Below are 72,089 nucleotides of genomic sequence, written 5' to 3'. Positions count from 1 at the left end.
AAAGTGTGCAGTTCGCCTGAGGTTCATCATGAGTTACTGGACAGACCCATTGATACCTTTTTGATATTCAGTTCTATATCTGGAGATCCTCTTGCGTTTAACCGGTGGACGCACGCGACGCGAGCTCGACATGTTTTTTAAAAAACGCGCAAGTTTACAGGCACACGGCACAGCGCATGTTCTCGAGACTCCGCCGCTATGACAACAAAGCCGCTAAAACGCAATCACGCACAAATGAGCTCCTGTAGGCCTACTACTTGTGAAATTGATTTGTTTATATTTGCTATCAGTATTCTCCACACTGCAAAATCCTTGTGTGTTTATTGAACTATGTGTGGACCTATGAAAAATACGGAACAAATCGCGTCCCGTATTGGTTTGATACGGAACGCGTCATTTTGCTTGTAAATACGGGACGATTCCGTATTTTACGGGACGGGTGGCAACCCTAATCAGAACAGAACAGGGTCTCCAAACCTCCTGACCAGCCGTCTGAGAGAAAGTGGCTCTCCTGGATTTGGAGCGGCCTGAGGCTGGAATATTTCAGTAACATAACATCCCATAAACAAATGAAACACCTAAAGCACTCACCTCCTGTTTCACCCATCATATTCGCCATCGACATCCTCCTCCAATCTGGAATAAAAACAATACAAAACACAAAACACAACACAACACAATAGTACAATACAATAAACTCTCCTCAAAAATACTCCTCCCAGAAAAATAAAAAATAAAAATAAATAAAATTTGAAACTCCTAAAATAAGAAAAGAACAATAAGATAGCACAATAGAAATAATAAGAACTAAAACTCAAAAATATAACTCTGTGTAAAGGATATCTCCTGCGTTGTTCTTCCAGAATAAAACTCTTGCCTCAGGAATCGTCCGAACAGCTTCAAAATCTCAGTCAGCACAGAAAATATTCTGCAAATGTTTTTGAATTCGCCTCGTCTCTCTCAACAACAGATCGCGATCAGTGCGCCTGCATATGAGTCAGAATCAATTCATAACAATGTTCATAACATGCGTCGCCATAGCAACTCAAATTCAAATCATTCATATGAGCAGAGCACGTGACCGCGCATCGATCTGAACACATTTATTGAATAGTTATGAACTTAATTTGGACGTTTTCTAATTCTTGAATGAATCAGCCGGTTCACTGAATCGACTCAATGACTCACTCATTAAGACGGTCACCTGCTGCCACCTACTGGTGGTTTAGTCTCATCTTTCCAACATTTCTTATTTGTATATTAAAAAATATTTAAAATAATCTAATAACATTATTTAATGCAGTTGTAATTTTTCAGTGTAAATTGTTTAATTTGATTGGTAACAGCCTATAGTGTATTATTCTAATTTAATTTATAGATTAAATTTAAGAATATAAAAGGAAAACTGAAGCATAGCCTATATTTAATAAGATTATCGAAAAATTATAAAAAGGTAAACATATCACAAATATACATATTTAAATATGTCAAAGCTGATTGAACACTGGTGAGAATATTGCTTCAGAGGTCCCCGTTTTACAGCTCGTTCAAAACAACATATACATAACAACAACGCATTTACATTGCAAAAAAGTGTTGTGATTCTTTCACCAGCAGATGGCGCTGTGAGCTGCGCTGACTCTACTTGGTCGCGCGCACGCAGCTTCATGATGAACGTCACCGAGAGCAGAGCGCCATTATCGTCAAATATCAAAAGAAACATCGTTATCACTTTCAAGGTAGTAACATACTAACTATTCATGTTAAATTAAAGTAATACTGTTTGCATGTGCTCTATAACAGATCCTCAACGGGGTGCGGGATTGTTTTGTCCCCAAAAGTTCCAGTCACAAAGCAGTGATTACCACACATCTTAACTAGCCTATATATATATGTGTGTGTGTGTGTGTGTGTGCGTGTGTGTGTGTGTGTGTGTGTATATTTATATATAAACTAAACAATTACACCTTACCCTAGCTCACAACAAATACATGTGCAGAATACACACATACTTAAATACATGCTTAAAATGAGCCTAAAATGCAAAATAACAAGACCAATTAAAGTTAGTAACAGTTATTTCAAGCACAAACGTAACAAAACATTTGAAGTAAAAGAAAAAAAGTAATTTATACAGTATAAACTCGTGAAAATGAAGGTATTAAATACAATTATATTTGTTAAATAGTTTTTTTTTCCATATTTATGTTGTTTTATTTGTGTAATGTGTTTTTGTTAAATCATGTTCTAATATTGTTTTGAACGGCTTGTGATTTACAGTGGTGGTTTTTACTATGAACTGTTTTCATTGTTTGATTGTTTTTTTGTTTTGTTTTTGCGGGTGCAGTGAATTGTATTAAAACCAGACCAAAAATCGTAATAATAATAAAACTAAATCATAATAATTATTAATGTTAATAATAATATAGGGAGCCCAGCCCACAACGACAACAAAAAACATTCAAAAATATATTGTCCCTGTTTTTAATTAATAGACAGGCCTAATAACAAATGAGATTTCTGAAATGAGAATGTCCAAGTTTCCATTTCAGAAATCTGGTCACCTTACTCTGCATGCATCAAAATGTGTTGCTAAATACTTTTATTTATTTATTTATTTTTTTACTATATTTTTCTATATTATTGCATATGAATAAAAAAAAAATTTAAATAATGTTTCTTTGTATTAGTTTAATGGTGATTTTTTTTTAGTTCTTATTATTTAAACTTTTTTTATGGTATTAAAATGTATTATGAAGCCCATAATACATAATTTTATATTTTATAATACTTAATACTTAATTTTATTCAGAAGCCCAAACTGGGCAAAAATGTGTAATTTTTTGCACCTGCTGATATTTATATTGTCAAAACATTAGATGAAATTCTGATAGCTTGTAATGTCAGTCAGTGAGATCTTTATAATAGTCTTAAAATGCATATACATATCTGTTGTCACTCTATATTCCCCAATAATGTCTTAGTAAGATTATATTGAAATGCTTTCACAATCTATGCTCTTTAGTTTTTGATGACTGAGAGATGAACAAATAAACTCAAAAGCCTGATGGATCATATTTGATACTCACATTTTAACATGGGTTTCCTAAAACATTATGTATGGATAATCAAACTATTAATCAGACAACAGTAGATTGTGTGCAGATGTTTTTTCAGCAAAGTTTTAATTATGTTTATCATGATCAAAGAGGCCTTAGAAATGTACATATCAAATATTATACAATAGGCTTTATAGGGTTAATAATATTAATATATCTCACTCAGGGCTGCCAAACCCCTGCTCTTATCGATACAATTAAACTCGCTTTCTGTCGTTTATCAGTTGATGCTCAAGGTCTGGGGGAGTAAGGAGGAAGCATCCCAACTGGAGAAGTGCGAGGCGGCTGCTCTCATTGTGGAGGGAACAGCTCATCAGCTAATGTCGTCGGATGGAGAAGTTGATTGATCCATACCTAGGAAACTTCAGTGAGGTCTTGTGTTAGCAGATTGTTTGCCAAGAATATAAGCTACCGTGCATTGGGGTGTTTTCTGCCATTTCAGGTTGAGTTTATTGAGATCCATGCCCTCCAGTCAGACCAGGAGGAGATAGACAGCCGGTTGTGCTCCGCCTGCATCATGCCGTCAAGCTGGGATTCAAGTCGGCAGTAGTGAGGACCCTGGACACCGACATCTTCTTCATCCTTCATCCTGCATCACGCTGACACCATCAACCTCGTCATCTACCTCGACACTGGCATGGGCCGCCACCGTCAGCTGGTCAATGTCCCAGAGCTGGCCACTCCTCTTGGGCAGCCGTACTGCAGCAGCTGCTCGGCTACTGTGTGTTTAGTGGTGAGGACTGTACCAGCACCTTCAAAGGCAAGGGCAAGGTGACACCGCTCAAAAAGCTCCAGAAGAACCCCAAATTTCAAAAGGGTTTCAGGTTGGTGGATGAATTTTAGACAATTGAATTTAAATGTATTGAATATAATATTTGGAGAGAGCAAACTTAGCAATTATCCCAACAATCTTCCTCCAGTCAGCTGTGCGATGAGTGGAAGGTGAAGTTGGAAGTGCAGGAGCAGCTGGAGGTTTTCACGTGTGTGATGTACAGTCAAGCATGTGAGACATCAGTCAAGCCGGTCAGGAGCAAGATGCTCAAGAAGATTGTGGGAGAAGACGAGACCCTCAGCATTAAGTCAAGAGTCGATTTTGCTCGCCTGCCCCACTGCCAAGACTCACTCATCCCTCACATCCAGCGGGCAAGCGGGCAGCTGAGCCGATCTTCCGGAGGCCTAAACCCTATGACGAGGGTCAGGGGTGGGAGAAGACGGACGGAGGGATTTTGGAGCCTGTCTGGTCTTGTTTTGAGTAGCAATTGTGCGCGACATTGCAAAAACACTTGGAAACCCTGTCTGCACGCACGCTGGATTAAGTAACGTTACAAGACAAATATGAGTGTAAACGATCTTTGCCAGTAATAAAATAATTTAAGGATACACAGAGTACTTACCAACACGATCATCGTTTCTGAGAGAAATAGTGAAGGTGAATGCATATACGAACAAGTTCTCCGTTTAGGATAAGAGCAAATTCAACCCAAGAGCCTTCGATGATGTGGATGATTACGTTAATGTTGATCATCTGTCCATCATCGTCTCAAGCCCGCCCTGACAATTTCATTGGTCCAAACAGTTTCTGTTCGGGCATAATTACTCCTCTATGGAGCGAGTCCAGACCGAATTGCCCGAGCAAAAAAAATCGTGGGCGGGGCTAAATTCGGCTGGCATCCAGGCTATAAAATCATACCTATCCAGTAGAAAGCAACGTGTTTGTTAATGATTCAAAGTCCCCATTCTGTGAATGTCCAGTAGGGGTCCCCCAAGGCTCCACACTTGGTCCAATCGTGTTTACACTGTATATAAATGATCTGCCAGAGGCATGTCAAAATGTTGATGTTCAGATGTATGCAGATATGCTGTAATCTTTACACATGCTAAGAACTACCAAGAGATAGCATCCACACTTACATCTGCAATGGCTCACTAAGTCATGTCTCTAGTACCTAAACATAAACAAATGTTCTGTATGGCGTTTACTAAACAAAATATGAAGGTGTCACATTCTAATGCCCCTCCGCTTCATGGCTTCTTCCAAAGCGGTGGTAGTACACGCAGGGGTGGAAAAGGGGTTTCGAGGGAGGACGGAGTTCCAGCTAAAAAAAAAAAAAAAAAAGGTTCAATTTTATTTTATTTTTAATTAAAAGGATTTGTATATTTTAGCAACTCAATATTCTACAATATAATAGCCACATATACACGTAATGTAATGAATAATAATAAAGAAGTAGCAGAATATTTTGTGATAAAGGCTGCACAATGTCAACTTTTCTGATTGGCCAATACCGGCAGACTGCAGCCAATGGAAATGCTTCTCCATTGTTACGTGCTTGAGGTAAATTATCTGGAATGATGAACTGTGATTTTTTACCCAAAACCCGTTACTTTAACTGTTCTAAATTAGGATATATCTGGATCAATGTGCACTGACCGCCACAGTGTTCTTGTCAGAGAACTCAGAGTCATGGATAGATGATAGCCTTTTAATGATTGCTTTGTATCAACACAGATGGACATGTGCAAGGTTGATCTAGAACAGTTAAAGAGAAATAATAATTAACATATAAATCACTTAAGTGATATAAATAAACTCAACATAAAGTGTCTTCATCCTCATTCAAGTGATAGCGATCGCTATATTAAACTTCAAAGGATTGACAATTGAATTTAAATGTATTGAATATAATATTTGGAGAGAGCAAACTTAGCAATTATCCCAACAATCTTCCTCCAGTCAGCTGTGCGATGAGTGGAAGGTGAAGTTGGAAGTGCAGGAGCAGCTGGAGGTTTTCACGTGTGTGATGTACAGTCAAGCATGTGAGACATCAGTCAAGCCGGTCAGGAGCAAGATGCTCAAGAAGATTGTGGGAGAAGACGAGACCCTCAGCATTAAGTCAAGAGTCGATTTTGCTCGCCTGCCCCACTGCCAAGACTCACTCATCCCTCACATCCAGCGGGCAAGCGGGCAGCTGAGCCGATCTTCCGGAGGCCTAAACCCTATGACGAGGGTCAGGGGTGGGAGAAGACGGACGGAGGGATTTTGGAGCCTGTCTGGTCTTGTGGACCAATTCTGGCCCCATCTCTCATCGACCTGTTTGCTGATGATGATGGAGAGGGGGAAGAGGATGAGGTGGAGATTGATGATAAACAACCATGATGATCATTGATCCATTTAATAGTGATCAATTTAATAACCTTGCAATTGTTATAACAGAATAAATTAGATTTATACGGCTAAATTTTCAACACAAATAGCAAAAGTTACATCATAATGAGCCTAAATGTGTTATTTGCCTGTTTTTCACCAATAGAGTGGTTGTACCATGTCAATGACCTTTCCATTTGATTCCTGGTGTCCGAATTATATTAGCAAGTGGGTTCATTTGTCTCTGTATGTTGTGTGGTTTAGGAGTTAAGATGGCCGCCAAACGAACCCCATGGGACATTAGTTGACCTCGGCAACGGCAAAAATTCTTAACAAGAAACCATTAGGGTCTCAAAAAAACAGGTTACAAAAAACTGCCTAGCGGATACACGGGAACCCATTTCTCCTGCTAGACTACTTGATTATCAAAGTTTAACAAAGTGAAACATTTTACTCGAAATCACACGTTTTATGTGTAATTTGACATGTAACGTTACCAAAAATGTCAGATTTAATCTAATTCTTTATGATTTCAGTTAATACAGGTGGAGCTGGCAAAGGTGGAGGGTTTCTAAAATCGCGCTGCAACTACAGCAAATGCTAACAAAGCATTTGAAGGTTGAGCATGACAGCTCATTGGCTACTGATACAGCAGGAACCAATCAGATGTGCTCTAAAGAGAATGATGTGATTGCAAGCAGATTGAGTTAAAGGTGCAGTAAGCGATTTTTGAGAAACACTGTTGATATTTGAAATCACCAAAACAAACACGCCCCTACCCAAAAGGATCACACCCCAATCTTGATAGCGCCACCCCCAACTTCACAAACACGCTATGGCGCACAAGCACCTCCCCCCTCATGAGTGGACACGCCGATTGGCTACACGTGTGATTTAGTGCTCGGTCCGATCCACTTTCAACAGCGTTTCTCAGAAAATACGCTTACTACACCTTTAAGGAGCTATCAGCCTGCGCCATCTAGAGTTTCAGGACAGAACTTTTTATTCGTTTTTGGGAAACTATTCCTATGAGCTTCAAGATTGACCTAAATCATTCTCAAGGCCAAAGTATGCAGGATTTACATGTTTACAGTCTGGTACAAATTGTGGTTTTGGTCTATACGGCTAATTTTGCCCTTCATGACAACTGTGAGGGGGGTGAATTTTTTTATAACTCATTCGTTTACATTATATAAAGCATTAAAGTTCTGCATAATTAAGGGCGTGGCCACTTCGAGTGACAGGTGGATTGCCCCTGCTGTTTGTCTGCTGTCCGTTAGCTCCACCCACTCCACCTGTTAGCTCATCTTTAGCCCCTTTTCAGTTATCCGGGAGTGACATGCTGTCAAGATGGCAACGGCCGCACTTTAGGCTTCAGAAACCTATGGGTGATGTCACGGACACTACGTTCATATTTATTTACAGTCTATGTGTGGCAACCGTGCCCTGGGTGCGTCGATTCACTAGGCAGTCGAAGAAAAACACATTGCCCTGGCTAAATGAAGAGTGTAGGATACTTATGAAGGAAAGAGATCAATTATTGAAACAATCTTTAAAATCAGGTCTTTCAACAGACCGACAAAAATGTACCTCATTAAGTAATAAAGTAAAAAAAGATAAACTAAAGCCAACTTCTTCATCAATACTATTGAAGAGGCAAGAGGAAATGGGAGGAAGATATGGCAAACCATCAACAAGCTGATTGGCAGAAAAAGTTGAAAATTAACACTGAATTAGTTACAGATCCAACCATCATATCTACAGAACTCTTTCTTTCTAGACTCTGTTTATGAAACAACTCAACTTTTTAATTCACCTAGCTATTCTATTTGCTCCATTAATTATGCACAGCCGATTTCTATTTACAACAAATAACTGAAACAGAAGTAGCATCAGTGGCTTAAAAAATTCTAAGGCCATGGATATCTATGGCCTTGATACTAATTTTCTAAAAAGGCACAAAGAGACCCATTCATACAGCCCATGACATATTTCATTAATCAGTCCTTAAAGGGGTGTTGAACTGAGAAATCAACTTTCCCTTGAGCTTTTGATATATAAAAGGTCATGGTAATATAAGAATAACCTGTAAGTTTCAGAGCTGAAAACTTCCAGTGTGTGTGTGTGTCCGTGTCCGCGAGAGTGTGTGTGATTTAATCATTGTGTTTGTTTGATATTTTGCGAGTCCTCTGAGCATTTCCCCAGAAGATACCCATATGGACTGACTGAAGCTCATTAAATATGCAAATCTTATCCAATCCTAGCCGTGGGCGTTTACTTCCAAGTGTTCAGTGCGGCACGCCCATCAAATCCGAGTGTTTTTCAGAGAGCCTCAAAACCAAGGCAGAAAATAGCCTATTACTTATTCATTATGATGTTTTTTAATGTAAAAACCACCCAAACGTCATAAGTTGACCTCAGATAACAGTATAAAAAAAATAAAAAAGCCAGTTCATGACCCCTTTAAGACAATCCATTGTGCCATCAGCTTGAAAGATGGCCCTGGTATAGTCGAAAAATGGGTGGCTAAACTGATTCAACATCTCAATACAAGCAATAATTTATTCCACCCTATGGGATTTGGGTTCAGGGTTCAACTGTGTGTTTCTGGGAAAGGTTAAAGGCTATCTAGATAAGAGTTCTTATGTTGGTGCTGTCTTTATAGATCTAAATCGAGCTTTCGATACTGTTAATTACAAAGTTCTTTTATCTAAATTAACATATTTCAATTTCTCTGAACAAGCTCTTAACTGGATAAAATCATTAGCCTGGCGTGGTAGTCTGGTACCGCTCCATTGAGCTTTGATTATGGGGCGTGTTTCAACCGAGCCAGGAAAAACCTCAATTGGATAGACCCACAACCAATCAGAGCAACGGAGCGACTCGTAACGTTAGTTGTCAAATGTCAACAGAACTCAACTGCACTGTGTTGCCAAGTCCGTGTTTTTCTCCATGTCCGCGGGTTGAAGCGACCCCAATTATGTGATTATATAAACCCAGGAATGCGAAATTTAGCAGGCAACCTTGCCAAAATAACATATTTTGCCAACCAAACGCCATTTTTTTCCGGAGAACACCCCGGAAAGTTATTGTTTTGGGCTATAGTTTTGAGTAGCAATTGTGCGCGACATTGCAAAAACACTTGGAAACCCTGTCTGCACGCACGCTGGATTAAGTAACGTTACAAGACAAATATGAGTGTAAACGATCTTTGCCAGTAATAAAATAATTTAAGGATACACAGAGTACTTACCAACACGATCATCGTTTCTGAGAGAAATAGTGAAGGTGAATGCATATACGAACAAGTTCTCCGTTTAGGATAAGAGCAAATTCAACCCAAGAGCCTTCGATGATGTGGATGATTACGTTAATGTTGATCATCTGTCCATCATCGTCTCAAGCCCGCCCTGACAATTTCATTGGTCCAAACAGTTTCTGTTCGGGCATAATTACTCCTCTATGGAGCGAGTCCAGACCGAATTGCCCGAGCAAAAAAAATTGTGGGCGGGGCTAAATTCGGCTGGCATCCAGGCTATAAAATCATACCTATCCAGTAGAAAGCAACGTGTTTGTGTTAATGATTCAAAGTCCCCATTCTGTGAATGTCCAGTAGGGGTCCCCCAAGGCTCCACACTTGGTCCAATCGTGTTTACACTGTATATAAATGATCTGCCAGAGGCATGTCAAAATGTTGATGTTCAGATGTATGCAGATATGCTGTAATCTTTACACATGCTAAGAACTACCAAGAGATAGCATCCACACTTACATCTGCAATGGCTCACTAAGTCATGTCTCTAGTACCTAAACATAAACAAATGTTCTGTATGGCGTTTACTAAACAAAATATGAAGGTGTCACATTCTAATGCCCCTCCGCTTCATGGCTTCTTCCAAAGCGGTGGTAGTACACGCAGGGGTGGAAAAGGGGTTTCGAGGGAGGACGGAGTTCCAGCTAAAAAAAAAAAAAAAAAAGGTTCAATTTTATTTTATTTTTAATTAAAAGGATTTGTATATTTTAGCAACTCAATATTCTACAATATAATAGCCACATATACACGTAATGTAATGAATAATAATAAAGAAGTAGCAGAATATTTTGTGATAAAGGCTGCACAATGTCAACTTTTCTGATTGGCCAATACCGGCAGACTGCAGCCAATGGAAATGCTTCTCCATTGTTACGTGCTTGAGGTAAATTATCTGGAATGATGAACTGTGATTTTTTACCCAAAACCCGTTACTTTAACTGTTCTAAATTAGGATATATCTGGATCAATGTGCACTGACCGCCACAGTGTTCTTGTCAGAGAACTCAGAGTCATGGATAGATGATAGCCGTGCAATACTGTTGTTGGTCGACCACGCAACCCGTAGTGAACAAGTCTTCCCATGATGCAATGTAAATAACAGCAACTTGCTGTTATTACTTGAAAACATCATTTTACTGTTAAATTTCCATGTAAATTTACAGGAATTTTTTACAGTGTAGATGAAACACTTATTTGGGGTAGTGAAAATGATACTTTGTGATTTTGTGTATTACTACACAATATGCTGAAATGTTTGAAAAGGGTGCACTTTTCTGATCTGTTGTGATATTAGTCCTAAGAGTTTTGAAAATGTACACCTTACTTGTGAAAATAGTACCAAAGTGATGAAAAATGTAATTAAGCAACATGGGTGATATGAAACATATATTTTGTATTGTTTGCTGTTGGATGAACTGATTGTTAAAAGTACTAAACTGAAAGATGTTGTGTATTGGTGATTAAACCAAATGTTCTCATTACATATTACAATAATCTTGTGTTTGAAACACTGATTATGTGGACTGAAAATGTACACCTTACTTGAAAATAGTGAAAATACCAAAGCAAATAATAACTGTAACGTTATTATATATAATATATATATAATAATGCCTATAATGATACAAACATGTTTAGGGAGATCTATATTTTTAATTGTTCAGGGCCAAAAAGAAAGCAGGTGTGTGTATGAATCAGCAGAGCTGAATGAGTGTGTTCAGACGGCCTACTTTCATGACCAGCCTGCTGGTGTCTCTGTCCCTTTGCGAGTTATCATAAATATTTGTTTTATTCAGCTCCAAGCCTCCAACATACCTCTTTGCCAGATCAAACACACAAACACACACCACTTAAGACAAGCGTCAGCAGTAATTTCAATTCACATTTTTCAGTCTTAGCACATCACCTGTCACCTCTTTGCCTAATGTTCAAATTACATGCACAGATACAGAATATATAGCAGGTAGGCCTATATCTTCCTAGCAACACACCTGTTGTCTTTGGATTTGGTGAATTGTAAACATGAGGAGATCATAGTGCATTCACTGTCTTTTCGCTGCAAATGAGAACACTGAGCCAGAATGGTGATAGTTATGTTTAAATAGGCTATGGGAGCGTGTTTGTTCTGAACATTAGAGCACACTGAAATTAGAGGATCTCACCACCCTCTCTCTTTCTCAGTGCCGAAACAGTGTTACGCTCAGAGTCACCCTGCAGCAACCCACAAGTCACAGCTGTGAAAAATCAGGATAGGGCAAAAAGCCTTGTCTACAAGCCTTGGAGTCGCTGATCACGACAAGCTCTGAACGGCATCGGTTATGATTACAACACCACGCATAGACCTATAAGTGGAAAGTGTCCCATAGATCATCTTCCCCTTTGTTATTGATAGATAGATAGATAGATAGATAGATAGATAGATAGATAGATAGATAGATAGATAGATAGATAGATAGATAGATAGATAGATAGATAGATAGATAGATAGATAGATAGATAGATAGATAGATAGATAGATAGATAGATGGATGGATGGATGGATGGATGGATGGATGGATGGATGGATGGATGGATGGATGGATGGATGGATGGATGGATGGATGGATGGATGGATGAGGAAGGAAGGGATGGATGGACAGACAGACAGCAGACAAATAGAAGACAGACCGATAGATGGATGACAGACAGATAGATAGACAGACAGACCAATAGATGACAACAGACCGACAGATAGATGACAGACAGATAGATCGACAGACAGACAGACATATAGATAGACAGACAGACAGATAGATCGACAGACAGACCAATAGATGACAACAGACCGACAGATAGATGACAGACAGATAGATCGACAGACAGACAGACAGACAGACATATAGATAGACAGACAGACAGACAGACCGATATATATAGATGACAGACAGACAGACATATAGATAGACAGACAGACAGACCGATAAATGGATGACAGACAGACAGACAGATAGATAGACAGATAGATCGTCAGACAGACCGATAGATAGATAGATAGATAGATAGATAGATAGATAGATAGATAGATAGATAGATAGATAGATAGATAGATAGATAGATAGATAGATAGATAGATAGATAGATAGATAGATAGATAGATAGATAGATAGATAGATAGATAGATAGATAGATAGATAGATAGATAGATAGATATATAGATAGATAGATAGATAGATAGATAGATAGATAGATAGATAGATAGATAGATAGATAGATAGATGGGTAGGTGGGTGGGTGTTCTAGGGACGGATGGACAGACAGACAGACAGACAGACCGATATATATAGATGACAGACAGACAGACATATAGATAGACAGACAGACAGACAGACAGACAGACATATAGATAGACAGACAGACAGACAGACCGATATATATAGATGACAGACAGACAGACATATAGATAGACAGACAGACAGACCGATAAATGGATGACAGACAGACAGACAGACAGATAGATAGACAGATAGATCGTCAGACAGACCGATAGATGGATGATAGATAGATAGATAGATAGATAGATAGATAGATAGATAGATAGATAGATAGATAGATAGATAGATAGATAGATAGATAGATAGATAGATAGATAGATAGATAGATAGATAGATAGATAGATAGATAGATAGATAGATAGATAGATAGATAGATGGGTAGGTGGGTAGGTGGGTGGGTGTTCTAGGGACGGATGGACAGACAGACAACAGACAAATAGATAGAAGACAGATAGACAGACAGAGACAGACAGATGGATACACAGATAGATAGATAGATAGATAGATAGATAGATAGATAGATAGATAGATAGATAGATAGATAGATAGATAGATAGATAGATAGATAGATAGATAGATAGATAGATAGATAGATAGATAGATAGATAGATAGATAGATAGTGAATTAACTTAGTGAATGAACAAAAACATTTACTTTAAAACTTAACGTTCTTTCAAAAATACCATCAGCACAAATGCACAATGCACCGATGAAGACAAATGCGCAATCGCATGCTATTAATGACGGGCAATAGGAACAGAAGTGGAGTCAAACCGCTATAACTAAACCAGGGACGGAACCCGCATTGCATCACAGAATCAATTCCTGGCCAGTGCACGCGCCCCAGGCTCTGCCGGCTTAATTACTCCTTTACCTTTCAGCGCGTGCAGTGCACACTAATCCGAACCGTTTAGGTGATGCATAACACCGTCAAGTAGGTGTTAAGGGAAGCGCTCGGCTTTTTTTTGAAGTTTAGCTTCCAGTCTGAGGCGAATTCAAAGACGAGCGAGAGGCATCAGCAACAGGGCACTGCCAATTCACCCGCGTGGACAATTATACAGAAAGTATCTCCATCGGCAATCGAGCAATTTGGACCAAACAGCACTGACGTCATTGCTGGATTTTTATTGCGTTGCTCTAATTGTGTGGGGATTTCTTAACATTTTTGCGTCATTAAATGGAGCGGCGTAGGTGACGTTTGGACTATTGCGTTCAAGAGGAGCTTTTACCAAGACTAAAAGCCGGCGCGGAAAAATGTAAGTAGCCGCCAAAGACGAAATAGCAACCTGTTAAGGTGTCCAATATTGCTGCCGATAAACTGCGCTGTTAAAGCGCGTCAGAAGTCACACAACTGCCATCAGAACAATCCGTTCGCCTCTCTGAAGCTTTTGCGTGTCATTCTTATTCCGAAGGGCATTTCATCGACTTGGTTATCTTGTGGGGCTCAAGGGCGCAGTGTTATTCGTGCAGGGAGTTGAACAGACGCCTGATTTTCTTGTCTAGATCCTCTAACGAGGACAAATACGCACTGTTTTGATGTAAGATGATGTCTCATTCAAGAAACCCTTTGGATTCAGCCGTGTATGCTTGTAGATCCAATGTCCCTTCAAGGTCCTTTCTTATGTCGGAGGAATCTGAAAAGCAAATACAAAATTGCCTCTGCGTTCATCTTAAGGGACAAATTCACTTCACAGTTCAGAAGTGGGCAAAATCATAACACATAACTTTGGAGAAAAACTTTATCTTCTTAACTTGTTTGATTTTGCATATCAACATTAGAGTTGATAATTGATATCAATTCAATTTTGATTAAAAAATGCTGGAAGCTCTGTAAATGTATGGTAAAAATGGCAGCTGTGTTTACTATAACTTTACACTGACAATATTACAAGCTTTACATGATGGCATTTTGGTGACCATGTTTGTGACCCTGGACCACAAAATCAGTCATAAGGGTCAATGTTTTGAAATTGAGATTTATACATCATCTGAAAGGTGAATAAATAAGCTTTCCATTAATGTATGGTGTGTTAGGATAGGACAATATTTGGCCGAGATGCAACTAGGCTATTTGAAAATCTGGAATCAGGGTGCCAAAAAATCTAAAAAATCTTAAAATCCAAATTAAGTCCTAAGCAACGCATATGACTAATAATAACATTTTAAAACAAAATATATTTATGGTAGGACATTTACAAAATATCTTCAGGGAACATTATCTTTACTTAATATCCAGATTTTTGGCATAAAAGAAAAATATAATTTTTAATAATTTTGACCCATACAATTTGTTGGCTATTGTCACAAATATACCCGTGCGACTATGACTGGTTTTGTGGTGGAGTGTCACATTTCACAGTTCCTAAATGTGTATGTCATTAAATGTCATTATACTAGATTTGAGCTATTAAAATCGGTTTGCTACTGTGCTGATAATATACAACTGGTACGCTGGAAAGCCACATGATGACTTGAAGTTCAGCAACATTGGCCTCTCCAGCAGCAGTGACTAATAATAACTTAAAGACAGAGAACATGTTGCCCACACAAACACAAAACACCATCAGGGAGACATGACACTAATGTAATGCAGTAAACTAAATAACAAAAAAGTCACCTCAACATAACTAATGGCAAAAAATAATAATTTTTTAATGAAATCTAAACAAATTTGAGTGATCATGCAGGGAATTATGTGAATGCCCCATTTCATCATAAAATATAAGACAAACAAACATTCATTTTCAGTAAAATTTTGCTGTAAAGATTATGATATATGTTTCTCTACAAATTATAAGGTATATTACATTTTAATTGAAAAAAAAGTAATGTTAATTAGTTAAATGTACAATCAATTTATAGCATTTCTCCATTCTTTTTTTGTTCAAATTGCAAAAAAACAAATACAGTTGTTGCCGAATTTATTTACACTCATAGAACTTCAAATGAGCTAAAAACCACTTTGTTGCAGGCCAGTATTGAGCAGAAGATCATGTTCAATGCGCACCGGGTCTTATTCCCTGTCAGGGATGGTAATGTACTTGCATGTTATCTAATATCGACCCTTGTTTCACACCTCCACTACGGATCGACGTCTCATTTTCTCACCCAAACACGTATTTAAATAGTCAACGAGGAAGATGTTCTTTTGAACTCTTCTGAGCTTCCATAATTCATGAAAGGAACATTACAGAAAGTTTTGTGGAAGATTCGTCGAATTGGGTCAGTGTGTTAGCGCTGAGGGCGTTGGAACACCCAATTCAAAGAAAGGTGCTGTGGGTGAGGATGCTCACCTGTCCAAACCATCTTTGTATGATGTGTGTAGCCAAGTGAAGATGGTTTGCACATTGCAGTCTGATGTACAGGCATAATGAATGAAATAAGGGCTAATGTTTATTTACTACTTATTTATCTTAAAAAGATATGCTCATCTAAAAATGATCTTTCTCCTGTGGAACACACGCACCCACATAAAAGAGACTTTGAAGAATGTTATAGTTCCAAAAACATTGAACCCCATTGACTTTCATTCATTGATATGAAAAATATATCTTCTTTTGTGTTCCACAGAAGAAAGAACGTCGTACAGGTCTAAAACAACATGAGGGTGAGTAAATGATGACAGAATTTGTTTTCTTTTTTTCGGAGAACTGTCCTTTTAAAAAGAAATAGCTAATGTCTGTGAAGAACTGTTAAAGCCACAATATGTAATTTTCCGCTGCTAGAAGTCGTGGAGCTTTTATTATGCCGCAGACGAGTGCTTGCGCTTCCTCTGATCATATGTGGGGTAACACAACACTGTTTTTATCATATTAGAGACATTATATGAGTGTGTTGAAAGTTATGTTATAATGCTACTCAGTGTGTTCACTACTATGAGACACTTGTTGCCCACTGCAGTAAGCTAGATCGATATTAGGCACGGTAAAACATGATACTCGCTGTAAATCAAGAAACTGTGTTGAGCTATAACAATAATTAGTTGACTGTCGATGAATGTATCCAAACAGTCTAAAAAAACACATAATATATTAATGCGTCTTTGGTGTTTCCATGGTTTCTACAAAATAAAACTGGAAATCGAGGGTAACACGTGTATTATGTCATTGATAGGACACGATCCGTGTCCTGGTTAAAGTTCCTTATTTCTCTGGATTTAAACATTCTTGGAAACATTTGCGATAATGTAAGTACACAAGTCAACTAAATATATAATATTGGTGTAGTGGTTTTTGTATATTTCAATCCAAATATCTTACATATTATGGCTTTAAAGGAACACGTCACTATTTTGGAAAATATCATTTTCATTTTCCAATTTTCCAAGTTAAACAGTTGAGTTTGACTGTTTTCGAATCCAGCCGATCTCCGGGTCTGGCGGTAGCACTTTTAGCATAGCTTAGCATAGATAATTGAATCTGATTAGACCGTTAGCATCTCGCTCAAAAAAATGATATTACGCAGCGCCTGAAAATAGTCCCCAGCACGCTCCCTGTGCAAGCAGGTTGTCATGTTGGTTATGTTAACGTAAGTTAGCCTTTTTTCAGGCGCTTGCGCATGGACGTCGGAAGCAAAAAAAATGTGGGTGGGTCCTCAGAATTTTTTTACTGGAGTAGATGCCAATTACATTAAGTACAAATATACTGCTTTGCTTGCTAAACACATAGTTCGGAAAGACAAAATTACGGAAATGGCCTTATCATTGAGAGCGGCAGTAGTGTAGGGGTAAGACGCATGGCATGTAGTTTTGACACAAATCGACCCGCGGTTCGAGTCCGCCTTTCGCCGAGCTCAATCTTCTCCCTTTTACCATCACATATCAGATCGGAAAGGCATTTATTTTCAATAAAAATGAAGAAAATATTAGAAAAGTGGAAAAAAGCGTCTAACATGGGTTTAATTATAAGTGTTTATCGATTAGTGGTAGTGTAGGGGTAAGATGCACGGCATGTAGTTTTGACACAAATCGACCCGCGGTTCGAGTCCGCCTTTCGTCGAGCTCAATCTTCTCCCTTTTACCTTCACATACCAGATCAGAAAGGCATTTATTTTCAATAAAAATGAAGAAAATATTAGAAAAGTGGAAATAAAGCGTCTAATGTGTTTAATAATAAGTGTTTATCGATTAGGGGTAGGTAAACAGACGTGCTGAATGTTAGAGACGATAAAAGTGAGTGGGTCCAATATCATTGATCATAAAAAGTGGGTGGGTCTTGTCCCACCCACATACAATGGTTCCGACGCCCATGCGCTTGCGTAATATCATTGCACCTGCTGCACCCATGGTACTGCAGCAAAGTTCCTTGATTATTGAGGATAGTTCTTAGCCTTATCACCCTTGAAAATCGCAACTTTTCATTTTCCGTCGGTCTTAGTACACAATATAACTACAACGAGTAAAGTTTTAAATAGGAAAAATATCGAAATTCTTTAGTCCTTTTTTTGAGCGAGATGCTAACGGTCTAATCAGATTCAATGATCTATGCTAAGCTATGCCTAAAGTGCTACCGCCCAGAATGGCTGAATGGATTCGAAAACGGTAAAACTCAACTGTTTAACTCTAGGGGAGTTGTAAAATGAACCTATTTTTTTTTAAAAAGTGGCATGTTCCTTTAACCAAGTGATAGAGGTAGGCTTTGCTGCTTTGCAATCATCTTTTTGATGACCGCTTCACAGACAAAGACATGTTGTTTCTATCAGTAGTAAAGATTTTGAGTTAGGTCTGTATGTATAAGCATACATGGATGGAAGAGAGAGAGAGAGTGAGCTTGAACACATACACAAAAACACTGCAGTGTTGCAAGAAAACTGTCAGAATTCACAGTGATACATTCATATTTCATCCCAGCCTGTGCCCCTGCTGTTCCCTGAGCTGGCAATGGACCTGTTACTGAGCCCAAAAGCAGCCTACCAGTTTCTATCTCTGTAGGGAAATCTGTTTAGCAACCTATTGGTTTCCTTCTCTCTCTCCAAGGAATTCTGCCTTTCATCCCATGAAGCCTTTGAGCTGCTGGTGGGCCGAACTTGAAATGCAGCCAATGCTTCTATATTTAGTATTTACTGTAAGCACAAGTAATGTTAATGAGCGGTGTAATGAACTGCCCACCGGCTCTCCACAGGTCTTAAAGTGAGGATGTGCTCAATGATGTGTCATCATTACAGATCAGTTAATTTATAAGAAATTATAACAGCATCCCAGTTTCAACTGAAACCATTGAATAACAAAATGCTGTATTTAGTAACTTTGTATGAACTGAAAACCAAACTACATCTTCCTGACTTGGTACAGGATTGCATGGTTCGTTTAAAACTTAGTCATAAATCCATAAAAAAGCCTAGTACCGTAATCTACACGGTAAGTGCTTGAGTTCACAGTGGAAAATGGCGATTAGTCACACAGCGGGAGAAAATACATCTATTGATTTTTGACAATCGAGTCAACAGGTATGGAGTGTAGTAACCCCTGTCTTCCCACACAAAGCGGGTTTTCAGCGCGTTATGGCATATTGCAGCGCGCGCGCGGGCACAGGGAAGAGTTCATTCGACAGCTGGATGAGCTGCTGCTGGGCTGTTTTCCGCGGAGAAAGACCTGTTACTCAGTTCATGCTGCTTGTTGAATTGCGTCCCAGTGATGCGGAGGTGATCTTGTGGCGTTTGGGAATACTGTATCGCCTTTAAATACTCAATTCCCGCTATTTTCAGCGTTATGGCGCGAGACCGAGCCCACCAGCGCGTGCTTCAGTACCAGCAAACTCTGGTGAGTAGTGGTCTAACATGATTCGATTTTATCGCGAAACGAGCTGTTTTATCCGCAGAGGTTCGTACAACCATGATTCAGTAAGTGTAAAACTGGATTTAAGTTATGAATGAAATTACTGTTTGAATTGCTTAAGTAGAGGTTTATACATGGTTGAATGGCGGGAATGTAATAGCCTAATTGTTGTAGGCCAGGAGGGTTGATATTTAATGTATGTGTGTAGCTGGACATTTATATTCAACGTAGCCTATGTGCCATTTCCAGCTAATTAAGTCTACTGTATATTGATATAGGTTGCAATTCTGTCCACAATAACATTTGAAGCATAACTAATGGCATCATTTGCATTGAGTTCAATCACATTTCAAGTTTAAGGGCATCATCAAAGTCTCCGCTTCATCCCCCCCTTCTCCTGCACTTGTGGACTAAATGTAGATCCACTCTGAATATTAATTGACTCATGCACCAGTTTGCCCCCCCATTTCTGTCACACAGTGATTGACAACTGTACCCTGCAGCACTTGACAGGGATATCTCTATATTCAGGCATATATGAAGAGGAGGAGAACTGCAGAAGGACACGTTCAAACAGTCGGCATGGGGTACAGTCTTCTCATTCTGCGCCAAAATCCCCTGCTTCACCCCTCCCACTAACATCCATCTATCTGAGCAAGTTTTTTTGCACTGTTATGACAAATGTGTTTGCATAATGAAGGTAGGCGTGAAGTGGCCGCACTCGGATCCATGTGTTGCATGCGTATCTTGTCTTTTTGAGTTCAGGCTATTTCTGAGCAGCCTTTCTCCCTGCAGGGCCAGACGATGTGTTCCACAGTGTCTATGTGTGTGATGAATGAAACTGGGACATTTTTTTTCTGGCCCTGCTTTCCTTATCGGCGAGAGGATCAATACAGCGCTATACAAAATGGTGGCTGGAGACTCACGGTTTCAACACCTTTCCCGTTAACCAGGGGCTGGGCCTCGTTCTGATTGATGTCTTTATCATTTACTGTCCTCGCGATGTGCTTCGCTGCACTGCCAGACACGGGTCTGGACACATTTGGGCAAAGGAGGATTAGTCTGTGTGCTTTTCCATGCCTGTTTGTTTTTCATTCAGTATATGCACAAGCTCACTGTATTTTATTGTCTTTTTATTGTTTTTCTCCAGGGATATTGCTATGCTTGTGTGACTCACAATTTTCCGAGTCTAAATGCTCAAATATTGCATTCAATACCGTCAGTTTTAAGAAGTCTGGCTTTGCTCAGTGATTCATGTTTGCACTGAAACCGTGATTGCACTGGCGATATTAACTTCTCAAAGGGCCTTTTAAATGGTCTTGCAGCTAAGGGCATCACAAGTGCAGCGAGTCTGCTCTTTAGTGGCCTTTTGTATCTTGCAGCTCTCGATTGCACATACCCACACTATTTGCAATCTCCTCAGCACAAAGAATCCGTTTCTCTCCAAACCTTCTCATCTGCACTAGCAGTACCTTTGGAAGATTTTTCTGTATTGTTCAGAAGAAGGGAAAGAACCATGAAGCTTACATTTCTGCTTCCTCAAAAGAGCCAGGTCAGATGTTCTTCCCCCAAGCTCTCAGCAAAAATAGCACGCCTGGGGACACTTTTCTCCTAGCTTTAGCACACATCACTCCTCAGTGTCACTGCCCCATCTGCATGGACCGGTGGAGAGTCTCTGCTATCTCCCTGTCTGATCATTGGCAGCATTCAATCCATCAAAAATCCGTCCAGCATCTCTAGCTGAAATGCTGCAGTTCTGGCAGGGGTTTACATATGAGAACTGGTTAAGAGCTGAGTAGAGATTACAGACAGGTGTCAGTCTGGAGGCAAGCAGTGGCAGAAACCAGGTGCACCTTATTTCTTTTGAAAATCTGTCCGATGGGTTGGATAATTGATGGTAGTGCTGAAAGATAGGTTGAGTAAAATAGGGATTGAGTGTGCTGGTGAATCTGGTGAGTCAGAGAAGACATTAGTCAGGAGGACTGCAAGAGCAGTGGCAGTTAAAGGAATAGTGCACCCAAAAATACATTTTGTCATTATTTACTCACGTTGTGTCATTCCATTGTTTTTTCTTATCTGAAACACAAACTGAGATGTTTTTCTTTCCATAAAAAGTAAGTGGTGACTGCCAAATGACAAAATGGTGCATTAAAGTGCTTTAAATATGTTTTGTTTATACCATGTCTGTCAGAATAATCGATTCTGAATAGCTGGAAGGTGTTCAATAAAACAGTTTAATGCACAGGTATTTCCAAGTCAGTTGAATCACTGTTCTATATTAATGCGCTGTTTTCATTGAAGCGCACACAAGCATACGTCACTCGCACACAGAGAGCGGAGATCATGCTGCGCACACAAAAACATTCAATAGTGATGCACCGATCATGATTTTACATGGCCGATTCCGATACCGATTTTTTTTCAAGAAAACTGGCCGATTCCGATACCGATTTCCGATTTTTTTAATTTATTTTTTAACACAATAAAAGAATGAAAGTATACATGAACAAGATGTTTATTTGGTATTTAACAGGCTAAATTGGCTTTTGGCTAATGAAAACAAGTCCGCAATTTGAAATTAACAAGAAATTTAATTGGAAATTAAAAGACTGAAAGGTGAAATTAAAGGCAACAACGGCATATTCTGCAATCAAAACAAAGATGTTACTTAAATCAGCATTTGTTTTTAAATTCAGTGTAAAGAAAAAAAGTCTTTACCAGTGAAATTAAATAAAACCAAAGTATATAATTGTTCCAAAATGTTAAATCAAATAATGTTTAGTGCAACGAAAAAGAAACTAAGAAGGTGCTTTTTAAATCAAATTAAGTCAATGTAATTAAGGTAAAATAAAAGGTAACACTTTAGAATAATGGTCATTAGTTAACATTAGTTAATGTATTAACTAACATGAACTAACCATGAGCAGTACATTTGTTACTGTATTAATAAACTGGTTCGTTAGTTCAAGTGTTGGACAGATCAGTTGTTCTAACCAGTCGTTAAAATGATTCGGTTCAAAGGAGTCATTGTTTCGCGAATCGGACATTAGCAGACGCGTTGTGTGAGCAGATGAAGCTGAGCTGAACAAACGCTCACTATCTGCACTTGTGCAGGGCGCGGAGAGAGCAGGAAAGCGGCTCTTCCTCAGTTCTCCAGTTTCCGTTTGTAACACACTAGTGACATGTTCGCGAATGATTGCAATATAGGCGTATGTGCACGCGGGCGCACTTCCGGATAAATCGGCAGAAAAATACAAAGAAAACCGGCCGGTCGCCGATCGCGCGCTAGAAGCAAAAACCGGCCGGTTCCGGTTTTTGGCCGGTCAACCGGTGCATCCCTAACATTCAAGTTCACTTGTTATCAATGCTGCCCTGCGACTTTTAGTAATAAAATAGCTTCGCTACTGAATCGCTACATTATATTTTTCAGCAACGAGGGAGTTACATCTAGTGTTTCCCACACATAGACTAATTCGTTGCGGTGCGCCACAGAATTAACACCGACCGCCACATATTGCGTGCCGTTCTTCTTTTTTTTTTTTACGCTATTTAAAACACGCATAGTATTCGTTCAGCTGCATTTCCTTTCCCTGCTCTCTTTCACTCACGCGCGTCTCTCGCTCTCAAATGGCCAAACCTGCTTTTGATATGAAACGAAGTCTAAGCTTTTAAAATTTCTAAAGTTTTAATACGAAATTCAAACAATAAATAGCGTTCTGGCACTAATGTGGCAGTTAAAGCCAGAGGCGTTGAAAAACAGAGTTGCGACATGCTCTCATCTCCCGGGCGCGCGCAGTCACGTGGTTCACGGAGCTCTCAATTGTTCCAAACAAACCAGCAGTGTCAATACATTTGAATGGAAAGACGACAGTTTCACTATACAGGTATTTGCAGCAATTTTTGGTAGTGATGCACCGAAATGAAAATTCTGGGCCGAAACCGAAAATTTAGGATGCACTTGGCCGAAAACCGAAACTGAAGCCGAAAATGGCTTCTTTTAAAAATGTATACTAATTAATTATATATATATATATATATATATATATATATATATATATATATATATATATATATATATATATATATATATATATATATATATATATATATATATATATATATATATATATATAAATAAATATATTGCTTGAATTTAATGGATCTGAAATGAAAAATCAGGAACCAATAGAATAATCAAACTTTTATTAAGTTACATAACAAAACCTTTTAACAATAAATATAAATAATAATATCAAATAGGCCTAATACTATTCTTCAAGTTTTATGTTCCATCAAATAAAATAGTTTTTTAACAGTTGTGCAAAAAAAGATCCACAATTATCTGAATAAATGCACACAATATCACAGAATGGTTCTCATTAAGAACATGAGATTCTGCACTGAATAGTCTCTCACTGTTCTCCGGGAAAAATGGCATTTGGGGGGTAAAATATGTGTTTTTTTGGGTTGCCTGCTAAAATTCGCATTCCTGAGTCTAAATATCACATAATGGGGGTCGCTTCAACCCGCAGACAGGGAAAAACATCCCGCGGACTTGGCAACACTGCTTGGGGCAGATAAATACCTGCGTGTAATCCGCGCAAGCAATGGAAAGCGGCCTTCGTTCGCGCGCCAGTAGTCAAGGGGATTGTCGCTTCTGGCAATGGGTAGTTCAGCTGGATACGTCTCTATTTGTTCTCATACCGCTGACATGCTTAAACTTTGATAGGCAGACGCGTCACGTGATAACGGCTCGACCGTGAGTGAAACCTAAGCGCTTGCGCACGGTTGGGAGGGGCGTGTGACATTCATTTTCGGTTTACGTTTTCGGCTGTTTTTTTTTATTTCGGCCTGAAACCGATAATGCAATTTTCGGTCAACATTCCGGTGCACCCCTAATTTTTGGTATACAGTACAGCATAGTGTGCATTGATTATTACGTCAACCATTTACAGTATCATTTTATTATGGAGAGTGATGGAGATGCAACATTGTTAACATGAATGTTTTTCTTGTATTTATCCCTCAGGTAGTCCTTACTAATTGGTCACACTCATACTCATTGATGGTCAAATGTGACTATAAACCTTAACTATTTTTCAATTAAATAAATATTCTATATTTTAGTTTTATAATATTAATTAAATATTTTGAGGAGATTTTTGGTACTAAATAGGCCTACTATTTGTGCAATAATTATGGTCCATTAATGACCATTTAATGAATTAAAATATTTTTCTTCTAACATTTCTTATTTATATTACAATAAGTGTAATTAAGGTTAAAATAGAGAATTCCAATGCAAAGAGGCAAATTAGAGTCATTTTGTGGCTGGAAAAATAATTTCATTTGTAATGTCATGGTTTACCCACTATAGGTGCCTGTATGGCTCTTTAATAAATATACATGTATCTAGTTGCTCAAAAAAGTATTGCAGATCATAACTCCTTACTTATTTTTAGGTTTTGCATTTGAATACATATTTAGACATGATCAAACACTAGATTTCTTTAAATGTGAAATTTTTAAACGTTAACTTGCATCCTAATATTTTTTAATGATACTTCTATAAGCACAAACAAGTGAATATTAATGAATGCGAGCAAATATAATTTGACCCAAGAAAAGTTTAAAATAATGCTAAAAAGGCAAACTTATTTTTCCCTATATGTACAGTAGGCTATATACATATCAAGATCGAAATCGATATTTGTGCCAATCACCAACCCCCAAATACACCCGCCACCACAAATTGGTTTCTAATCTGTGGGAAACACTGACATCGCATATTTGGAGTAATTAAAATTATATAATTTATTAATTCAAATAAATGTAATTTTACGCACTACTTTATCTCTGTGACTGATTCAAAGCAGGCAGAATGCTAGATCTAACGAGTCGTTACTTACTAAATGTATTGTCAGTTTTAACCTTCCGGACAAATATTGCGCTGCAAACATCAATAATAACTTTAAGTGGTCAATGCTAGCAAATGACCATGGTATAATCCACGGCTATGGAGGCACGACAGTTATCCCTTATGTATACACTTCCGTTTAAATGAATTCTTTTATTCTGCAAGGATGCATTAAATTGGTGAAAAATGATAGTGAAAACATTTATAATGTTACAAAAGATTCAAATAAATGCTATTCTTTTTCTATTCATCAAAGAATACTGAAAAAATGTATCGCGACTTCCTATATAAATATGCTATCATATGGCTTCAGAACACATGGATTATAACGCAAAAACAACATGGATTATTTGATTTGAACGCTTTCACATGAAAGTTTAAAATATTCTAGCGTGAGTTTTTTAAGGCGACATTATTTTGGAAAGTATCACCTTATTATTAGTATTATTATTATAAACCTTTATGACCATGTTAGCTTATCTATAACGCAATGTTAGTTTGCACCGCAGTTCAGAGAATCGTATCTGTCGGATTTACAACACGTTAATTCATCCACTTCTCCCGAAATACATGAAAGTAAGTGGCTGGTGAAGTGAGAGAAGAATAGAGTAAATTTTACCTAATACCTAAAAAATGTGTATCTGATATGAATAAACACGTTGTCAATTGATATAGTCTGTATGATGCACTGAGTGTTCTAATCACACCTGTGTGATTGTACACGTCAAAGGGATGTAACCCCCCCCCCCAATATTCAAATCCATCAGTTACAACCCCCCCAATATTTCAACATGAAAATCACAGTAGATCAAATTAAAAATATGTAGAATTAATTTATTTTGTAACAATAATTTTGTTCCTAATCAAATATGAGTTTGTCATAATAAATCAGACAAAAAATACTCCCCCTCCATTGAACCGATTGGTAACGCCCAACCAATGAGTCGCACTTTCACCAAAACAACGCGAGTGGTGTTTGAATGGGAGAGCACACGGGTAATGTTAGCGCCAAAAATTAAGAGAAGCGCTGCACAGTGGACTATATTTAACTGCTGGTCAAAGAGGTATGCAAAAAAATTAAAATAAAGCATGTACTGAGAATGAGGTATGAGAATATTGTGTAATAGCTAAATACACACCACACATATTTTAGCTAGCTAATCCATTACAATGTATTTAGCTATAACTATCAGTATAACAAGTTACCAAAGCAGCCGTCTGTTTTGCTAGTTCATTTTTCAATAGTATCTGTAATTATCAATGATTTACAGTTGTTCAAGAGCCGATGTGTTTCCCTTTAAAAACATTTTTTTTTTAAATGCATTAAGTTGGAATGTAAAAATCTTAGATAGATAGATAGATAGATAGATAGATAGATAGATAGATAGATAGATAGATAGATAGATAGATAGATAGATAGATAGATAGATAGATAGATAGATAGATAGATAGATAGATAGATAGATAGATAGATAGATAGATAGATAGATAGATAGATAGATAGATAGATAGATAGATAGATAGGAAGGAATATATTATCCAATAACAATGCATAAAAAATAAAAAACAGGCAGCATACCAACGTTCAACCCCCCCAATGTTCAAACCAAATCTACGACCTTGGGTATGATAAGGGTAGAAGTAAATGATGATTTACATTTTTCTGTGAACTGTCTCTTAATACTCCACCTCAGATTGAGTAGTGAAGGTGTGTGACCCCTGGTTTTGACCTTTCAGGGTGTGTTTCAAGATTGACGGTATGCAAGAGTAGATGCTTTTAGATAGCTTGCCAGTTTCCTCCATCAAGGGGAGGAGGATTTTGGCCACCGATGAGATCAAAGAGTGTAGATGTGCTGAGGATACGTGTCCTACAGTGTGACATCAGCCTCCCCACACATAACCAGCATGGTGCCTGCAGTCACAGACATGTGATTATGCTTTTAGCACCGCTAGAGGATCTTTACAGTGCACTTACTAAAGAAGGAAGATGGTAATGACCTCACACTTTACCCACAAACCATAGCAAAAGGGAGATGTAGGGGTGGGAAATCTTTAACAGCCAGTGGCACTGCCTGCATTTTGGTCATGCATGCATGTAAATTGATCAGCAGTGTTCATACGCTCTTAGATGAATGATATGCTGAAGTGATATGCTATTCATCACTCACCAAGATGATTTGACTACCCCATTTATGATTTTTTTTTCCTCTCCCACAAATGAAGCGATGAATAACCTTAAGCAGGCAAGGCAACAGCTCTAATGACAGCCATACCTACTTGATTGCGAAATGGATTAAAGAAGGCAGTTTAATCCCACATCAGCTTTTAGTCGCATGATCTCCATCCAAGCATCTGAAACACCATTTGGCCCTGAACCACTATAATTTAATAGAACACCTCAGGTAAAGATGTTACACATTTCTTTAATATTCTTCATTCTGGCTCAATGTCAAATGGGCCCACACCAGGTGTGGTGGATGGCAGAGTCATTAGTGTAATGGGATCAATGCCTTAATTCTTTTTTTTTTTGGCAAGGGATGTTTTGGGGAAACAGGAGGAGTTCTGGTTGCTGACAGAGGTTGGTTTTGTGAATCTTCTGGCTCTGTTAAATGCTAATCCAATACACTCTTGGTCTTACTTTTCCATTATATATATTAAAGAAGGTCTGACACAGAGGATCTAAAACATATCTTGATATGCTTGCTCGTAGAGATGTGATATCAGATACCCCGACTAGCTGAAGGAATTTGCACAAAAGGCTTGATAACATCCTATCAAGAATGTCTGCAAAATTATAATTAAAAGCCAAGAGCTTAGGTAGGTTTTAGTTTATGATCTTGAGAGAAGTTTCTGCCTTGTTTTCACTACAAAATAAAACTAGAGCTGTGTACACACTACCTTTTTTTGTTGTTGAAAGAAACTGATACTTTTATTCAGCAAAGACACATTAAATTGATCATAAGTGACAGTAAAAAATGTTGTTTCGGGTAGGCTGTTGTTTGAACTTTCTATTCATCAAAAAATCCTGAAAAATATTAAGCAGCATGACTGTTTTCAACGTTGATAATAATAAGAAATGTTTCTTGAGCACCAAATTAGGACATTAGAATGATTTCTGAAGGATCATGTGACACGAAGGCTAGAAATTCAGCTTTACCATTTATAGGAATAAATGACATTTTTAAATATATTATTAAAATAGAAAACAATTAATTAAATAAAGGGATAGTAAACCTAAAAATTAATATTACCCCATAATTTACTCACCCTCAAGCCATCCTATGGCATTCTTCTTTCAGATGAATACAAGCTATATTAGTTATATTAAAGGGTAATTTCAGTGATTTAGCATTAAGCTTTGTATCAGTAGAAACCCAGAAGTATATTCGAATTATGGTAATTTTCCTCCTCATATCCCCCTGAGATGAGAGAATTATGCATTTTATTTCTGGAAAAAATCCTTAGATGACGCAAATATGACTTTTGGTCAGAGCCTAGAGACTACAGGAGCTGGTTCCCCATGTTTTCAACCCGCCCACAGGGGAGGGATCTCACTCACAGAATGTAAATGCGCACGCCCGCTGCCGCTCGGCTCGGGCATTCATAATGGAGCGATACGGAGCAAAGTGGGTGTTTCAACTTTTCAATGAATTCCTATGAAAGTTTAGCTTCCACATGCGATCTGATAACGCGCCAGACTGGACACGCACCGAGAATGACTGCCGCGCTTACCTCAGCTCTGCTCAGCTCTCTCTTGTGATTAATGAAATCTGACTCCTGCTGCATCTGTGACATGACTTTCGTTCGGCTCACTCACACTTTATTGAAAAGACACGTTCAGTTTTTAATTGTAGTGTCTATTCTCTAACTGAACAAAATTATTTTATTACTATGAATATCAAAACGACGGTGGGGCAGTGCCGCGGTGGGCAAGTGATAACCAATAGCCGTGGCTTTGGGAGTTGCCTCGTAGGGCAGCGAAGCAAGTGCATTCTGGGAGTTGTTGTCTTTCATCCACGAGACAAAAATTTATTTTCTGTCTTTTCTCAGTCTAGAAGGCACCAAATTCAAAAATAATTTCACATTTCTACTACATAAATGACAATGTTTAAATACACATTCATCTTCCCAGCGCTGAAGTGCCCCTTTAAGCCCAAAAAAGTGCATCCATCCATAATAAACATACTCCACACAGCTCCAGGGGGTTAATAAAGGCCTTCTGAAGCGAAGTGGTGCAAAATATACATATATCCATACTTTAAAAAGGAAAATATCTAGCTTCCGCCAGACCGGCTTCCGTATTCAACTTACGAAGAAAGTCTAATGCCTCTCGCGCGCTACGTCCTACGTCGCGTCAGTTACGCTTTTTCCGCAAGTTGAATACGGAAGGTGGTCTGGTGGAGGCTAGATATTTTACTTTGTTAATGTTAAATATGGTTCCCTTTCGAGAGGTCTCTTGTATTGCGTTATAGGAGTTTTCCCATAACGCAATACTCGTTCCCTCTCTCAGGGAACCGAGGTTACGTGAGTAACCGAGTACGATATTTTTCTTACACAAACGCATCACTTCGCTTTAGAAGGCCTTTATTAACCCCCTGGAGCCACGTGGAGTACTTTTATAATGGATGGATGCACTTTTTTGGCCAATATGAAGCTTGGATTAGCCAGGACATTTTTTAATATAACTCCGATTGTATTCGTCTAAAAGAAGAATGTCATACTCATGGGGTAATTTTCCCTTTTGGGTGAACTATCCCTTTCACAGTTAATTTTATTAATTGTAATAAAACTTGACAATATTACTGTTTTTTTTGTTTGTTTGTTTTTTGCTGCATTTTTGATCAAATAAATGGAAATCTTACTGACCCCAAACCTTTAAACGGCAGTGTACATTGGCTCTATGAGTGTTTTTCATGTACATGCAATTCCTTTTATTATTTTAAATAATGCCATGTCATCAACATTTGTTTTTGATCTTCTCAAGTATTTGTGAGCTCTGTTCTTGTAGCTTAAGTGGTAGAGCATGGTGCTAATAATGCAAGTTCATGGGTTCAATATCTAAGGAACACATACTGGCAAAATGTGTTGTATATATGTACATTGAATGCACTGCAAGTTACTTTAGATACAACATCAACATTATAAATGTACATCTGTACATTTATAAAAAACCTAAACATCATTAAACAAGGTCCTGTTTAAAGGATGTTTAGATATATTTTTATATATATATTTTACTGAAAAACAAGACAATTTATTTTTAATTAACTTTTAATTCTTTGTTTATGTGCTTGTTATTTGTTTTCCATGTTCACTATACAGTTGGCTAAACTGAAGACACTTTTTAGGATTTTGCCATGTTTTTTTTCTGTACATTTTTTATTAAGATCGTAAAAACAAATAAGTTGTAATGCAGAATGTGACAGTGACATGTTCACTGATGGCCAATTAATTGCTGTTGTGACGAATCTTCTTGAAAGAGTTCTGGGAATGTCAAAATATCTGGGCCACATTTCTCTGGTGTGACTTCTTTTATAACACCTAACTAATGAAGAACCAATTGGAGCACAGCAATTGATGACGTTATCCGTGCGTGCGTGTTCATGTTTTTCTATCTCGGTGGAGACTTCAACCTGAATGCACACTGACTCATGGGGACTCGTCACTGTGGGGAGCTAAATTGAGGTCCCGATGAGGAAACAAGCTTATAAATCATACAGAGTTCAAAATGCGTTTATTTGAAATTGTAAAAATGCTGAAAGTTTTGTGTGATGGCTAGGTTTAGGGTTAGGATTAGTGTAAGGGGATAGAATATACTTTTTACAATATAAAAACCATTACATCTATGGAGAGTCCCCACAAAGATAGTGAACCAGACGTGTGTGTGTGTGTGTATGTGTGTGTGTAATACCAAGCGACAACCACCCGCTTTATCGACTTGCTGCAAGAGAAAGGCTCCAAAAGGTAGCAAAATCTTTATCTCCCCCATGTTAAAATGCAGAACTTTACAGAAGAAAATAATTTGTTTACAGCCTGGTACAAAAAGTGGTTTTGGTCTATATACTGTAGCTATATATACCAAAAGAGACGGAATAGAGACGTTTGGTTGAAAATACTTGTTTATATGATAGGGTAAACACAAATGTCTTTTTTCCTTCCAGCTATCTTCTATTAAAATTATCTTGAGTCTGCTTTGAAGAATGTATTCTTTAGCCTAGCCACTGACTCCAAACACTTGCTTTGGTTTGAGCGGCCCGTTTCAATTTTGCATGTCAATAAGGATGTCAGAATGTGATAGGGACTGTAAAACGCCCAGTCATGCCTGTCAATCATGACTAAAGTCTTATTTAGGATGCATATTGTACAGTTGACATAAAAACACAGTACTGTGGACATCATGCAAGATCTTTTTGGCGGTCATGTTGCACAGTCTGACAAGCAACAATCGAAATGGACTGAAAAAAACGTCGCAGTATACAGCCATATTTAATTGCAGTCGCTATTACATGCCATTCAACCTGTAGTGGACACAGGACAGGGCACTTGATGCTCTCAGATGACTGGCTGAAGGCTCTGAGGCAGAAGTGGTAAAAGGTTCCATTTACACTCCAAACCCCTTCAGAGAGATCTTTGCCACAGGCCACTCATATCCGCCTGAAACATTCCTTGATAATATTAGCATAATTGCTTTCTGTGTACCAGTAAATGTACAGATCAGTGACATATAAGAGTGTCCTTGATAAAGAGGAAAAATTAAAACACTTCTTAGAAAGCCCCTCTTTGTATTCATGTAGGTGTCATATGGTTTTAAAAACTTTAATACCATTTTCAAGAAAATACATTTAAAGGGCACCTATTATGTCTTATGTCCTATAAAGTCTTGCTTTTGTTTTTAGGGTCTACTATACACTCTAAAAAATACGGGGTTAAAAACAACCCAAGTTGGGTTGAAAATTGACTAACCCAGCAATTGGGTTGTTTTAACCCAGTGAATGGGTCGTTTTAACCCAGCGGTTGGGTTAAATGTTTGCTTAAAACAACCCAATCGCTGGGTTAGTCCATTTTCAACCAAACTTGGGTTGTTTTTAACCCAGCATTTTTTAGAGTGTATAGTAGACCCTAAAAACAAAAGCATTCTCTTCCCTTAGTTCCAGTCTCTATGAAGCCCCTCCTTCCAAAAAGTGCATTGTGCACTGATTGGTCGGCTGGACCAGTGTGTTGTGATTGGTTAACCACCTCGAGCTTGTTTCGGAAATGTCACGTCCCTTATAAACGCAAGTTTCAACACTACTAACGCAACTCAACAAGACATCGCCCCCTTTTTTTGTGTGTTTGGATTATTTAAAGAGCACCTATCATGGAATTTTGAAATTTACCTTTCATGTAGTGTGTAACATAGATCTAAGTGAACAAAAACATCCTGTGATAGCTTGAAATATGACAGTGCACCGTATATATAGTTATTTTCTTTCAAAAGTAAGAGTCGACTCGGAGTCATTTTTAAGAATCGTTAGAAGACCGAAGCTTTTTCTCTGACTAGATGACGTCAACTTGTCAAGTTATTTGAATACAATACGCCCACTTATTGCGCTCCAAGACGCCAGTGAAAACTAGAAAACATCATGGCCACGAGACGCTGTGTTCTGAAGTGCGACTCAAAAGCAAACTTCTTTCATCTGCCCAAGGATGAGCATTTGAAGACTAAGTGGCTTGAAGACAAACCATACATCGTCGCGATTGAGTGTTTATTATTAGTCGTCAAATGTATGTTTCGCGATCTCAGGAAGCTTTTATTATGGACTTTTATTATGGCACATGGTTCTTCTTCGTCTGTCTGTACCATATATGGATTACATGTGCACAGAGCGCCCTCCGGCTGCCAGTATGAATTGAAAACAACACATAAGAGACTCAATCGCTCATGATTAGGCTATTTCTGCCCATTTTGAGGAAGTATTGAATAAAAAATACTCCTCTGTTTAGAAATTTGACACAGACATATGAGAATCTATCAATATGTGTCCTCATCTGCACACTTTTGAACTAAAAGCCCTGAGGGATGTTGATTTGTCGCGAGTCTTCGTGAGGAGTTTTTTTATGAATGAGATCAGCTGAGGCTCATATTACAATCAAACAGTACCGACGCGGTTTTCATATTCATAACTCCTGACACATATTAACAAATTACTGTCATTATAAGACTTTGATGGGCGTTCCGTTTCCGAGAATATCTGCACAGACTATACCAATCACAACTGACTGGGTCATCGGACCAATCACCGCAGATTAGCGTCACGTAAAGGCGGGGTTTTGAAAAGTGAATCACTAAAGGAATCATTTGAGAATCGCTGTCAAAACAGGAAAAATAAATGCATATTATAAGAAAACTAAAGTCTTTTTTGTCATTGCATGCATGCAAAACTGTTGTTGGGGACTTCTAAAACAATATTTGGAACATTTTAAATGCCATGATAGGTGCTCTTTAAATGAGGGATATTGTGACAAACTCAAATACTACAATCAAGGCATTTCAGGGAGTCCAGAAACAGTGCGCACTGATATAGAGAATAAGTCTCTTTGGAGTGCACTTTGTACTTTGTATCTTTGCAGACCTTTTTCATGCTTAAAGGGTTAGTTCACCCAAAAATGAAAATTCTGTCATTAATTACTTACCCTCATGTCGTTCGACACCCGTAAGACCTCCGTTCATCTTCGGAACAGAAATGAAGATATTTTAGTTGAAATCTGATGGCTCTGAAAGGCCTCCATTGGCAAAATGCACGGTACACTCTCAAGACCCTTAAAAGGTACTAAAGACGTCGTTACAAAGTCCATCTCACTACAGTGGTTCTAAAATAACTTTATGAATCGGCGAGAATAGTTTTTGTGCGCGAAAAAACCCTAAATAACGACTTATATAGTGATGACGATTTCAAAACAAGGCATCATGAAGCTTCGAAGCGTTATGAATCAATGAGCCGAATCAGCAGTTTGGATCGCCAAATTTCAGCAGTTTGGCGGTTTGACACGCGATCCGAATCATGATACGACTCACTGATTCATAATGCTTCGAAGCTTCATGATGCCTTGTTTTGCAATTGTCATCACTATATAAGTCGTTATTTAGGGTTTTTTTGCGCACAAAAACTATTCTCGCCGATTCATAAAGTTATTTTAGAACCATTGTAGTGAGATGGACTTTGTAACAACGTCTTTAGTACCTTTTAAGGGTCTTGAGAGTGAACCGTGCCATTGTGCCAATGGAGGCCTTTCAGAGCCATCAGATTTCAACTAAAATATCTTCATTTGTGTTCTGAAGATGAACGGAGGTCTTACGGGTGTCGAATGACATGAGGGTAAGTAATTAATGACAGAATTTTCATTTTTGGGTGAACTAACCCTTTAAACCGCAACATTACACACTAAAGAAAGTTGAAAATTTAAAAAAGCATAATAGGACCCATCTAAAATGCATTGTGCTGTATCCATCAAGTTTAAAGCACATGTTATATATATTTTTAAGCCTTCAGTAGCGTGCATTTCTTAATCATTATTTTCCAAAAATATCTAAAAATATTTTTAAAAGCTATTTTTGTCATCAACACATAAAACGTGTCGTCAAATTATGTTTGAAAGGATTATTGCCACTTCCATGGACATCAGTGTGTATTTTACAAACTATAAATGCTAATACTTATAAGTATCTAAATGTCTATAACCTAAAATAAATATTGTGTGGTTGAAAACACTGCACAGTTGTGATATACACTTGTAAAATCTGGCTCGGCGGCAGTCAAAGCGGGAAAGCAGATTTGAATTTAGCAGGTCATCACGTGATGCACTGAATGTTCTAATCCCACCGGGGTGATCACATACATCAAAGGGTTAATGCATTGGACAAAAAGCAAGTACCAGCTGTGTGAAAGAATAGAAAAACGTGCTCCGTTTGCCCAGTAACTGCTCAGAGACAGGGGTGCTGGCTTGTGGCATCTGTAGCGCCCTTCCTGGTCATTATGCCGCAGGTCTGTTTGACCGCTAGGATACTGAAGGGGAACGCTTTAAAGGCTTATTGTATCAAGCGAGTGTGCTCTGAAGTGTTGGCGGGGCTGAGCATGATGTGATGAGGCAGCATCTGTTGGGTAAACCTTGTTTTTCACGTCTTGTCGCCTAGACCCTTTTCTTAATTTCTAGGAGAGGTCAGGAGCTCACCTGTGATAGGAGCGTCACATTTCGGACGTGCAATTTGATTGGTCGCAGCAGGTCATTGAATGTGACAGCTTGTGTTGCTAAGGTTAAATGTCACTCTGTTAGGATATGGTGGGTGAGTTTAATTGGGCCAGACTAATACATCAAGCTGTCCAGGATGGACGGGTGCCGAGCTGATGAAGACGATGACTTGGTGCGATTAGGTGTCGCGTGCCGGGCGACAGCTTCAGGTGGGTAGATGTTTAGAACGAGTGACAAAGGGGTGCAAAGGTTGTGTGAAACGAGGCAGACGGAGCAGATGAGGAAGAGGAGGGTGTGGATCAATCTGCGCTGGGCTGCTTTGCTTTCTCTCTATGAGCTGCACCTGCTCATGCGAGCGAAGAGAGAGTCTGCTGGAATCGTGATGCTCATCTCAATGTGCCGCTGGCGGCAGAGCTCCTCAGATCAGAGTGCCGTGTGTTTATAGAACAGAGAGAGAGAGGGAGAAACAGGAGGAGGGAGTGGGAGAGAGGGATTGTGGCACTACACAACGGACCTGCCAATATTCCTGTCTCTCCATCTTTAGCACCGTGGGCATGTGCCTGTGTGGGAGCAGCTGACTGTAAGAAGAACGAGGGATGGGAGAAGAAAGGAATAGGGAAAGGCAGAGGACAATGGGTGGGAAGGGCTCAAAATACCCCCTTACGTCACCCACACATGAGGGTTGTTGTTTTTTGTTTTTTATCAGAGGACAAAATCATGTCAGGATGATACAATTGAACAAAATATCATATGAATTCAGCTAAAGGATACAAAATTGTTGAAAGCATTATTGTAATAATGTTGTATTGTATTGCAGTTGATTGGCAGAAAGGACAGATTCCCCAAATTTCTGGTGTAAAAGAAAATTGTAAAATTTATTGACACTTTAATCAGATCTTCAGGCAGGGTCCAAGATGAACCCAAATGCAAACAAAACTTGTAATAAATCGAATTGTAAGAAGAGTCTGAACGTAATTCAAACCATAGTGATTCAAATCATACCTCAAACAATAGAAGTTTATTTTGGCTGTCTAAATTTTCTCCAGAACTACACATTTACAACCCTTTTGTAAATGTGCATTTGAATTGTTTTGCAGTGCTGTCTCCCATGGTGTCCCTGAAAGCCATAACCAAACAGAACTTGTGTGAGCATATAACTTTAAAGTTGTTATTTGTTTATGCAGTTTCCAGACTGATAGATCGTGGGTTTTAGAGAAACAACACAAAACATCAAACATCATCTTTATCAAATAACAAGCGATAATTTATGTTTAAAGAAGAAGAACAGTAACAGTTCACTGCTCATTTAAAGCCCGAGATCGCCTGGGCAGCCTGAGGATAAAAGTATAGATTTCAGTTTGCTTTATAGTCTTATGGGTCTGTATGCAATAATCTGTAACTATTTTATTAATGAAATATTCATTGGCAACAGGATGCTTGGGAAATGCTGATGTTTCAGTTTCAAGATATTTTTGGAACTGAAGTTGTATTGAAAAGCATTCACTGAATAAACCGTACTGTTTTAAACTAGTCACAATTTGACATTACAACAAATCACAGCTCAATGCAGCAAAATGTGAACATAGTTTAAATTCTGATGGTGTATTATGTTCCTATATCTCTTTGAAACACAGCCAACCAGCACTGTTTCTGACACTGTTGGCTTTAATGTGTAAAGCCCCAGGAGAATAGATATACACATCCTATTCAGCTGCTTAGAAAAAGCTTACATTTCATCTCTTCTTTTTCTTTTTCTACTTAAAAATGACAGATACAGTATTGCACTTCATTTATAGTTTCTGTAAGAGATATTTACCTGCCTTGGACTTTTTTTATATTTACTTTTGCAGCACTGAACTTAATCTTTTTTTATTTGTAAGCACAAATATTTATATTATACTTAAATTAACATTGCAAAACATGTAACTCACGAATAAAGAGAGTGAGCTTGCTGAAGATTAAAATAGATTAAAATAATGATCAAATTGTCAACCAAAAAAAAAAAAATTCAAACAGAATAGCTTTGACAATAATAGGAATTTCTTTACCTTGAAAAAATAATCAGTTGTTTAACTTACAATGTTAACTTATGAACTCAATCTTTTGTATTAAAAAAAAAAAATATATATATATATATATATATATGTATGTACACACACACACACACCGATCAGGCATAACATTATAACCGGTGAAGTGAATAACACTGATTATCTCTTCATCACGGCACCTGTTAGTGGGTGGGATATATTAGGCAGCAAGTGAACGAGTGAGCAAATTTGACAAGGGCCAAATTGTGATGGCTAGATGACTGGGTCAGAGCATCTCCAAAACTGCAGCTCTTGTGGGGTGTTCCCGGTCTGCAGTGGTCAGTATCTATCAAAAGTGGTCCAAGGAAGGAACAGTGGTGAACCAGCGACAGGGTCATGGGCGGCCAAGGCTCATTGATGCATGTGTGGAGCGAAGGCTGGCAAACAGACGAGCTACTGTAGCTTAAATTGCTCAAGAAGTTAATTCTGGTTCTGAAAGAAAGGTGTCAAAATACACAGCGCATCGCAGTTTGTTGCGTATGGGGCTTCATAGCTGCAGACCAGTCAGGGTGCCCATGCTGACCCCTGTCCACCGCAGAAAGCGCCAACAGTGGCCACATGAGCATCAGAACTGGACCACAGAGCAATGGAAGAAGGTGGCCTGGTCTGATGAATCATGTTTTCTTTTAGATCACGTGGTTGGCCGGGTGCATGTGCGTCGCTTACCTGAGGAACACATGGCACCAGGATGCACTCTGTGAAGAAGACAAGCTGGCGGAGGCAGTGTGAAGCTTTGTGCAATGTTCTGCTGGGAAACCTTGGGTCCTGCCATCCGTGTGAATGTTACTTTGACATGTACCACCTACCTAAGCATTGTTGCAGACCATGTACACCCTTTCATAGAAACGGTATTCCCTGGTGGCTGTGGCCTCTTTCAGCAGGATAATGCGCCCTGACACAAAGCAAAAAATGGTTCAGGAATGCTTTGAGGAGCACAACAACGAGTTTGAGGTGTTGACTTGGCCTCCGAATTCCCCAGATCTCAATCCAATCGAGCATCTGTGGGATGTGCAGAACAAACAAGTCTGATCCATGGAAGCCCCACCTCTCAACGTACAGGACTTAAAGGATCTGCTGCTAACATCTTGGCGCCAGATACCACAGCACAACTTTGGGGGTCTAGAGGAGTCCATGCCTCGACGGGTCAGGGCTGTTTTGGCAGCAAAAGGGGGACCAACACAAAATTAGGTCATAATGTTATGCCTGATCGGTGTGTATACAACAAAAACATTACAAATAAAAGCCCCAAAAAATCTATTCACACTTTTTACTAATGTTTTACATGAGGGAATTATTTACTCATCCCTGAAGCACTGCAAATAACATGATTGACTATTAGTATGTCTATAATTAGGAATGACACACAAGCCGAATTAACCATTGAGCATATCCGAGCAACACACTGTAGTGGTGGTGGTGTGGATAAGTAAATGATTCAGTGACTCACTGACATAACTTGCTTGCTCTTGAATGTATCCAGTGTGATGTAAGTTATCCATTACTTTGGAATGTAATGGTTATTTTTCTGAAATGAAGCAGCCTCAATAATGTATGTGGCTGACAAATGCAACCTCTGGAGGACGCAGCCCTCAAAATGAGAAAAATCCTACTTGCATAACAAAAATTAAAATGCAGAAAAAGTTACAGTAAAGTCTGTCTGGAATGTGCAACGTTTACTTTTTTAATCTGATCTTAATACTGTATAACTTATCTGATGTTTAAAAATCTGGTATTTGAATGAATAAGCATTTACTGCTTTGTTTTAACATGTAAATGATCATTAATCTAATCAATGCAACAAACCAGAAATTGACTTGGAATTGGAATTTGTGTAAGGTATGATTTACTTGAATTTAAAATAAAGTACATCTGGGTGTGTGTGGGAGCATCTCTGTGCAGTTCTACTAAAATGTTTACAGTAAGAGTTACAGCCCTCCATGAAAGATTGAAGAACATGTGCACGAGACGTCAACAACATTAACAATTCATAACTCTTGTAGTCCTGTAAGTCAGGTGGACTTTTTTCCAAAAAATAAGTAAAATCAACAGTCACAAGGATGTTTCCATGGCCCAATTAGGCCAAATGTGGATGCTTAAGTGTAAATCTCGCAAATAGCACCATTGCAGTGAAGCAAGGTGGCTGCAGCTTCATGTTTCATGGAGGGTGCTCAGGCACAGGAAACTCTGACAGACTACCTCCGTTTATTTTAAGTTGCACATTATTTCAGTGAAGCACTTATTGGCTTGGGTTCCCTTCATTTCCTTCCCAGGTAAAATCTTCATTCACTCCTGTCTCACTTTCAGATGTATGGACGCTATACACAGGAGTTGGGGGCCTATGCCAAAGAGGAGGCGGCACGTCTGCGCGAGGATGGAGCGCTGCGAAGGACCACCAGTGTGCGCGGCCAGGCTCCAGAACTTCTGGAGTATGAGAAGAATCCGTGTGCCAAGTGTCAAGGTGGGTGTGTAGTATACATTTGTGTGCGCCAACTGCTCGCTGGCTGTTGTACTAACGTCATAGCTCGCTATTTGCAGTGGGGGCTACAGAGCAAAGCTAGGAAAGCAGAGTCAGCAAATCCACAATGATGAAGGGCAGCAGGGATTGAAAGAGGGGACGGGTCACAAAGGGCAGCAGGCGAAAGAGTTAGTGAGAACGTGCTGGAATTGGGGATTAGGTGAGGCCATTGCTGGAGATAAGTGGGAGGGATTTGACTGAAGATCAGAGCTTTACTCTGGCTGCTGTGATGCATCTACACTCTTGGTCTGGCCCTCATGGAATCAGCGACACTTCGAATGAAGATTCATGTTTTTCCTGCGGAGTTGGAACAGCCGTACTTTCCTCAAACGTCTTGACTCCAAGGCCAATATTTAGCGGCACTATCTAAGCTGATATGTACCTCTAGTACTTCTGTAACCCAAAAGTATGATGTCAGTTTAATGTTTTACATCTTCATTTCTAGTGTTTTTAGCATTTTAATTATGAATATGGTAATGTGACTTCTCAAAGCAGCAGAATACGGTTGTCAGGCCTGTATTTGAGTCTTTAATAAAGTTATGTTCACACACAGTTCAGTTATTTACGCTGTATATAGTATATAAATGCTGATTTGTGGGATGAACTCACGGGTCGATTGGACTCTTGTTGTGTCAAAAGTGATGAAACTTTTCAGTTTTATGGATGCCGCCATCTTTGATATTACTTTGGTGACACTCACTATGGTTACTGGTAAGAGAATCCGGGCTTGACTTCTGTTGCACGTTCATACAGACAGTATTTGAGATGCCACTGTAAGTTGACCCCTGGTCATATGTTGCAGCATTATGTTGTGTTTTGGATGCCTGTGTCAGTGTGAGAATTATTCAATGATTTTTAAGGGGTCGGCATTTTTATGGAATTTGTGACAGTACATTTCTGGATTTCAAGCTTTGTTGAAGATACGGTTACAACGGTATACCGGTATGGCGGTTTATCGCGATATTGACATGTACAATTATCATATCGTCTGCATTTGCTTATACACGGTTTGGGGGGGAAAAATGAAAGCAGATCTCACCTGCGTTATTGCGCATATGCAACTTCATTCCACATGACTGCTTAGACTCCACTCATACATGTACAGCTGAGAAAATTTCAGAGCCAGAGGCTACAAATTCTAATCTCTATCCCCCGCTGAAAAAAAAGTTAAAATCTGCAGTATGGGAATACTTTGGGTATCCGAAAAATGAACGTGGGGTTGTCCTTGTAGATGGTTATCCAGTTTGCAAGAAATGTGGACGAAGAGTGGCTGCAAAAGGAGGAAATACGTCGAACATGTTCTCCCATATTCGTGAACACCATCCATCCATGAAGATAAAGGTAGCCTATGTTCTGTTTATAACTTAAGGCCATTTTATTTCCGTGATGCAGTTTGAATCCCGAAATCCAGTCATGAAAATGGAATTTAGGTATCACGCAGATGTCACGTATGTGTGATTTGATAGATGAATGAATAAATCAAAAATATAGCTTTGCAATAAATCAGATTGCGATATGCGTTTGTCTATGAATATACAGCGCTAAAAGACTGCTATATACTGTAAATCTATATTCTGCTTGTTCTGCGTGTCTAATATGTTTGTGAATGAGCAGCGCCGTTTCGTCTAGTAGTACATACTCAAGTGCGTGTGCACTTGAAAACCGTCATGGTGTTTAAAGCGCCAGCCGCCTCACTCACTATATGACGACGTGAACACATGAATATATCCAGAGCTGCTCTGAGAGAACTTAATGAGCATTTTATAACTTTATAAAGAATAATCATCAAATACACTGACTGAAACTCATTGTTGGTTAGTGCAACCTGTCAAAATAAAAGTTCGGCTTAGCTCAAAGAAATAACTGAAATATATATTGTACCATTCAATGTACAATAAAAATAATAATGTTTTATATATAATATATATATGACACACACACACACACACACACACACACACACACACACACACACACACACACACACACACACACACACACACACATGTTTGTTTTTGTGAAATGTGAGGACATTCCATTGGCGTAATGGTTTTTATACCGTACAAACCGTATTTTCTATCCGCTTACACTGCCCCTGCCCCTAAACCTGCTTACATTTCTTCATCATAACCTGGCCTGAAAAAAAAAGCAAAGAAATGCATGCTGCTGTGATAATCTCAGGAAAATATTAACAAACATGGCCCTGCACTTTTTGCTTAATTTCTTGTAATTTTTTTTCTCCAAAAGGTAGACTCATACTTCCATAAGTTTTTTTTTTTTTTTTCATAAAAAAAGTTTGATAATAAACCATGTGTTCAACCAAAACACCATATCTGTTTTCATTTATTGAAGGGTCATTGTAGCTGATGATTTCAGGGCTCCGAACCGGTTCAAGGAACGAAAACGAAAACCGGAAACGAACAAAATTTTAAGAGGAACAAAAACGAAAACGAAATCAAAATCTATTTGAATCGTTCTGAACAGAAACGTTAATTTGAAATGACCATTAACCGGTTAATAACGTTATTTTATCGTTCTCTTTAATATTTTTATTTGGCAGTGACCAATCATGAAATGAGTAGTACAGCATGTGACGTTGACGGATCAAGCGTGAGTGAAATGCCCGCGCAGCAGTCATCTATGAATCTACCGTCCGTCAGTGCAGAGCGCGCATTTTCATGCCTCAAGTACATTTCTTTTCCCACTGAGGTCTACAATGAAAGCGCAGGTATTGGAGGACATTCTTTTCTAACGTTTAAATAAGCAGTACGGACTTTAAGCTCAAATAGACTGATTTAGGCTAGTTTATGGATTCCGTTTAAGCCTATCCAAGTAGGCTATATATAGCATCTATCAAACATTTTTCCTATAGTCTTTCAGATTGCCAATACAGGTCAATGTTTTCTATATAGACGGTTGATGCTTCGTATTAAATGGTATGTTATATTGAATTAAATGATCAAGCTTTATTAGCTGACTGAATTGCGCAGTGTTTGCTTTGAAATTACCAGTTGACAGTGCATTAAAAGAGCAATAGTTATCCAGTTTATTTATTCTTTATTTATACATTTTTTAAAACAAGTCGTGTTGAAAAAAAGTTATGTAACGTTACAAAGAATGTTATCATTTTCTGAAAAGAATTAGGCATAAGAGGGCCACTTTCGATTGTCTAACGCTCCAAAACAGGTCCGCTGTTTATGCTTTGTAATTAATGCATGTATTTCTGTTGTGGTTTTAAAAATGTTATGAAATAAATATTCATGTTTAATTACCATGCGTTATATTATCATTGAGTGAAAATAAGTCTATTTATACATATTTGTTTAAAGTATAGGCTAAATTAAAATAACGTTATTAACCGGTATTTTTTCAAATCAAACCGTTTTCGGAACAGTAATTTTTATTGAGGAACGCAAAAACGGAAACGCTATAATATCGATTCTGCTCGGAGTGAACCGATTGATATTTTCTTTCCGTTTTTAAGCCCTGATTATAATAATAATAAACAGAGCAAAATAGCAATGATTGTTTAATACCGTATACCGTAAAACCGTGATATTTTCTGAGACGATTATCATACTGTGAAAATCTCATACCGTTACAACCCTAGTTGAAGATTGTCGGGCTAAACCAAATTTTGGCAACTGCAGTTGCCAAATCGCAACTTAAACACATTAGTCAGCATTAAAGGTGCGGTATGTAGGACTGACAGCTGGTCGAAATAGGTACTGCAGTCCAAATTCAAAATATTGGAGATCGTTTTTTCACCCGCCCCCTCCTCTTCAAACTCGATGCTCACGCGTGTTGCCAGTTTGAGAACACGCAACAGGAGCGAGAGCAATTGACAATGAAAGCCACACTGTAAGTTTTAGATTTTTAGATGGATGCCGAGGCTTTAGGTCGGGTAGAATCTGCGATCTCTGACACAGTTTGTTTGCTGGCTTCCATGCCTGCTGCAATATGCTGTTTTCCGCCAACTGGCAACCTGGGGTGTCGAAATACAATTGGGTAAACTGTCAGCGTGCAGTTTCGCATAGACTAAAACAAAAACAGACATTCCGACACAGAACACGCATAAGAGTGCAAGAGTGTAAATAGCTGTAGCATTGTTTTTTCTGAGAAACAAGTAGGTGAATTTAGCATGTTTCCTAAATAATATTTCTAAAATTGTTTAACTAATTCAAGTATAATTTTAAGAAATGGCTTCTTCATAATCAACAATGTGAACATTAATGTTGCTTCCCCTATTATTACTATTAATCATTTTATTATTAATATTATTTAACCCATAACAATAAATGTATATATATTGCCTTTATATGTTCTGTTGTTTTGTTTAGTTTATTTATTTTTTGTTTAATTGTATTCTTCCAGTGTTGTTAACTAGTTCTGGTTTTACTACTGTTGTTATTGTTGTTCTCTCTTATTTCTTTTCTCTAGTTTTAGGCCTAATAACATCTGACAAAGGGACTACCAATAAAAATAATCCTTTGGGCTAATTTGGGTACATTTACATTCATGAATGTTGATTAATGTACACTGTCCCTTTTTAAATAAATAAAATCTGCAAACATATTATGGTATGTTTGTGCTTTAGTAAAGTGAAAAACGTACATACAGCACTTTTTAAAGTCAGCGATCATCTTTTCTTCTCTATTGTTAAGTATATCCAAGTGAAACTGGCTTTGTCCATCAGGAATTGATTGGATTGTGAGTGACAGGTTGCTAGATGAGAGGGACTATTGTCCCGCCCTCATGCACTTGCACACGTTATCAGAGTTGGAGAACGTTGCATTTGCCACGTTTCACCTGTTTTTCTTGAAACAGGCCTTGCAACAGAAGGGGCCTCCGCTCGCACTCGAACACCGCCCCCACCATCAGGCCAAACACACATCAGGATAGGAAATTATTGAGGCTTGGGGCAAAAATGCCACCAAAATAAAAAAATCCAAAATTCAAGATATATAGGGCCAAAATGTCTCTGTATGAGTTCTTGTTTTTAATATTAATAACAGAATATAGAGTGCTGTTTCTTTTCCCTAACATCAGCACTATTCCAAACTTGATAGCCTATTGATTTTATACAACATTTTCATTTTTTCCACATCATTTCATTTTCATACCTGCGGTCCACCATGCTGCAAGAAAGACTGTCTGCCCTTGCCCAGATGTCAATTGAACATGACATTATGAGATTGCTGGATAATAAGGATACACTTGTCAGAGATTTTGCAGCAATCCGTCATTGGAAAGCCAAGTTCTAAACGTCAAAATCAGAGTTTAAAAATATTGTAAAATATTTCCTCTTGATGTAGCCAATTTTGTAGGCTATATTTATATTGTATTGCTAATTCCTATTAAATCACTTATCTAATCTCTGTTCTCTAATTGTTATTTATTTGCTCTCCAGGCCTGTCCTTACACTGTCCAAGTGTCAATCTGAGAAGAAGATTAAATGTTGATTTTGTTTTTGGTCATGATTGTAATTTGTGGATAGTGGTAGAATGTGTTTATAAATAGACTATTAGGAGTGAAATATAAGTTAATATATGAGGGGCTTGAGCTGATTCTTTGAAATGGGCTTCCGAATTGCAATGGCTGCCTCTGTGGATGGGGAAGTTATTTATGATTACAAGGGCACATGAATAAAAAAAAAAAAAAGCACAGATAAATCATTTTGTAACTTATAGTTCCATGGAGTGGATACACAATACAAACACAGGATAACACTTCAAAATAGACTTTACTAGAGATGCAAAAGTAGAACTGCACATAACACAAAACAATACAAGACAAAGGACTGAACAGAACAGGGAGTAAATATATGTATAGGTATATGTATGCATGTATATATTAGGGCTGCACAATATATCGAAATATCGCAAATGTACATATTGCGATATGCATATCGCAATTGCACGCAATATCTGAATGATTTTAATAGGCTACTTCAACATTGTGAAAAGTGTATGTTTTAGGTCGACGCATATAGCAGAGAATAGACTGGGCACACGACTGTTAATTATGTGACTTGCTTGACATTAAAAAGAGTTATTAAATGCAAGAACTTGCAAAAAACAGCTCCTTGCAGTCTCACGCTGTCTGCTGTCTGCCACACACACTGAAACGTGCGCACAAGCCGCCTCTCTGAAAGCGTGTGATCCCTTCAGTTCAGTTTTGTGTCTTGTTACACACTCGAACTGTCAAATACACACACAGTTATGTCAAAATGGCTGTCTTGATGAGTATTCATGTAAACACAGTCGGTTATGCTTTAAGTGAACAATATCAGTTGGGGAAAGAAACCGAATGCGTGTCAATAGGATCCGTGCATTAGGTCTTAAAGTGACAGCCTGCTAAGACAGTAAACCTACCGCTGTCTGTCAAACAATAAAAGAAAAAGGGAAAATCACTTGGCTGAATAACCTTTGTAGCTTTATTATGTGTCAGTGTATTTTTAATTCATGTGAAGACTAGAAAGAATGTGTACAACACATAAATGGTATCATTCTCAGTTTTTGTATATTTTTTTAAATATAATTTAAATTGATTTTACACACTTAAAGCAATATCGTATCGAATATTGCATTATTTAACAAGGTATTGCATATCGCATTTTTCCTCAAAATCGCACAGCCCTAATATATATATATATATATATATATATATATATATATATATATATATATATATATATATATATATATATATATATATATATATATATATATATATATATATATATATATATATATATATACGTAGTAAATGAGGGAACTAAACAGGAACAGCTGGACAAAGGTGTAAAACTAATCAGTAACCATATAAACTAATGAGAACTCATACAGACACAACATGAACAACTAAACAGAATATAATTGTGACACATTTATAATAAACATTTCAATATTCCATAAAAACAGTAAGAATTGTCCATTTTGATTTCATGGTGACTTTAAAGAATTTTTTTTTTTGTGATTTAAAAAAACATGTGATATGTTTTGTCAATGTACTACCCAATGCAGATAGCGATCGAGCAGCTGTTGCTATGGTTACACCCCTCAGACAAACACGACTTCTGCTTGTGCTCAGATTAATTGAACTTAATAAAACACTATTTGAAATGTTCTTTTATATGTAAAAGGAATACATACTTTTGAGACCCACCAACCTTTTGTTTGGGTTTAAGGAGTCTGAACCCACAATTGGTGCCACAACTCAAACTTTGGCTGTTGTTCTAACAAGGCTTTTTGACTAGCTTAACCAGCAAGACTTCCTTGGTCAGCCATAATTACTTTCCAGTTAACATGCTGGCCAACCAGTTTCATCAGCTTTTGCTGGTGAACAGCACAGCTAGATCAGCACTAACCTACATAAAGCATAGCTTTTATCATATTCAGATCCGTATTTAAATCGATTCCACATATGCAAAAATGTGAAAAATATCATGTGAAAGGTCCATCTGGCCCTGCTCACGTATTTGAAGCAGTTCAGTGAGAGGATAGCTCATGTCAGACGCCTGCAGATGTGGTGGTTTACCTCCTGCTTTCTAGATTGCCCTCTACTGGTGATTAATTGTCACTGGTTTGTGTAGCCGGCGTTGTTTAGCAATCTGTCATGCACATTCCACAGGTGCGGCCATCACCTGAATCTTAAAGGCTTCTTGATGGTCTTCACATTTATGGCGGAGCTGTTTTTCCCCAATAATTTTTCAAGCATTGACGCTGAACGTTTGCTGTTGTCTAGCTTGTAAACTACAACTTGCAGCATTTATCAGCCTGCTCAATTCCCTCTGCACCTCAATGCAGTGCTCGTCATTCACCAGCAGGGAGCATAATCAGTCTGCGCTGTTTAGGGGTGATAGATGAGACACACAGACGTGCGGTGTATCTGTAATGAGCCACTGTGTCTTTGAGTGTGCCTGTGCATCTGTATCTGGAAATACGTCACTGTCCACCGAAGGATGTATTATATGGACCGTTGCATTTGAGTTTGGGGGAAAAATATATTCGGCCAGTAACAATTTATTTTTCCATTTAATGGTACGTTAAGATGATTGGCTAGAAAAAAGCGAGCTTTGAACAAAAGCAGTGGCCCTTCAAATAGGAAGTCTGATAAATTCCCTTAACTATTAAAAGAAGTTGAGTCCCCATTAAATAGGCAACAGTGTCTCGCAGTCCAATGTTTTTAGTGCTAATGAGGTGTCTCATTGGTTTCTTGTAATATAAATAGACTGCTCTTTTGGCCTTGTGTAATCTCCAAAGACACACAGCATCTGTCTCTATATCATCCTTCCCGCCTCCCTGTTGAGTGTGAAAAGCATGAGAAATCTATCAGCACAGTGTGCAGCGGAGGTCTTCTGATCCTCCTTGACTGAGTTTGAGGGGTTTGGAGGCTTGTCAGCTCACTACCTACACACCGGTCTACAGAGCTGGCATCATATGTCTCTCTCTCTCTCTCTCTCTCTCTCTGTCTCATTTCTGTCTTATTCTTCCATCTAATACTGTTCCAAAACCTAGCGAACTGCCACGTTGCATACTGCCTAAGCTGCAGTCTTCTAAAGCAGCATCATGAAACCTCATTTGAAACGCTCTACATATGCAGCAATGGCGCTCTGCATTCAACTTGACTTCCGGCTCCAAAAGAGTTTTCTGTTAGCTTGCTACTAAGTTAACAGCATGATACTCTAATAAGCATTAAAATACAGTACATAGCACACTGAACTATTCAGTAAGATAGGGATGAAACGGTATGGAAATTTCACATCACGATTATAGTGACCCAAATTATCACGGTCATCAATATTATCGTGGTTTTCTTCAAATGAGATGAAAGTGTTCAAAAAAGAACAGATGCACACACTTAAAACATTTCAACATGTTTTATATTTGAAAATCAACAAACAACAAATAAATCAAGCAGCTCTATGCACTTTTTTAAGCTAGATTCTATTCTGTGGGATCTCTTTCCTTATAATGGCCGTCGTCAATAGCAACGCATAATAATAATAAAAATCTGGTGTAAATATAATCTCTAATATTATCTCTGTAGATATATTCTCATCAGTGTTCTATCAGCTATGACACATTTAAATCTAGCATATTTTGTGTACGAGCCCAAACAGTATCCTAGTGAAATAATGTTTTGACAGTTTATTTTATTAAATATCAAAAAATCCAAAAGGTGTGCATCATACCTGACACCTAGATGAACACTTTACAGCTGGTTTTATGACTGTAAGTCATTATCTTTGTAAATTTATGTAACTTTAGAGACGGTCCCTAAATTTGTGAATCTCGAAGGTAAAGCCAACAGTCATATCAGTTGCGCTGTGGTTCTGCTGTGTTTGTTTGAAACTATTTTCACTGCTGAAATAGAACAAAAAAAGTCAACCACTGTATGATGAATGAATCTCCTGCGTACATTGCACGTTTTGCGCAGATTTCAGTGAGTGAGAACGCTCTCGGAACAAAACTCTGGCTAATCTGAACGCCTCTGATTATTAGAAACATGTGGTTCAAAAACAGCGTTGCGCGCATCATGACTGACGCTGACTGGACAGGATTTACCGCGAGTTTTCAAAATCTTGATAATCACGCGCGGTTAATTATTTAATGATAATTAATTTTTAAACGATATTACTAACCGACCGTAACCGTTCCATCCCTACAGTAAGATAATACATTTTTATTCACACTAAACTATTTTATCAATACTTTTAAACCAACATTATGACCAACATTTTTTGAATTTGCTATTAACTTGTTGCTAAGCTATTGATAAAACGATACTCTAAGCATTAAAATGCATAGCACACAGAAATAGACAATACATTTTTATCCACACTAAATCTTATCAACACTTTTACGTAGAGAGCAAGGTAAATACAGTATATTTATTTCACTCACCTTGTCCACCATGTTGGATTTTTGTGGGGGGTATTGGGTTTGGGGGATTATGGTGTGGGGTTGTTTTTCAGGGGTTGAGTCTAGTGAAAGGAACATTTTGGACAATTTCATGCTCAACTTTGTGGGAACAGTTTAGGGATGGCCCCTTCCTGTTCCAACATGACTGCGCACCAGTGCACAAAGCAAGGTTCATAAAAACATAGATGAGCGAGTTTGGTGTGGAGTCCTGACCTCAATCCGATAGAACACTTTTGGTATGAATTAGAGCGGAGACTGCAAGCTAGGCCTTCTCGTCCAACATCAGTGCCTGACCTCACAAATGCGCTTCTAGAAGAATGGTCAAAAATTCCCATAAACACACTCTTAAACCTTGTGGAAAGCCTTCCCAGAAGAGTTGAAGCTGTTTTAGCTGCAAAGGGTGGGCCAACTCCTCATTAAACCATACGGATTAAGAATGGGATGACATTAAAGTTCATGTCCATGTAAAGGCAGGCATCCCAAAACCTTTGGCAATATAGTGTATTTGGCAGAAATAATATTAATATTTTTTGAATGTAGGTTCTCTTTAAAAAACAAAAACATTAGATCTATGTTATTATGACAGTTCCACAGAACAGTTTATAAACACACTTTTGCTTGAAAATGACGCAAAATAGTTTGTAATTTTATGCCATTATGCTACAATAATGAGTTATGCTACAATGATAAAGTCACACAATTCTCGATCAGCTTATTTTGAGGAATAAGCGTATTTTTGGGCTTGTTTTGTCAGAACAAAGGTTTGTGCTTGTTCTTGTGAGATCTGGCGTCAGAGAGTATATGCCCATACTGAATAGAGTATATAAACGCATATCCTGCTCTCCCTGGTGTAATTAGACTTTATTTGTGAATTTTAAGATGACAGAGGGAGGTAGATTTGCGACAAGCTGTCAGCATCCTGCTGTTTGTTCTCTCTGCAACTTTAGAATGAAGTCCTATCACCGTAGTTGACATAATCTGTCTATTTCAGTGCTAATTGTTTTGGATCTGTGGATGAAAACAGAGAACTGGCAGCAGTCCACCAGCTCGCCCTCATGGGAAATTGTCACTACCGCTCGGAGGCTCAGCGTAGAAAATGCCGCATAAGTTGTCATATCAGACAGAGCGAGGGCAGATACTATTGCCTCTCACCAAACCTCCTACACCTTTCTACTCGCGCTCTGGGGATATAAATAGATCTTGGCTATATAATACATTGTTATATTATGCATGCATGCCACATAAGGATGTCACTTCCAGTGCTGGCCTGTGACTCACTTGTCAAAGGCACTAAAATCTGTGTGGGGAAGCATGGACTCTGCATATTTATACGGTTATTCCTCAAACTCCAATTAAGTGTCAAAATATGCCGCATCTCAGCACTTCTGTCTGGCACGGTTTGGAGATAAGCACTGCAGGTTCGCGTATCCACAATGTGTCTTGAATTGCGGTAGATTTGGTTCGGCTTATTGCTTTCTCGGTTGTGGATTGTTACAGGGTTTATTTTCAGAGCAAAGACATCTGTTGTGCCACTTCAGTGGACAAATCGGCCCATGTGCCAACTCCCGCACAGAGGAGCCGGGCAAAGAGCCACTCAGCAGGTGCTAAGGCTGGCGGGGCAGCGGCTCTGTCACGTTCACAGAGGTGTCCCATCACCTGCCATGACCCTTCCCTTTCCGCTGTCTTTCAGATGCGTCTTATCTTCACACACACAAGCCATTTCCTGTCTGGGTCTCCGCAACCCTGTCTACCTATGCAACAGTGCAATTGTTCACACTCTCATGAGTCTGGCAATGTGGGAATCCAGGGGAAAACGAGCTCTTTTATGAGCAATTGTTCACTTCATTAAAGCATACTGTGCACCTACTGCTGGGTTCGGGTAATTTCTCTAGGTTGTTCATTTCCTGTTCATACAGCCTATCACTATATTGTGAACACGGACTGATCTATAAAGAAAAAGAAACGGTGGATTTTGTAGGTGCTTAATGGATTAAATCACTCAAAAATTATGTCTACATTTACTCAATATCATGAAACCAAAATAGTGGAGCATGGAGACATTTAAAGAATGTTTCTGCTTGCACTTGCAATTACCATAAATGTATCATAAAAGTAGCCCATATATGGGCGCGCACAAAACCCACAGGACACTTGCATGTTTCAAGAGTCTTTTTACTGTATTTTTGTCAAGTAAATGCAGCCTTTGTGAGCATAAACAAAAAATCTTACAACTTTTGAATGATAGTATAGCATATCAACTGTTTTTTTTTGTGTTGCTTTTGCATCTTTTTTAAACTTCAGTGTCTTGGTGCTCATTCCTTAGAACTGACGAGCAAATAGCATAATATTATAATTTACCTTTTGTGTTCACCAAAAGAGAAAACAGCATAATATTATAATTTACCTTTTGTGTTCATCCCAAAAAAAAATTACACAGGTTTGGAACGACACAAAAATGAGTATATGATGACTATCCCTGAACTATCCCTTTAATGTCTATCTACAGTCTGTACGAAACGGTGTCAGAAGTTCCTGATTTCCCGTGTGGGTGAAGACTGGATCTTCCTCATCCTCCTGGGGCTTCTCATGGCATTGGTCAGCTGGGCTATGGACTACACTATTGCCTTCTGCCAGCAAGGTGAGAGAGAGAAAAGAATGGAAAGAAAGAAAAGGACAATTTTCTGCTTGACAGGGTTCCATGAAAGTACAGATGGTGTCATTTAATCAGTCAAGTATTTTCAGTTGGGTATCGTCATCATGTTTATTCTGGGATGGAAGGTGCATTAATGCCTGAACGAGTTGGTGCCAACTCACTGACCTCTTTTTGCAAAAGAATGAGTTTATTTACGAGTCTATTTACTGGGTCAATTAAGAGAAAAGCACATATCAAGGGCAATTTTTTTTTTTTACTTTGCAGCATTAGCTAAAGGTGCATGAAGTGAAGGGTCAAGAAATATACTAACATGACAACTAGTGTTTTTGACAGATATTTTTAAAATAATTTACAATCACAAGTAATGAAGACCCCAGTGATATCAATGGCCTATTTAATTTAACATAGGGTCTGTTTCTCCTTCGAGTTCACACTTTGGTGTTGTAGCGTCTGCATCAGGAAGAGAATGTTGAGGGGGCATAACAAGCACACTTCCAACTCATAAATTGACAAATGGCAAACAATGGCCATTGCAGTTGCAATAGAGGACAGGACCATATAGTCATTATGGTCCTGTCCTGTGGTTGCCATGTTTTGGGGCAAAAACACTAGAGGGATCACTGAGATCATATTCAGCTGAAATTTTATTTATATATATTATATAAATTATATATATTAATTAAAATTACCGTTGCTATTTCATCCTCACCAGTAGGTGTCAGTATAAATTCCAAGACACCTGTTGAATCGGGCAGGAGATTGAATTGATACAATTTAACAACAAAATAACACAGCACAAGTAAATGTAAATAGATGTATAGTCTATATCGATATAGTCTATATGTATAATCTGTATAGTCTATAATCAAAGTTCATGCGAACTTTGGATCAACATACAAAACTCTCAAATGCTATCCACCAGCAAAAGCTTGTACAATTATTTCAAAGGGAAAGATCATTACTAGCATTGACTTGCAGGTCTGGTTATACTTAATTTTTCTCGTTCCGCTCCGTCTTAGCACACAGTTGCGCGCGCAAGCCTTTCAAAGTCCTTTGGCTACGAGCGCGGATAAATGCTTAAGTGCATGCACCGTCCGCGCGGTCTCAAAATTGGCCTGCACACGGACGGGGTATACAGGTGTCCGCTGACCCTCTTGATGACAAAAATTATGTCACATGGACATTGAGCAAAACGTCGGCTTAACCCATCACATAGAAATTCGAGTTCTAGAAATAGTGTTTTTGAAAGAAGGGCTATATTCTTAGTTTTTTTACTGCAGTGCATTTAACACAAAGTTTCCAGCCTGCCAAATAAAAATGACAACGAATAAGAGAACGAACAGAGCAGCACTGAAAATCACCTGTGATTGGCTGATTATTAGTTTCTAAGTAATCAACGCCAGAAAACATGGGCGGGAATGGTGGCATGTGTAAAAAAAAATATGCGCTGGACAGAATCACCTTTAAATAGAAGGAAGGGGGGGGGGGGCACTTTATGCGTCTACAGAGATGTAATTATGTGGTGTGTGTCGGGGTTCTGCAGCACAGAAGTGGATGTATGGTGGTCTGCACACTAACATGCTGCTGCAATACTTGGCCTGGGTCACCTATCCAGTAGTTCTCATCACCTTCTCTGCCGGCTTCACACAGATACTGGCGCCCCAGGCAGTGGGTGAGATACGCACACACTGACCCATGCTCACGTAATCAATTTAAGCCAAATGGCCTTTACGTGTTCTCAGATCTCTTTGTAACCCCCTGCGTCTTTTTTTCCTCTAGGCTCTGGGATCCCAGAGATGAAGACCATCCTCCGAGGTGTGGTGCTGAAAGAGTACCTCACTTTCAAAACCTTTGTTGCCAAAGTGATTGGCTTAACTTGTGCCCTTGGAAGTGGCATGCCTCTGGGCAAAGAGGTGCATGAGAGGGGATATCTGATCCTAGATAAGCCTTCTAATGCTAAAATACTGTGATCACATCTGTTATTTCTATCTCCTCTTGCATCCTCTAGGGACCATTTGTTCATGTTGCCAGTCTGTGTGCTGCTCTGTTGAGCAAATTCATGGCGTTGTTTGGAGGAATCTACATGGTGAGGGATGCTTTTTTAAAATGATGCTGTCTCTTGTCAATAACTTTCTGACATTTCAAATTTTGGTAACACTTTATAATAACGTGCAATAAGAACAAACATTATTGCATCATATTTTGCCTTACAGAACATCATTTACAATCAAATAATTGTCTTATACAGTGGCCACTGATGTCACACTCAAAAGTGTATTACAAATGTGCACATGCTCCAACATTTTGTGCTTTTGTGCACACATCTATCTGATATTTTCAGACCTCCCCTCTTCTCAGTGATAAAAAAGGAAAGAAGCCTATTTGACTGCACTTTAACTACCGATCTATTAAACATCATATAATGATTGTTAAAGATCTCTTAATGAATGTCCTATTAATGAGAGATATTATAAAGCATTACCAATGACTTGTGTTTGTATTATCACTTTACATGTCACTGCACTTGGATCGTCATGGCCTTGTTCTTCTAGTCTCATCTGCGTGTATCATACAAACAAGCAGCTGAGGGTTCTCTAGGGTTTTATGTTAGGCTGTGATTAGTCAGAGTACATAAGGTATCGTTTCTCTAGGGAATCGCAAGCACAGTGAATGGAACCGTTTGTAAATCATGCTAAAAATGAGTCAAACGGCCTTTGTGCGATTCCATATCAACCCTCCTCTGGACTTTGCCCACAAAGTAACCTGAGAAATCACAGCATGCTGGGGAATGGATCAATAACATGTTGTTAGCGCAGAGTGAATCTGACAGAAAATCGGAGGCCATAAACATTCCGACACATTTTAACTGTTCCTCTGTAATTGAATGCGCTTTAATTAGGCAAATGTCAATGGCATGTTTACACAGTCAATCAGGCAGGGGGGTCCGGGGTAAACAGCCGTGCTGATAATTATTTGTCTGACACCACGTACCTGTGGAAGTCACTTTTGATAGTGGGATAAGAATGATGAGCTCCAATTAGGGTCTGGGTAAAAGAAAAATAATCTAGTACCAAAATAAAGGGGATACTTTTGCCATATTGAGAGTAGCGTTACAGATTACATCAGCATAATTTGGAGGTACTTTGATTACAGATTTATTGTAATGATAGTTCACATTAGCCTGACAAGCCAGACCCACATCAAGATGTTGGGTCCGGGATCACACCATTGGCAGGGCTCAATCTGAGGGGCGGGATAAACGGTTGTCTTTCAAATTCCCTCTGCATGCAATAGGATAGCTACAACCAACCAGAGCAACGAAGTAGGTGAAGCAGAGCTAGTTGATAGATTCAACTTTTGCCGTATACGGTCGGAACACATCTTCCTTTTTTAAGAATGACTTCAGTGCCATTCTTTGTTCTTTTCTCAAAGAAAAGCTTTGTCTTCCAGAGTACACATTACAATAAATGTGAAAAAAGATACAGATTTATATAAAACATTTTTATAGATACAGACTTGAAACAAGTAAACAACAGTGTAAGTACTTGAAGTATTGAGAGCGATTGAACGAGTGCAGATATTCACGTGTATATGTGTTATTTTGATTTACTGCTGAAGGAAGAGCCCTTTGAGGGAAACAAGGTAAGATGCAGGTATTATTATGTTTGGGTGTGTCCATGTGATCGGATTGATTAAAAGTGTTAAAATAAATGAACAAGCTAGTTTTATTTTCTTCTCCATGTTGTGAATTTTTATTTCTCAAGTTTACCATTTTTCCATTGTAATTTAGAGTCCACTGGACTTCATCCTCCCTGGCCGTAGCAACCCGTTCACAAAGATAGCGTATAGTGAATGAAAGAGCAGTGTCTGTCCATTTTTTTAATTGTGTTCATAGCAATACCTTGTTCAGCATGTCGTTGCCATGTATCCGTCAATGTAAAAACCTTGTTTCACTCTTGGCTGCCTGTAAAATGCCACCGCGACAGATGTTTGAAACAGGATTTGCATGTCTTCGGTTTTCTCGTTAATCTGACAGAATGAGCTGCGAAACACAGAGATGCTGTCAGCCGCCTGTGCAGTGGGGGTGGGCTGCTGCTTTGCGGCCCCTATTGGAGGTAAGACCAGACATTGTGATCATAGCTGGCCACTGGAGATAACGCCATATCACATTTACGACAGTGACGATTCCCTGTATACTTTCAGCTTTGAGCAGAGTTGTTTGTTGACGATCTGCTGTGTTGTGGCAGGAGTGCTGTTTAGTATTGAGGTCACATCCACGTTCTTTGCCGTGAGGAACTACTGGAGAGGATTCTTCGCTGCAACCTTCAGTGCCTTTATCTTCAGGGTGCTGGCAGTGTGGAATAAGGATGAGGGTGAGGGAGGAATCCGTTATGATAGCCAACACTGTCAGATGATTCATTCGTCATATATTTCTGACTGTCATTCTCTCTTCGCCATATTGCAGAGACGATCACGGCTCTCTTTAAAACGCGCTTTCGTCTGGACTTTCCCTTTGACCTACAAGAGCTTCCAGCTTTTGCTGTGCTCGGGTTTGTGTCTCACCTTTCTCCCAAAAGCAAATATGATTTACATGATTTTAATTATGGAAGTCAGATTTAATGCAAACTAATATCCTTGTCTTGGAACATTTGTGTTAAATATGTCTAAGCTCATTAGCTTATACTTCTGCTTTCTGAGATAAACACTGAGAGGTGTGTTCACAAGTCTAATCTTTAAATCCAACTAGTTTGTGATTCGTAGTTCTTAGCTGTAAAATAGAAATGTGCAATGGTCATAGTAATGGTCATAATGTTTTTCTCAGAATTGCCAGTGGTTTTGGAGGGGCGTTGTTTGTGTACCTGAACAGGATCATAGTGGAGTCTATGAGAAAACAGAAAACCATCAACAAGTTTTTGCTAAAAAAGTGAGTTTTTCAATGTTAACGGCAATTCTTATTGTACAATGTATTTTATTTAGGAACCAGCTCAGAATGTTTTATTTCATTGTAAAAGAATGTTAATTAAAATATATTTTCTGTTTTCAGTGCTGGATTAATATTGAAACTTTTTTCAAATGAATAATATTAAATTATTAATGTTATATTAAATAGTCAAATGTTTATTTATTATATTCAAATAATACATTTTCTCTTTCATGTTTGCCTTCCCATAGAAGACTAGTGTATCCAGCAGTGGTCACTCTTCTTATCTCCACACTTACCTTTCCTCCAGGGTTCGGACAGTTCATGGCAGGCCAGGTCTGATGTTTCATTGTTTGTCTCATCAAAATGGTTTCCTTCTCTATCCCTTTCTTCATTCTATATCCAAACTTTTTCAGTCTTTCAAGTGTGCTTCATGCTGATAGATTAATTTGTTCCGGATCAGTAATTATGACTTCAATAACAAACTGCATTGCCTCCTCATTTAGCTTACTCAACATGAGTCACTAGTGGCACTGTTTGACAACCTGACCTGGTACAAGCAAGGTGTTGCTGAGGAGTTTGCGTACCCAAGTCACGTACCTCAGGCCTGGAAGCACCCACAAGTCAGTGTGTTCATCACACTTCTCCTCTTCATTGTCATGAAGGTGGGTCTCGATTATAAAGTAATGTAATGTATAATGTAAATTATAAAGGCCATGAATGTTAACAGCAATGGGCAATATGTGAATGTAACACACCGATCAGGCATAATATTATGAAGGTTCTAGAAAGTATGAGGTGAAGTCTATAACACTGATTATCTCTTCATCACGGCACCTGTTAGTGGGTGGGATATATTAGGCAGCAAGTGAACATTTTGTCCTCAAAGCTGATGTGTTAAAAGCAGGAAAAATGGGCAAGCATAAGGATTTGAGCGAGTTAGACAAGGGCCAAATTGTGATGGCTAGACAACTGGGTCAGAGCATCTCAAAAACTGCAGCTCTTGTGGGGTGTTCCCGGTCTGCAGTGGTCAGTATCTATCAAAACCGGTAACAGGGTCATGGGTGGCCAAGACTCATTGATGTACGTGGGGAGCGAAGGCTGGCCCGTGTGGTCCGATCAAACAGACGAGCTACTGTAGCTCAAATTGCTCAAGAAGTTAATGCTGGTTCTGATAGAAAGGTGTCAGAATACACAGTGCATGTATGCCTGGCTGCATAGCCGCAAACCAGTCTGGATGCCCATGCTGACCCCTGTCCACCGCGAAAAAAAAACAAAAAACGTCAACAGTGGCCACATGAGCTTTAGAACTGGACCACGGAGCAATGGAAGAAAGTGGCCTGGTCTGATGAATCACTTTTTCTTTTACATCACGTGGATGGCCGGGTGCATGTGCGTTGCGTACCTGGGGAACACATGGCACCAGGATGCACTATGGGAAGAAGACAAGCCGGAGGAGGCAGTGTGATGCTTTGGGCAATGTTCTGCTGGGAAACCTTGGGTCCTGCCATCCATGTGGATGTTACTTTGACATGTACCACCTACCTAAGCATTGTTGCAGTGCAGACCATGTACACCCTTTCATGGAAACGGTATTCCCTGGTGGCTGTGGCCTCTTTCAGCAGGATAATGCACCCTGCCTCAAAGCAAAAATGGTTCAGGAATGGTTTGAGGAGCACAACAACGAGTTTGAGGTGTTGACTTGGCCTCCAAATTCCCCAGATCTCAATCCAATCGAGCATCGGTGGATCTTGCTGAACAAACAAGTCTGATCCATGGAGGCCCCACCTTGCAACTTACAGGACTTAAAGGATCTGCTGCTAACATATTGGTGCCAGATACCACAGCACACCTTCAAGGGTCTAGTGGAGTCCATGCCTCGACGGGTCAGGGCTGTTTTGGCAGCAAAAGGGGGACCAACAGAACATACAGTTGATATTTGATTGGCTTCATTTAGAATCATTCTCGTTGCAAAAATAAATATCTGGTTATATTGAAATGTCAGTTACTCAATATTAACTGTTAATGATCTTTTAAAAAAAGTTGCAATCATGCTGTTGTGCTGAAAACCAGCACTGTTTTAATTCGGCTGCAGGTAAATCACAGCTATTCTGATTTTCAGTACAGCATCACAATTGCGAGTGTGATGGTGCTTAATTATTAAAGTGTGTCTTTGTTCAAGTGTGTGACCTTGTGGCTCTTGAATGTTTCTCCTCAGTTCTGGATGTCAGCTGTGGCCACAACAATGCCTGTGCCTTGTGGGGCCTTCATGCCAGTTTTCCTCATCGGTATGTGATTTTATATTGTGCGTGTGTTGTTTTTAAAAGTCAACAGTGTGGGAAATGTTTTTTTGGTTTTCATTTCAAGTCATTTATGTATTATACCATTCAAAAGTTTGGAATAATCAAGATTTTTGAGATGTTTTTGAAATAAGACTCTTTTATGCTCACCAAGCTTGCATTTATTTAATCGAAAATACAGTAAAAACAGTAATATTTAAAAATATATTTTATTTTAATATATTGTGATGTCAAAGCTGAATTGTCAGCATCATTACATCTTTCAGAAATCATTCTAAAATGCTGTCATTCAATTCTAACATAAAAATCGTAATTATTCCAAACTTTCATCCAGCAGTGTATGAGCGAGCACTTTTGAACATTATTTTGCTCTTGTGTTCATACCAGCCATCATATTTTAGTTTGTTCTTAATGCTTGTTTTCCTTTTCCCGCAATCGTGTTCTCCATTTCCATCCCTCATCACTGTCTGCCTGTGTGTAAACTCGTGAAATCACTGCAGCTTTATTCTGGAGTCAATGTTTGTGACCTTATGTAAGTATATGTGTGTTACAAATTTGACGTTTTTTTGTCTCCCCCAAAATGTCATCAAAGCTAAAATGTGAATTCTGTGTGTGGTACAGGCGCTGCATTCGGTCGACTGGTCGGCGAGAGTATGGCCGCTTTCTTCCCCGAAGGGATACACGCCGACAGCACTGTATATCCCATAGTTCCCGGCGGATATGCAGTTGCTGGTGAGAGCATCCATTGTGCATGCATTCTCGCGGATGTCCATTTGTTTTCTTTCAAAAGCCATCAGTTTCAACCCATCGTGGCTATATCTTATTCACACACGTAATTGAACCTGCAGGGTGTTGTATGCAAGAGTCATACATTTTTCATTAACCCACACAAACCAACAGCCAAATTAGATCTTGCCTTTGGAAATGGCTTCAGCAGTAGCGCTGCATTGTGCAGCGGAGCAGAAAGCTTGTCAGGAGCACAATAGGAAATCAGATGGCTTGAGGCGGGTGACTGCTACTGTAATTTGATGCGGGACGAAATGGTGATTCCCACAGGGGCGGCAGCTCTTTCTGGCGCAGTCACTCACACGGTGTCCACCGCCGTCATTGTGTTCGAGCTGACCGGTCAAATCTCGCACATCCTGCCCGTGATGATCGCTGTGATATTGGCCAATGCCGTGGCTCAGAGTCTGCAGCCTTCCCTCTATGATTCCATCATCCGGATCCAGAAACTTCCCTACCTGCCAGAGCTGGGCTGGGGACAGGAGTGAGGGCTGTTATGTTCCTTCCCCAAATTATCACTCTCATATTATACCCCGGGCTTTTTGAATGCTCACTCCCATCTTGTTTTTTATTTGCCTGTAGGAAATATAATATCCGCGTGGAGGACATAATGGTGAGAGACGTGCGGTATATCACTATCTCCTCCTCTTACCGGGACCTGCAGGAAGCTCTTGTAACAGGCCAGCTTAAAACACTGGCCCTGGTGGAGTCCAAAGGTGAGACATGCATAAAATATCTGAATATTTTACACAAAAAAGTCGTTTTCGGCCTGTTAGTCCACCTTTTGCATTTTGGGAATTTTTAGACAGTCTCCTTCCCAAATTGTCTCCCCCCATTTTTCTCAATATGGAAGAGCAATTCTGATGAAATGACTGCAATGCCATATCAGTCTTTGATTGCTGAACCATTTTTGTCAAGAAATGAGGTTTTCATCAAAATTGGTTTTCAATGGCTGATGCCAATATCTAGAGAGCGAAGCATATACAGTCAAGCCAAAATGTATTCAGACCTTCAACATTTTCTCACATTATCACAGTTTATTCGCTATAGTTTAGAAAATGGTAGTAAAATATAACAAGAACTCAGAGTTCAACTGTGTCAGACCAAATTAATCTTGGTAATGTCAGATAACTTTGATTAGAAAGGTATGTAATGGATTACAATCAACAAATCAGCTGTCAGCTAATAAATTTAAGTACACAATTAGATAAAACCATTTTAGGTCAACCAATTACCAAGCAATGCTTAATTTAGTTCAGGCTGTGGTGTAAAAGGTCGCATTAGCAATTAAAGAAAAAACACTTAAGCAAAACATGGTCAGGTCAAAGTGTCTGAATAATTTTGGTCCCACATTTTTATACATTTTACTGGTAGTCCATTGTATGAAGAATTTTTGGTTATAAAATGTTTACTTTATTTTGCTATCCTCACATACATAAATTAACTATAGTGTCCTGCACCCACCAGTAAAAAATGATAACTGGTGTCTGAATAATTTTTGGTTTGACTAACTATATGTATAGTTTTGGGTCAGTACGAACTTAATATTTATACTTTTATTCAGAAACGCTGCACTGAAATTGAATTAAAGTGACAGTAAAAAACATTTAATGTATTTCAAATAAATGCAGTTCTATTCTTTCTATTCATCAAAGAATCTTGAAAAAAATGAATCACAGTTTCAACAAAATATTGAGCTGCACAACTGTTTTACACATTTATCATAAGACTAGAGTATGATTTGAGATGATCCAAACAGCACCTTGAGCCACAATAGAAGAGCATCTGATCATCTGGGTAGAGTCACATGATCATTTGATTAGTGACTCAGAAATAGTGCAGAATCTGAAATACGTTTTATGTCAAAGCTTTTATTTGTTTTATGTTTTTCAAAATCGTAAAAATGTATGCCTATTTAAGGTTTACATTTTATGTTTTCAATGTGTAAAATATGCTGATAGCAATTCTGGGTTAATATATCGGTCTACCACTAGACCTGTACAGAGAAGGAAATGAGCTTCTGCACAAATATGAAGAAGCAGTTTATTATAGGTGTTTGTGTGATGCTTAAAAACTGCTCAAAAGAAAAATAACTGTAAAAATGAGGCTGTAAATACTTTTTGGTGTTTGATTTCAGTTTCTTTTCCAGCCGTTTTCTTGAAGTTTCCAAATGAAAGCTCAGAGTTGGAAATGTTCTCCCACAATTCCACCTCATACCCTGTGACAGTCACATTCTTTACCTTCTCCATCTCCTTTCCACCCTCCCACCATTTCCCTTTGCTATCCCCCGTTCCTCCAGCTATCCCGCTGTGTCTCTCTCACTTCTCTCTTTCTCTCTCTCTCCCTCTCTGTCTGGTCTCTCTGCTGTCTCCCTTGCCTGTGTCCCCACCTGGCTCCAGAGTCCATGATCCTGCTGGGTTCTATAGAGCGCTCCCAGCTGCAGTCGCTGCTCTCGCTGCAGCTCAGCCGAGCTCGCAGGCTGGACTACTTGAGAGAACGTGCTCAGGACAACGGCACCCATGTGCCCACCTTCCCCCAAGACTCTCCCCCCAAGACTGGCCATGGCGTACGTTTCCTGGTATGAACTTCACAGAGAAAATGCTGGTGTTAATTACAAGACAGCAATCTAAAGCGGCAATGGACATTTCTTCCCCACATAATTTTACATGATTTTAGAGATGCACCAGACATAGACTTGTGAAAGACAACACCAGGTTATAGGATTAGTTCAACCATTATTGTTATTATTTACTCACCCGCATGTTGTTCTGAGCCTGAATGCTATTTTTCTGCTCAGCTTTGACGTTATTGATGGCAAAAATCTATAAAACAATGTCAGACTAACATTGAACATAATTAACCAAGCCTATATGCGGTTTTCACTTAAACACGGAAGGAGAAATCTTAATAGTGACCAACAGGGCTTGGCATTAAAGGAACACTGTGTAATATCATTGCGCCGCTGCACCCATGGTACGCCAGCAAAGTTCCTTGATTATTACGCAGGAATGAGAGTATAGTTCCTAGCCATATCGCAACTTTTCATTTTCCGTCGGTCTTAGTACACGATGTAACTACAAAAGAGTCAAGTTTTAACTTTGGTCATTTTTGAGCGAGATGCTAACGGTCTAATCAGATTCAATGATCTATGCTAAGCTATGCTAAAAGTGCTACCGCCAGACCCGGGAGATCGGCTGAATGGATTTTAAAATGGTAAAACTCACCTGTTTAACTCTAGGGGAGATGGAAAATGAGCCTATTTAAAAAATAAAAAAGTGGATTGTACCTTTAATGCTAAGCCCTGTTGGTCACTATTAAGATTTCTCCTTCCGTTTTTAAGTGAAAACTGCATATAGGCTTGGAACGACACAGGACATGTGATTTATAAGTGAAGTATTTCATTAATTATGTTCAATGTTAGACTGACATTGTTTTTGGAGTCTGTGACTCCCAGCTGTCTGTATTTCTCAAGAAGAACAAAGGACTGTCATTTCGTCCCAAAGAATTCCTTCCCGACAGGCTGTCGTCTCTGAGCTCAGTAATACATCTGGGAGTACATGGAGTCTGTTTTAGTAATCAACTTTACGGATGAATCTATCTAATAGACAGTTTTTTCCCAGATCTCCACTGAAGAGTCCTCATTCAGCCCCACACTGACTAACTCCCAGATCCCCCTCAAGTCTGCTCTGAAGACGGTGTCTGCAATCAGCAACACGGAGTCACTGAACAGTGTGTATATAACACTTACTCACACATTTCAACTCCTACTCATGTATGTCGTGTTGCGAACTGTCTGCGACCCCCTGGTACGCACCCATCTTGTGCTAATCTAATCACTCCTCTTCTGCAGGCTCTCCGAATCTCTCCTCTGGGGAACCTGTGAAGGAGCTCGTAGAGGTACGATGGCTCTCTAGGGGGATTGTGGGTGATACGCAGTACTTAAGTAGCTGTAGATTTTACAGGTGCCCAAGGGCTAAATATGGGACGAGAGACTCACAATTAGCCTAAACATCTGGTTTAACAACCTTTTTTTAATGTTTTCGATGCTTGTCTAAGGCTTTGTTCAGACAGGCAGTAATCGACTCAATTATGTTTTGTTGTCTGATGTTTGAAAAATTTGGACAAACTTAATTCAAAGCTCCTAAATATATGTATTCAAAGCAGATGAATTTACTGTTAAACACCCTTTCTGCCTTTGTCTTTGGAGGACCAATGGCTCTAACAGTTTCCCTTGATAATAGTCAATGTTGAAGCGGCAACTGTTGACTGAGCCTTGCGTTAAAGTTGCATTAACGCTTTATGCTCCTCCCTTTTTTTATCTGTTATGTCTGGAAGAGCAATGCTGGCCCCAAGGCTCCTAAGAGGAGCAGGAGGCCCAAGCGTGTGAAGATACCCATGGTGGTAAGAACGCTGCCGCAGGGACTCGTTCCACTCGCCCACAAACACGCATCATTGGGGGTGGCAGTGGCACAGCCAATAGGGCCTTTACATCTTAGAGGCCTTATTGCTCTCTGCATGTGTGCTGTATTGATACACTCCTCCAGCTTAGTACTTCCCCTCTAGGGAAAAGGGAACAAGCTGACTCATGAGATGAATCATTCCATGTTATGAAGTGTATATTTGTCTCTCATGGAATGAGTGCGTTTGTGTGACGCATGGTTTGGTTTTGAGGGTTTTCAAGATTCAGAACGGGCTCAGGAGCCCCGTATGTTCGTAAACCTATGGACGGACGTCAGAGGATGCTGTAATTGGACCCATTTCTTTTGAACAAAGCTTCACAAAGTTGATTCAAGTCCAATTTTCAACTGGAGCCTTAAACTCTCCAATCAAATTAAGAACCTTTTGAAAAGCTATTCCCTGTCTTAGTTCTTTATTGCCTTCAGAATGGCATCCAATCTACCTCATCCTCCCCTGGGCTGCGTTTAATGTATTGCTTAAGCTTGCTAATGTTTAGTAAAGCTTGAGCCGCTTCGGTAGATTACATTAGTATGTGTAGCTTGTCTTGTGAACTGAATGAATTGCATGAACGCTTGTTAGGACAAGAACGTATGACGGACATTCGTGCGTTTCTGTGTCTAATTCTCGACTTGATGTTTCCAGGATACACCTGATGTGGACGATGACATGTCAACAGCAGAGGTATAAATACTGTACTTACCCCTAAATGTTGTAAAAATTGTATTATTGTATCACACATTCAGAGGTGTAACTAAGGTGAGTTCTAGAATATACAGTGGGGTCCAACAGTCTGATTCTGGCATTCAAAATCTTATGTAAACTTAGAAATGAACCAATACAAAGAATGTGCTGCTCTGTTTCTTGGTATATAATTTAATACGTAAATTCGTGACATTAATCATGCGACCCAGACATGTTTGCTTCCATGTTTTGTTTTTTTGCTTCTCTTTTATCCGTCCATGGTGATATGCAGCATGTAATCAGTTCAACCCCCCAAAAAATCAGAGTCAAACAGAAAATAAATATTTGATGTTTAATATACAGTTATGTGGAGCAGGATTTCAATCCAGTGAGATTTCACTGTCAGCGGGGCCATGGAAATAGACACCAAATGACTGCCAAAACGTAATGTTGCTTATGCTAATACATGGAAGAGAAATTTCTATGGCTTGCCATTTAACCGTGTTGCTCCTGGTTAGCACACTGTGTAATAAAGCTAATTTTATAGCTTCTTAAAAATGGGTTCTGTAGGTTTTGTGGCTTCCAAAAAAAATGCTGTCAGAACACAAAAGGAGAAGTCCTGAAGAATGTCCTTTAAGAAAGTCTTAAAGAAATGTAAGATCTTGTAAATCACCCTTTAAAGCCATGGTGACTACTCACTGTGGTTTAAATGAAAAAGTGCATTTTCTTTTGTCTTCCACTAAAGAAAGTCATACAGACATTTTGGGGCGAATTATTCCTTTGATATTTAATGGACTTCTTAATGACAGGATAGTTCTGGCAGGTCACGTTAGTCAAGCTCGCATCAGCTGACTGTCAGCTGATCACATCTACCTATAGGAATACCATGTCTATCACAGCATACATGTATAAGCTCCTTCAGTATTATCAGCTGCTACCGTGTTTCTCCAGAGCTAATTACCCTCCTCTATCCCCAGCTCCTTCTCTCGTCCAGTCAGGATTTGGTATTCTGATTCCCCTTGAATCAGACTAAATTCCCGAATTATGTTGTACATTAAATATTGGCATTAATGATATCTGCAATACATTATGTTGGTTCTGTTCTGTTTACCCAAAGGTTATAGCTGCTCTTGCCCAGAACAGAACGATACCGCCAATCCAAACGATATTTTTAATTGTCAATCATCTTTGACGATAGTGGTTCTGACAGAATTATGATTATCTCATAGTATAAAACCTAGGATAATTCCCCATGTCTGTTTACATTATATTTGTTCTCTGAACTTTAGTACTTTTTTAGTTTTACCTTTTAAAAATGCCCCCCCCCCCATTATTTTCAGATAACAGAGTGGGAGGAGCAACAGTTGGATGAGGCTGTTAATTTCAACAACTGTAAAATAGACCCCGCCCCCTTTCAGCTGGTGGAACGGACATCTTTGCATAAGGTACAATCTGCATCTGCTGTATCTGCCAAGAATAGAGAGCTGCAGTGATGATGTATTTTTGTAGGACAACCCAGAAGTCCGCACCACCCTGGTTCCCTCAACAAAAAGCCAATAGGATATTTTCTATTGGCTTTTGAATTATTGAAGAAAATAAGCTCTGAGACCAACAAAAGTTTGATTCTGTTTATTATGATAACCTTTTATGAATTTTAAAGCCTAAAAATAATATCCAGAAGTAAAACGCTAAACATAGGCTATAAACGAACTACACATTGGCCGCATAATTTCAACATCACCACCATTAAAGGATTAGTTCACTTTAAAATGAAAATTACCCCACGATTTACTCACCCTCAAGACATCCTAGGTGTATATGACTGTCTTCTTTCTGATGAACACAATCAGAGTTATATTAATAAATAACTGACGCTTCCACGCTTTATGATGCAGTGAACTGGGCTTATGAGTTTGAAGCCCCTAAAAGTGCCTCCATCCATTATGAAAGTAATCCATACGGCTCTGGGGGGTTAATAAAGGCCTTCTGAAGTGAATCGATGGGGTTTTGTAAGAAAAATATCCATATTGAAAACTTTATCTAGTAAAATATGTAGCTTCAGACAGACTGCCTTCCATATTCAACCTACACAGAAAGAATAATATCATACAACGCGCCAGTTACATATTTTCCGTACGTTGAAGCTAGATATTTTACTTTATAACGTTTTAAATATGGTTATTTTTCTTACAAAACTTGATCGATTCACTTCAGAAGGCCTTTATTAACCCCCCAGAGCCGTGTGGAGTATGTTAATGAAGGATGGATGCACTTTTTCTTCAAAGCCATTATAAGGCGTGGAAGCGCCAGGATATTTTTATTAATATAACTCTGATATCGTTAATGAGAAAGAAGAAAGTTATACACACCTATGATGGGTTGAAGGTGAGTAAATCATGGGGTAATTTTCATTTTAAAGTGAACTACTCCTTTAGCTTTTGACTATTGCAGTTTTTTTGTTTTGTTTTTTAAGATTCCTGGAAGTTTGCATTCGAATTGTTTTCAAGAGCATAATTATAAACTCAACCAGGCTGCAAAAGCAACTAGTGAGTAGATGAGTTTTCCTGCTCTGAATGGTGACTTTAATGTCACAGATAAACTCTGTCGTCACATTTAGCGACTTCTTCACCACAAATAAGCATTCAGACATTTAACCAAAAATCCATTAAAACAAAATATTGACTTCAGGATAGTGGAATCGAAAGCTACTAAAATGCCAACTTGTTTCTGGGTTTTGACTTACAAAAATATGTCCTCCCTGCAGTGCTCTCTTATTTGGCCTTTAACGCATTTATCATAAAAAAGTGTCAATTATTTGTATGATGTATTCCAAATGTTCTGAAGTAAAAAATATAAAACGCAAGTCATATGGAAAACAAACTGGCCGGTTTTGCTATCAAAGTTGCCCTTTGATGAAATGTGAGCATTAGTCCTTTTCTCTGTCCCTTTGTGCATTACAGACACACACCATTTTCTCTCTACTTGGCCTGGATCATGCCTATGTCACCAGCACCGGACGTCTTGTAGGAGTCGTCTCTTTGAAAGAGGTGTGTGATCGTATAGCTCTTCTTTTACTCCGGAAAAATGCTTACATTTCAAAAATTGATTGTGTCTTTCTGTAGCTGCGTAAGGCCATCGAGGGCTCTGTAACTGTGACTGGAGTGAAAGTCCGTCCCCCGCTGGCCAGCTTTCGGGACAGCGGCAACAGCAGCAGCGTCTCAGAGGTCACCGAGCTCCACAAGTTCTGGAGCCGTCACAAGAGTCTGTCATTGCCACGGGAACCCAACCTCCCCGACCTGGAAGACCAAGCGGAGCAGCCGTCTGAGGGCAGCCTTGTGAATGAGACGGAGTGCACAGAGCTGTCCAGTCAGAACAGCCCCTTACACACAGACGACCAATCAGAGCCGCCCTACACCGATGCTACGCCCCAAGAGGAGCACCTACCGCAGCTCCCCTGTGACTGTACCCATGTAGAGGACGAAGGCTCGGAGGCAGTCAGTGAGCAGTGCCCAGCTCCAAATGAGGAAGCAGTGAAAGAGGGCGGCCCCTCGCCGCCAGCTGCTCAGCCGGAATGACAGCTGCTTGTGGTTGGTAACGCACACTCCATTTACACCATAAGCGGGATTGTGAAGTCAGGTTGAGGAGAACCTGGAGGAAGTCTTTAAGCAGTGAAGCATACTCTCTGCTCCGTACTAATCAAACCAACACCAATCGCTGGTCCTGCCTTCACACGAAACACGCCATGTGTGTTTGTATGTGTAGGATGTCATAGATAAGCTCTGCAGCATGAGTGCCGTGTATGTTCGACGATTTCAGACCGGGCTCATGAGCGATCGTCTGTTTGTACGCATGTATTCGTTGTAAATGTGTTGATTTGTGGCTTCGTAGGACATTTCTGTTTATGTGTGCGTGTTGATTTACGTTGGTGAGGTTAATTTAAATAAGTTTATGTTCGACGATATCACAGCGCTTTTGCTGTGCGTGCGGGTTTTCATCATAAACTTGTTTGTTCGTTGATTTGTGGCTTCACGGCGCATTTGTCTGTGTTTTTTTCCCCCATCTTTGCGCAAGCAACAGAGTCTGCGTAAGAAAAGCTGTGTGTGTGTGCGAGAGTGACTCAGCTGCACCTAGCCAACGCACCCATCTGGTGCCGACACTTTAAATCCAAATAAAATTGTCTCTGAGAGCCAAACTACAATTTTGCTCTAAATATAGCCCTTAATAACCCACACTGCAAGGAAACACGGAGGGAGAGAGCGGGGGAAAGAAAGGGAGCGGGTAGGCAAGAGAGGACACAGAAGACATGGAGAGAACAAGAACATGATGCAAAATGAGAGAGAGAAAGAAAGGACACAGGAAAGAGAGTCGTGGAAAGGCAGGAGAATGAATGGGAGAGTGGGGTAAACTGTGTTGCACAAGTTAATCAGGCAAATTAATATACTTGATTATGTTTCAGAATACGTTGGGGCAAAGATATGACTTACCAAGAAAAATGGTCCAGTGACACAACTTACCCCACCATTGGGGAACGTTTGAACTATATTCATTAAATGTTCACATTTTTTAATAATCTCGTTCAAGGTTTATTTTCATAAAATAACTACAAAAATGTTGTGTATTTGCAACAATATTCAGCATTTTATCATACTATTTGTTTTTTCATGCATTTAGATGCAAAGCTCATCCTCACTGTTAGCCACTGGCACCTTTAAGCACCTGACACACTTTACCCCAAAGCTAAAATCTCCATAGCAAAATACATTTTTTATTCATGACATGATTTAATAATTCATGACATCTTTTGTTTTATACACTGGCAATTCACCAAAATGTGTGATTTACAGTACTGTGCTAAAGTCTTAGGTATGTCATACCGGCTGTTGTCTGACTCTTTGTGCATACAAAAATCTCACTGGATTATTACAATTAACCCTCTGGTGCTCTTCGGTCATTTCTGATCGGAAAATTTTCTGTTTTGAAATTTTAAAAATCACTGCTTCATCGGAATGATATGAAACTTGGTGACTTTTCTAGCATTAGGTATGTAAACACAAAAAAATTGGGGCCATGATTCGAGCATGCTAATTGGTCTTTAAAAAAAAGTAGAGTTCATTGTCTTCGGTCATAAATGACTGACCATAGGAAATGAATGGGAAATCGGCAAAAACACAAATATTCTCAGAATATTTGTGTGTACAATTTACAAATCGGCCACGATGATGAAAAAAGTACACAGCAGTAAAGGGGTGACACTCTAAAACATCAATAGTGCGATATTGACACATCCACTCACACACACACGCACAATTATACACACACACACACACACACCTATGAAAAACTAAACCTATGAACCACATTTAGAATTTTTAAAAATCACAGCTTCATCAGAATGATATGAAACTAGGTGACTTTTCTAGCACTAGGTATGTAAAGACAAAAGAATGGAGGGATTCGATTGATGCTAAGTGGTCCTAAAAAATTACTCCCACTTGTGCTCTTCGGTCAAAAATGACCACCATAGGAAATGAATGGGAAATCTACAAAAACACAAATTCACTGAAAAAAATCTATATTTCTAACAAACAAACAAAAAATCTAAAACTTTATAATAAATAGTCTTAGAGATTTTTTTAATATAATTCAAATCCATAAAAAAAAAACTAATTAAATGTGTTCAAAAGAGAACCAGGGAATTCTCAAGCCTCTCCATAGAGACCTCTAGTGATTACACCCATGGTTGCATGATTTCTTAAATAATTCCAAAAGAAGGTGCTAATCTGCCTTCAAAAAAATTATTTTGAAGGCCTAGTCTCTATTTTAACCTGAAATACTGTAATAGGCCTAATTAAAAAACATTACTAAAAAAAATTTCATTTTAATTTTCAATGGCAAAAATAGACCATAATTATTGCATAAATATTAAAAAATACGATCAAATCATCTCAAAGTACAAA

General features: G+C 38.9%; 1 protein-coding gene across 3 annotated transcripts; it reads left to right on the top strand.

Moving 5' to 3' along the window:
• The first annotated feature begins 13,797 nt into the window (after positions 1–13,797).
• clcn2a (chloride channel, voltage-sensitive 2a) lies at positions 13,798–71,777 on the top strand. 3 transcript variants are annotated; one of them, XM_079818492.1, is made up of 24 exons: positions 13,798–14,145; positions 16,460–16,496; positions 40,200–40,353; positions 52,843–52,974; positions 54,533–54,661; positions 54,769–54,902; positions 54,998–55,075; positions 57,026–57,104; positions 57,237–57,362; positions 57,455–57,539; positions 57,812–57,913; positions 58,162–58,246; positions 58,417–58,575; positions 60,129–60,198; positions 61,267–61,477; positions 61,576–61,709; positions 63,393–63,571; positions 64,614–64,722; positions 64,844–64,890; positions 65,329–65,394; positions 66,094–66,132; positions 67,473–67,577; positions 69,093–69,179; positions 69,255–71,777. In XM_079818492.1, the coding sequence occupies exons 2-24, from the start codon at positions 16,491–16,493 to the stop codon at positions 69,705–69,707; spliced, it is 2,769 nt and encodes a 922-aa protein (XP_079674618.1). In that variant the 5' UTR covers positions 13,798–14,145; positions 16,460–16,490; the 3' UTR covers positions 69,708–71,777. The 3 variants fall into 3 exon arrangements, with proteins under 3 accessions (XP_079674618.1, XP_079674620.1, XP_079674619.1); XM_079818494.1 differs by lacking the exon at positions 65,329–65,394; XM_079818493.1 differs by lacking the exon at positions 16,460–16,496 and having other exon boundaries at positions 14,049–14,145.
• The last annotated feature ends 312 nt before the right edge of the window (positions 71,778–72,089 follow it).

The sequence above is a fragment of the Gobio gobio genome, assembly GCF_949357685.1.
Source record: "Gobio gobio genome assembly, chromosome: 6".
NCBI lineage: Eukaryota > Metazoa > Chordata > Actinopteri > Cypriniformes > Gobionidae > Gobio > Gobio gobio.
Note: the sequence above shows the minus strand (reverse complement) of the source record. Positions and strands in the feature narration are given on the sequence as shown.

Coding starts and splice junctions, on each gene's coding strand:
- clcn2a (XM_079818492.1), top strand. Junction 52,975..54,532: donor TATTGCCTTCTGCCAGCAAG/GTGAGAGAGAGA, acceptor GGGGTTCTGCAG/CACAGAAGTGGATGTATGGT. Junction 63,572..64,613: donor GCCATGGCGTACGTTTCCTG/GTATGAACTTCA, acceptor GTTTTTTCCCAG/ATCTCCACTGAAGAGTCCTC.